The 72,089-nt window shown below is 36.6% G+C and overlaps 1 protein-coding gene across 4 annotated transcripts; it reads left to right on the top strand.

Moving 5' to 3' along the window:
- Nucleotides 1-10,703: 10,703 nt before the first annotated feature.
- Nucleotides 10,704-53,756, top strand: LOC148942069 (serine/threonine-protein phosphatase PGAM5, mitochondrial-like). 4 transcript variants are annotated; one of them, XM_089103725.1, is made up of 5 exons: nt 10,704-10,943; nt 23,015-23,181; nt 32,138-32,352; nt 42,176-42,306; nt 52,132-53,756. In XM_089103725.1, the coding sequence occupies exons 1-5, from the start codon at nt 10,741-10,743 to the stop codon at nt 52,280-52,282; spliced, it is 867 nt and encodes a 288-aa protein (XP_088959851.1). In that variant the 5' UTR covers nt 10,704-10,740; the 3' UTR covers nt 52,283-53,756. The 4 variants fall into 4 exon arrangements, with proteins under 4 accessions (XP_088959851.1, XP_088959849.1, XP_088959848.1 ...); XM_089103723.1 differs by having other exon boundaries at nt 42,173-42,306; nt 52,132-53,755; XM_089103722.1 differs by having other exon boundaries at nt 42,173-42,306; nt 51,347-52,274.
- Nucleotides 53,757-72,089: the final 18,333 nt, after the last annotated feature.

Consider the following 72,089-nt stretch of genomic DNA (forward strand, 5'->3'; position numbering starts at 1 on the left):
AGAGATCGGATGGCCCCTAACCCCCCCCCAATGTCCTCTTTTCCCCAAACCCATCAGCTACAAATTTTGAGATAGAAATTCAAAATAATTCAAAGGTCAGATAACGAAAACTCCGGTGTCGACACCACCCCCCCCTCCCGGGCCGGGGGGGGGGGGCCGGCAATGTAAGCTATGTCCTGGGGCCGTATATGATTCTTATGACAGGGATGCTCGTATAAACTTCGGGCAACTAGCCCTCCCCACTCTCCACGCCTTGGGGTTTATCAGATGGATAAACTCATCCAATAAAAATTTGAGGTGACCATTTGCTAAAAATAGTTCAAACATATTAAAACTCCGGGGTCGACACAACTCCCCAGGGCCCAGGGACAGGCGTTGTAAGTTATACTCTGGGGGTATAAATAGTTCTTATAGAAGGGATACTCTTGTAAACTTCAGAGAGGGCTCATTTTATTGAAAATAGAAAGTTCTAGTTCCATTTCAAAGAGTCAGAAGAAACCGAAGGGCAATTAGCCCAATCCCCCCCCCCCCATGCCCATTTTCTTTAAACCCCTCCGATAAAAATTTTGAGATAGCCCTTTTGTTAAAAATAGTTCAAACATCAGATAATAAAAACTCCGAGGTTGACACAAACCCATTTTTGCTCTTTGATATTGTTACATTGATACCAGTTTTGAGACTTTTGATAAACATTTGACTTTTTTTAAGTTTGATTTTGAAATAAGGAATTTTTTAAAACTTGAAACTTTTTGCAATCAAAAACGAACAAAAATTAATTAAAAAAAACTTTCCGAAAAATAAGTTTTTCAAAGAAATCTAAAGGCCATTTCAAACTTAAGCTCAGCAGATGCAAATACATGTTAAAATTCAAACTCAAAACGGTCAGAAATTACTATTAAAGAATAAATGAAACCCAAAATGAACGGAAATTAAATAAACAATCATAGCAAAAAACATACAACAGGTAATTATATAAATAAATAAATAGATCTTAAAGCGAGTAATGTTTAGATTGAATATCGAAATCAAGCTAACAAGCTTAAAACGAAAAAAAATATTTTGCTATTGAAGCATAAAGGAAACTTAAAACGAATAGAAATTAAATAAACAATCAATGCAAACAAACATATAATAGGTAATAATGTAAATGAATAAATCAATCTTAAAACGAGTGAAAATTAAATTGAATATGCAAATCAAGCTTGAAACGAACAAAAATAACTACAAACAAGAGTTTGGGTGTCGCCTCTTTCTCTCACTGTAAAACTCTAAAACCTACTGCTTCATTGGCGCTTTACTGAAAACTATATGCGTCTTGAACAGTCTTGGAAAGTATAAACAACCGTGCCCCCGTGCCCCAGCCATTTAAACATTTGCCTCTCAATTAATTCGACTATCTGTCTTGGCTTTTCTCAGTCTACAATTAATCATGTCTTGATGCAACCTATGCAACCTGCAAAATACTTGATAAATTAAATTCAAAATCAACGGACTCGATCGAGGCCTTCGGCCTCGACCATAGGCGGGCGTGCCTTGTTTGCCTCTCATTACAGGCAATCTAAAAGTTTTATGTCCATTTTAAATTCTTGGTAAACATGCCTGAGACTCTAGGCAGGCATGCATTTCCAAAGACTAACAAGTAAGTATGTTTCCAATAAGAGAGTCATGCATACTCCCGCCATTTACCCGTGCCCCAGCCATTTAAACACTTGCCTCTCAATTAGTTCGACTATCTGTCTTTGCTTTTCTCTATCTACAATTAGCCATGTCTTGATGCAACCTATGCAAAATACTTGACAACTTCAATTCATATTTTAATTCAATTCATAACTTCAATTCTTATCAATCAGTCTTGGAAAGTATAAACAACATCAAATTGAATATTTTATGCATAATGATATTAATTGTAGAAAGATCCATCAGTTCAAGAATTTATTTCACTGTAATTTTATTTTTATTTTCAATGCTGCAAGAACTGGAAAAAAAAATTGGTAATATAATTCGTTTTCAATGAAGCGCCAAAGACGCAATAGGCTTTTGGTTTTTACAGTTAAGGAAGGGGGCAGTATCCAAACTCTTGTTTGTAGCGAAACTAATTTGTCTTGAACAATTTTAGAACAACTAATATATTAAACTGAATATTTGATGGATAATGATATTAATTGCTGAAAGCTCATGAGTTCAAAATTTTACAATAATTTTTATTTTTATTTTCAATATTAAGTACAAAAGAAAATATTTGTAATAAAATTGGTTTTCAGATTGGGACATTGAAGTGGGACACTGACGTTGAACATTGAACCTTGACATTGGGACATTGAATAAAGTTTAAATTTCTCCGCATTCACCCTTTTCAATTAGAATAGCAAGCTTTTTAAAAGTGCTAACAGCTTTAGCGTAAAGAGTAAGGTAATAAGGGTTGGGCAACCCTTCATATAAGTAGTAAATCTTCTAAAATCAATTTGTAAATTTGGTTTTAATTTTTCATGTACGGTGAGCCAAATTCAAACCTGCATTAGTTGAAAAACGTTCAGAAATTAAATAAAAAAAGCCGGTTTTTTTTTTAACCGAAAGTAAGGAGCAACATTAAAACTTAAAACGGACAGAAATTATTCTGTATATGAAAAGGGGTTATCCCCTTCTCAACGCCTCACTCTTTACGCTAAAGCTTTTATTGTTTTAAAAAGTAGAGTTGTGACAAAGAGTCAAATTTTAATGTAAAGAGCAATACGTTGAAGAGGGAACAGCACCTTTCATATAAGCAATAATTTTTGTTCGTTTTAAGTTCTAGTGCCGTTCCTTAATTTCAGTTAAAAAACTTGTTTTTTTTTTCATTCAATTCAAATAAGAAAGGCCTATTGCCTATTGCTTACACATAGCATTTATTTGTGGGAAGTAAACAGACATTTCTCGGGAGGTGAATTCTCTCTGGGGGAATTTTCAGCGGTGAAGTATGGGAAATAAGATTGCTTTTTGAGCGTTCTAAATAACGTTAGCGTGAAGAGCGAGGTATTTTGGAGAGGGTATCCTCCCCATGTCGTAAATATTTCTGTTCATTTAAGTTTTAATGTTGATCCTTACTTTCAATTGAAAAATCCTGCTTCTTTTGTCTAATTATTTAAAAAAAACTTTTTCCACAAAATCAGTTTTTCAAAGAAAAGTAAAGAACTCCATTAAAGAAAAAATAACCAAAAATAAAATCAAATATCCTACCAAGCGTGAGACCATTACAAATCAGCATCAGTAAATAAACGAAACCCACAAAAAACAGAAATTACATTAATAAATCGAGTCAAACTCAAAAAGAGTATAATTTAATATGAGTTGGGAGCAAAACTTTTTGATCTTCCAAAAGCCAGAATATAGTTTGTACTTTACTGAAAAAATATAAATGTTTTTACTTTTATAACTTTAATAAATCAAATAATATTAACATTTTCATTGCTAATTATCAGTATATGTATATTAAACTGACAATGCGCATTCATTTGTATTTTTTCAGTAAAGTGCAAAATTTGTTCTCGCCTTGGGAAGGCATGGAGGTTTTTCGCCCAACTTATGTTAATTTCTGCTCGTTTTGAGTTTCACTCGGTTAATTATTGTAATTTCTGTTCGTTTTGGGTTTCATTTATTTATCGATGCTGATTTGTGGTAGTTTCACGCTTGGTAGATTATTTGATTTTGTTTTTACTCATTTTTTGTTTAATGGAGTTCTTTACTTTTCTTTGAAAAACTTGTTTTGTGGGAAAAGTTTTTTTTAATTAATTTCTGTTCGTTTTATATTGACAAAGTCTTTTCAGGGAAAAAGAAAATAATAGTTTAAATCTTTTCGTTTTTCAAGACTTTATAGTTTGGCATGCTATTTATATGCTGGAGAAAAATTTTCAGCAATTTTTAACAACATACACCCTTTCAAAAATCTGGACACAAATAGTACTGTTTTATTTTTGTTTCATACCTCCTCTAGTTGACCTGAAATGGAAAACTTGATACCATTCGCAAAAAAATCCGTTTACTTTCTTTGATAGCTTGGATACACTTACACTATTTTGATTTGGTTAAATTTGAAGAGCAGAAGTAGCCCCGAATGTTTGAACATAATACCCTCAGTCGTTTTTGCGATACTGCTGAGATGCCTTATTGGGAATTAGCATTATCAGAGTGCATTTGATTTAATCTTAAGGCAACATTTATTTTTTAAACATAATTAGCAAATGGGGGGGTGGGCGTGGGAGGGTGGGTGTGGGAGGTTGGAGGGTGGTTATACCTTCATCGATATTTACTATAAAATTATCAAGCCTTCCAATCACTTTCGACTATTAAAAAGGGCACTAGGCCTTTCGATCTCCAATGGAATGAGCCCTTTTGGAAACGACAACGCTGTCTATAAACACCTTATATGCCCCCAGAGCAAAAATTACAACCTTGGCCCCAAGGTCTTGTAGGGTGGTTGTCATACTCTCAGACCGAATTTTCAGAACTTTATAATACATCAAAAAATATGGCTGTATCGAAATTTTGAATGGAGGTCTTTGGGAATATGTTGGACGTGAAAGGGAAGTTAGTCGCTCTCCAATCACTTTCAACTATTAAAAGTGGTCCTAGCCATTTCAATTTCCAATCAAATGAGCCCTGTTGAAGTTTCTACTACAAAACTTTCAATAAAAATCTTATATGCCCCCAGGGCATAACTTACAACCCTTGCCCTGAGTGCTTGGGGGGGGGGCGGGGGTGTCATTCTCAAAGACTTAATTTCCAGAACTTTTTACTACATCGAACGAAATTGCCATCTGAGAATTTTGACAGGAAATGTTTGGGGGAAGATCTGGCATGAAACGGTGTTTAGTTACCCTTCAATTACTTTTGACTGTTAAAAGGGACCGTAGCTCTCTCAATTTCGAATTGAATGAATGTCTTTTAAAGTGTCACGACAACTCTATCTATAAAAACCTTATATGCCACCAGGACAGAACTTACAACCTTTGCCCTTAGGGCGCTGGGGGAGTTGTCATCCTTAAATACATAATTTCCAGAACTTTCAACTACGTTGTACAAAAAGGCTATCTCTTAACTTTGATTGAACGTTTTTGGGGAATTGGTGGGCGTAAGAGGGGGGTTAATTACTCTCCACTCACTTTCGACTATTAAAAAGGGCAATTTCAATTTCCAATCAAATGAGCCCTTTTTGAAATTTCTACAACAACTTTCTATATAAAATGTATATGCCCCCAGGGCATAACTTACAACCCTTGCACTGAGGGCTCTGAGGGGGTTATCATCCTAAAAGACCTTATTTCAAGAACTTTAAACTACGTTGAACATCTCACCCTTTTGATTGGATGTGTTTGGGAAAATGCTGGGCGTAAGAGGGGCGTTAGTCGCTATCCAATCATTTTCAACTATTAAAAAGGGCACCAGCCCTTTCAATTTCCAATTGAATGAGCCCTTTTGAAGTTTCTACAACAAGGCTTTCAATAAAAACTTTATATGCCCCCAGGGCATAACTTACAACCCTTGCCCTGAGGGCTGTGGGGGGAGGGGTTGTCATCCTTAAAGACCTAATTTCTAGAACTTTCAACTACGTTGAATAAATTGGCTATCTAAAAATTTTGTTTGGATGTGTTTGGGGGAAAAGTGGGCGTGAGAGGGGGGTTAGTTGCCCTCAAATCAATTTAAACTAGCCCTTTTAATTTCAAATCGAATGAGCCCCTTTTCAAGTTTCTACGACAAAGATTTCAGTAAAAACCATGTATACCCCCAGGGCATAATTTATAACCCTTGCCTTGCGGTTTGTGGGGGATTGTCCTCCTTGAAAACATATTTTCTATCTGGAAATCAATTACGTTGAACAAAATGGCTATCTCAAATTTTTTATTGGATGTGTTAGGGGGAATCATTGGCGTCGGGGGGGGGGGCTCGTTGCCCTCCAATCACTTTCGACTATTAAAAAGGGCACTAGCACTTTGGATTTCCAATCGAATTAGCTTTTTTTAAAGTTTCTACGACAAAGATTTCAGTAAAAACCTTGTATACCCCCAGGGCATAACTTAAACCCTTGCCCTGAGGGCTGTGGGGGAGTGTCCTCCTCAAAAATATATTTTCTATCTGGAACTCCACTACGCTAAACAAAATGACTATCTAAAAATTTTGTTTGGATGTGTTTGGGGGAATGATGGGTGTAGGGGGGGGGGGGGGCTAGTTGCCCTCCAATACCTTTTGACCATTAAAAAGGGCACTAGCCCTTTGAATTTCCAATCGAATGAGCCTTTTTTGAAGTTTCTACGACAATACCTTCTATAAAACCCCTTCCATATGAAGTGCCCTTCTCTAAAGGAAAAAAACAATAAATGATACATCGTGCAAACATCGTTCTTATATGCCCTCAGGGCATAACTTAAAACCCTTGCCCCAAGGGTTGCGGGGGAGTTTCCTCCTGAAAAACATATTTTCTATCTGGAAATCCACTACGCTGAACAAAATGGCTGTCTAAAAATTTTAATTAGATGTGTTTGGGGGAATGATGGGCATGGGGGGGCTAGTTACCCTCCAATCACTTATTATTCCAAATTATTTAGGTATGCAAAAATATGCAGTAATTACACAGATTTTAAAAATAGATGTAAAAAGCTGAGCAAAAAACTGATCTTAAGAGGTTTTTCTGCCAAAAAAATTAGTTGGCAATTCAAAAAATTTAGTTTCATGTATCATGAACTCTTAAGTAAATATGCAAAAAATTATAAAGAAATACTGACTGATATTTTCATCTAGTTTCTCGGGGCTTTTCTTTTTTTTTTTGATGTTTGAGTTTTTAGAGGTTTCAAACAATCTTGAGGATCTTTAAATTGGTGATTGGTTACAGATACCAATAAAAGATACATCTTGACATTTCTTCATTTGTTACAGAATGGTCTCTTTCAGTGACCTCTGGGATTTTACTATGGAAACATTGAAACACTTTTTGTATGTAATTTTTAATAGCTTGACTAGTATGCATGTATTTCACAGGTTATACCTGACATAGGGTTACCATATAGATCTTATGGTAGAGGCGCCACCGTGCTGGGTAAAGAATGTAAAGCCTCGAAACCCGTTAAGGCCGGTGGTATTTCTTCTGATGAGCCCTAAATGGAAGGTTTTACTTGGAGATATTTTGCTAGATTTAAGGTGCTTTTGCTGGTAATTTTACAACGACTTACATTTATTGATGACAACTTTGCATGGATTTGGACTTTTCTATTTGGTTGATGCTTTGGGTATACTGTTTGGTCCTAGGTAGTTGGATGGATGTGAAAGGTGAGAGCCTCGTTCAAGTGCACATTTGTCTCAATTGCTGGATTAGGACGACAGTTTTTTTTTTTTTTTTTTTTTTTTTTTTTTTTTTTTTTTTTTTTTTTTGCTTTTGCCAAGTAATTACCTCTTAAACATAATATATATTGAAAAAAACTTACTCATATATGTATTGAAAAAAATATTAGTAATAATAATAATAATAATGCAATCATATAAATAAATAAGAAATAAACCTCATGGAGACCGCAAACCAATCCTTACACAAGACAGAAGACAGAATTAATACAGAATGTATTAGTGTTTAATACCTAATAACTGAATGCATGATATATTGAAGGAATTGATCTCTTTGCCAGGAATTCTTACCGTTAAATTTTTTTTTCATTCTGTGGGTAAAAATTAAGTTCTTTTTTATTTCTGAGGATTGTATTTGTCATACCACCTTTTATCCTCAAACGTATTTACCTTCCATTCCCCTCACAATTATTATTCTGGTCCCTTCATCCGTGTAATGTTTTCAGAGGGCATAATATATTAAAGTGCAGTTTTAGGTTCTTTTTACAGTCTTCCAAAGCTGTTAGTTAGGCGAAGGAAATTTTACTGCTCAAATTAGGGATAGCCTAGTAAATTTATTTAGATATACAGGCCTACCTTTACAGTTTCTAAGGCTTGAACAATGAGTAACCCTGTGTGAAGGTTAATCCTGAGATAGAAACAAAAGAATTTAGAGAAAACATGGTATAATTGTATTTCTTCTTAATAACTATCCCTAAATACATTCTTCTTACCGTAAAAATTGCACCACCCCCCTTCCCCGCCCCGTCCCCTTCTAATGAGGCAAAATTTAGCTATAGACTATGTACAAGATCGAAAAATAGGGGATTTAAAGGGAAGTGACCTCAAAAATATTATTCATCATTACAGCTTAAAGTAAAAATTTGGTTATTAGGCTCATATTGTTTTCTTGTGAAGTTTTATGTTATTTTTGAATATATTTATCACGAACCTTTCGTTAATAATGCCAAGTAAAGTTAGTGTGAAGAAAAAGAATAAGTAATTTGTGTATGATTTCTAGCCTACAGTTATCATGTCCAGGCATTAGACGGGCTGATATAAAAATGAGACTGCAATAAGTACTATATTTGGAATATGGACGGCTGCATTGGTGGGGGTTAATCGGTGACTATATAGTAATTATGAGGTAACCAAAAGAAAGAAAAGCATATTAGCAGCAAAAAAATGAAAAAAATGCATGGTCCGTGGGAGTATTTTTTGTAGGGAGTGTGGGTATTTCCCATTTTTTGTAGGGAGTGTGGGTATTTCCCAGGGGGTATTTTCATCGGAGGAGTATTTTATGTGGGTGTTTTTTTGTTTGGGAGGAAGGGAGTATTTTTCGTTTTTTCCACGGGGGGATTTTCCGAGGGGTTACACCTAGAACCTTAGAATCAGCATGATAGACTAAAAATGCATCAATTGTCGTCAAAATTCCCTTTTTAATCTAAGCTTAAATTTACTTTTTTTAATTTAGTTCCTGTTTGTTTTAAGTTTTAATATTTCCCCTTACTTATAGGTTGAATTTTGTCTATTTAACTTACCTATCTAGACACCGCCAATAATATTTTTTTTTTCAATATTATTAATGAATTACTGAGATAAATGAATTAGTGAAAATTGCTACCTGGTATCTACAGTTCATATGTGTTCAAACAGTTAGCGGTAACGAACTGTAAATAAGGACTGACCCAGCTCAATACTAACTGAAACTTTAAAACCGAAATTTTGATACTAATAGATGTATCAAAAGAATCGGCTTATTATGATGATTTCAAATATATAATTTTTATTAAGTTCAGTATTAGTCTTCAACGACTACGGGCCTGAGAAAATTTGCTTGATTTTTGAAAAAAAGGGGAAAACACTCTCTAAAAATTTCAAAAATCTCAACAAAAATAACACCATCAGATTCAGTATATCAGAGAACACAACTGAAAGGGTTAAAGCTCCTATCTGCAAAAATGTAGACTTTCCCAGATTATGTTTTTTTCCATGTGGATGGCAATTATGCCCCATTCAACGCCCTTTTCCTCCAAAATCGTTTGATCAAAATTTAGAGATATCGTATCCATTTTGTTTAACATAGTTTAGAGACCCAATAAATCTGTCTTTGGAGTTAATTTGACCTCCCACAGCCCCTGGGGAAACATCTTGAAAATATAAAAATTGCCCAATGTTACGTATAATATGTCTTATTGGGAAGTATGCATAATTTTTTCGGGTAAAGGATTAAACTTTCTGCAGAAGGATTTTCCACAGAAAGAAGTTTACATGGGGAAGGTTTCCGGGGGCTGAAATCTTGAAGGTTAATTCTACACTGGGGGATTTGCCAGAATTCCTAAACAAATTTCTTTTTTTATTTTATTTTATTTTTCCTTTTGTCGACCCAATCTTACGCGTGGAGATTTTAAGGGTAATTGTCTGGGATAAATATTTGATGGGATTAAATTGTCTAGACGATCTTTTCGGGGAGAGGAGGGATTTTTCTGGGGAGGTGGAGCCGGATTTCCTGCCGTTAGAAAAAGACATTTCAAATAAAATAAGAAAAAAATTTTTCTCATCTGAAAGTACGTCTAAGGAGCAACATTGAAACGAGCAAACGAATTACATATATGAAGGGGGTTGCCCCCTCTTTAATGCCTCTTTCTTTACACTTAAGTTTCAATTTAGTCCGATTCTGTAAGAACGGCTGCCGAAACACGATTGTCGTTTAAATAAAACAATGAGAAGCTTAACTACTAAAACCTTCAGCGTGAATATTCGGGTGTTTAGAGGGGTAAATTCCCCTTATTATCGGCTATTAAACTCCTTGTGTAAGTTTGTGTCTGCGTCCCGAAGAATATTCATTAATTTGGAGAAATAATTGCACATGTTATTGCTCTGTTTGCGATTATTGCCTTTCTATACTTTATTTTTGTCATCTTTCTGAAGATAAGTGACATAAAAGTCTTGTTTTTGGGCTTAGAGAATAGAGCAACAAAGATATTGTAAAACCTAAAGCAGCAGAGTTCCAGAGTGTAATTCATCCTAGTTTTTTATTTTAGAACAATTTTGAAGTTTTTGCCACAATATCAGCGATAAGCATTTTTAGCTATGGGCTTTAATCCCGTGCTTTGGCTCTAAAACCTACTCTGTCAAAAGCTTGATTTACTACTTGAATCCAAGCTCTACTTGAGCCTGAAAACGAAGCTAAAACCAATTTTGGCTCCCAAATTTTCGCAATGAAATTCCATTTTGTTTTTTCCCCGAATCTTGAAGACTTGTCCCCGAATTCTTAAGACTTGTCCCCAATTTTTATGATTCAAAAGTGGAAGCCCTGGGGAAAGACACAAATAGCTGGCAGCCTGGCACAACTTTACGCTAAAATCTTTGAACTTTTAACACGAGATCAATGTCATGCGCGTACAACATCTAAAATATGGTCTGTGTGGGATTGCGGGAGCAGCTGCAGCTTACGTATACCAGCAAAAAACAGAGGAGACCTTCAGAATAAATATCCCCCTTCGTGTGTCTGCATTCACTGGAGCTAAAACCACAAATCAAATTTTCTCTGCTGAGGAGGCTAGTCCATCAGTAAAATGGGACTTTAATTGGGACAGGTTCGTGAAATAAAACTTCTAAGTCTTTCAAATGAGTAATTTAAATTATTAAAATTATGTATTGACTAGCTTACTTAGGCCTAGTTGCAATTCCTCATTATGATAGGGGCATTCCTGGAAAGGTGTAGCCTATCTTTAATTATGGGTGCCCATATGGGGGGGGCTGCAGCCCCCCCCCCTCTGGCCAAATGATCTGTCTAGTATTTTATATTTTGTTTGAGATTTCTATTATACAGCATTAGAAGTGCTGATTAGACCAGCTAAGTAGGCTAGGCTATATTAGATCATTGGTGTCACACTCAATGCCTGACTTGTGCCAAAATTAAAATTTCTAAGTTTTAAAGGGTCAGAATGAAATTTCTGAGCATTATCAAAGTTTAAATATTTCTTTAATATATGATTAAAACAGTAGGCTAATATAGCCTATGCCTAGCCTAACATTCATGTCTATGAGACCTTCTTGCTATCTTGAAAAGAAGTTGAGTTAGGTGATTAGCCTACAACTTTCAGGAATGAACCCAGGACCAAAAATGTAGCCTGAGAAGTTATTACCATTGCCAATCTACTATCTTTACCCTTTTCTGATTTCTAAGATTGACTTCCAGATCTATCTCTGTCTTAATTTGGACCAAAAAAATGCTCAATAATTTTCAGTTTTCAATCTCTTTTTCACTGTCCTTAATTCCTGATAATACAATTTCTGCTATCTGAGTAGAATTTTTACTTATAAAGTAGAATGTTCCCAAATTTTAGGAATAATTTTACAAATCTTTAAATCCAATAAACTGGGATTGAGCTATGAGGTGTGAAGCTGAAAACATCTTTTCTTGTGCCTCACTTGAGCAGAAGATCTATTTTGCAAGTTTTTGCTTTTATACAAAGATAGCTAATGGTCAATACCCTCCAGAGAGAGGAGTTAAGGTAAATGCTTCAAAATATCTTCCCAGTAGGTCATTAAGGCTCTGGATACAGAGACAGTCTGTATAGTGAAGAAAGCATAGACAATACCTTCTTCAGTGCTGAGTCACATGCTAATTCCAGTTGCTCTAGTACAGGCACTACCACCTAGTGGTCATGCAATATTGCTAATGCAATTGGTGGATTAGAAGTTATGTACAGCATTATGGATTGTATAACTAACAAGATAGATAAATTAAGGCAGTGATGGGCCTAAAACCTGAAATGGATATATTTCCCTTTACAGAAGCAAGCCCAAGCAGACATAAACTCCTCTGACAGAGATGCAAACGCAGGTACCCAGTTTTAAACTTTTCAAAAACATTGGAAAACAGGATGGTAAAGGAGTTGCCATTTATGCAAGAGCATCCTTTGATACAAGTAGTGAGTATGAACCTGGGGTAGAACATGCATGGGTAACAATTAGGCTGCATAATAGCCAACTTGTAATAGCATGTCTATATAGGAGCCCTGGTGCCCCCTGCCAAGTGAGATCAATAAAAGCACTAACCAGCTCTGTTGACCAGGTTGTGAGGATTACTAATGAAAATGCTATCATAAAAGGAGACTTTAATCTACCCCAGGTGCAATGGACAGAGGGTTATGCTTTAGAAGAAGAAGCTGGTCATATTAGCCCATTTCTCACATGCCTACAAAATCACTCATTGTACAAGGCAGTTAATTTGCCAACTAAGTATTGAGATTGGCAAACTTCAACAGTTATTGACCTTGTATTAGTAAGAGACCCAGAAACAATAGTTAGTATCAAGCCTGAACTGCCATTTAGAGCAAGTGATCATATTGCAATTGCTTGCTGGCTTAGGTTGTTTCCTAAGAAAAATTAGTATGTAAGACTTGTGTATACAAATTACAACCAAGTTAGGTGAAACTTTTCAAGACAAGATTGGTCATTCATTGAGAATACAGATGCTCCTGAATATTGGAGTAAAGTGAAAGAGATTCTTGTATCATCTTGTGACAAGCATACTACAACTAGGTGGATCTGTAAACCAAGAACTCTTCCTTTTTTCACATGTGATATTAAACAGGCAATACAGAAAAAGAAAAAGCAGTGGAAGAAATATCCAACACAATTTGCCAACACAGGCAAATTGTGATAAATTTAAGCAACTCTGTAATAAGCCTTGACAGCTTTCAAGAAAACTTACAAGAGAGTATGAAGAAGCAATTACAGATGCTTCCAAATAAAATCTCACAAAATTTTTATGCTTCCCTGCAAAAACCTGGAAGACACTCAGTAATTGAGCTTTCTGTTGATGGAACATCTATTACCAGCCCTAAAGACATAGCTGAGATGCTGAACAATCAGTTCCAAAAGTCTTCACTACCCCAGATAGCGATCAACTTCCCAATCAACCTAAGTATACAGTTGATAAACCAATTACTGTCAGTAAAGATGACATTGAGGCTAGACTGAAAAACCTGAACCAGAACAAATCTGTAGGGCCTGAAAGAATACACACTTGGACATTAAAGGAAGCTCATGCAGAATTGGCCTTGCCACTTGCAGCACTTTCCAAAAGTTCCTGGATACAAAGATAGTGCCTCAAGACTGGCAGACTGCTAATGTCACCCCTATCCATAAAGGTGGCTGCTGATTAGACCACACAATTTACTGCCCTATTAGCATTACATTTGTTGTTGGAAAGATTCTGGAAGGAAAAGTAAATACTTCCATTGTTGGACACCTCAATTCCAGGAATCTTATTACACAGAGTCAGCATGGATCTAGATCAGGACAATCCATTGATACAAATCTAATAGATATGTACAATTTTGTCACCAATCTCCTAGATAGAGGATCCTAGTAGATCTCATTCTCATAGATTTTGCCAAAGTATGTCATTATTGACTGCAGTGAAAATTAATTGCAATTGGGGTAAGCCAGGACGTTGTTGAGTGGATGATGGCATTCCTGAAAGATCTAAGGCAGACTATAAAGGTGCATGGAGAAAATGTTCAGGCATTTTACTCAGATAGTACTGAAGTAGAAAGTGGAGTCCCACAGGGAACAATCCTTAGTTGAAGTTTGACCAGCATGCTCAGTCAGTTGCCTCCAAAGCATTCCAGACCTTGGGAATTGTAAAAAGAACATTCTGCAGTAGGTAACCAAAACTGATGTCAATGCTATATAAAGGACTTGTTTGAACAGAACTGGAATTTGGTATGTATGTGGTAACCCCATTAAATAAAGGTGACTAGGAAAAACCAGGGAGTGTCCAAAGGTAAGCAACTAAATCAATAGAGGGTTGTAAAGGCCTGGACTTCCCATCCTGCCTAGAGACATTACAGATTCCTACCCTCTCCTATCAAGAGAAGCATGGGGATGTCATCATGGCATATAAAATGCTGCACTCTCATTTCTAGCAACAAAATATGCTTGAACCTGACCAGTCAACAAGAACTAGAGGGCACACCATGAAGCTGTACTGCAAACAAGCCTACACCAGACTATAGAATAACTTCTTCCCAATTATAGTTGTGGGGCTCTGGAATTCCCTAAGAAAAGAAGTAGTCCCAGCCTCTAGTGTGGAGGCCTTCAAGGGAGCTGTGGACAAAGATTGGTCATCCAAGCCATGGCTTTGAGAATGGGATGCAGCCAATGCATTGGATCAACATTTTCACTAACCAGAACCTACAGTATAATACTTTATTTGCTGGACAATGCAATTTAAGGTAATTTAAGGTATCAACAGGTTTACAATCCAGAAACCAATTTTAACAAAGAACCCATATTGTATCTCAAGATTCAATCAATTATCTTAATTACCTTAATTCGCACTTTGGAGCAAATTAAGGTCCATACTGGATCTGTTGTGCTCCGGGTCAATGATGGCAAAAAATTCGTCACTGTGCTAGGGCCCAGTGACACGCCATAGGAGAGGTCTGCTGGAGAGATGCAATTTAAGGCCACTTGGTAGCAGTGGCCACGAGGTAGGTATGGCCTGTAAAGACCATTCTCAGTGGTGTAGAGCTGACACCACCGCACAACAGCAACTTTGGGTTGAGTATGCAAGATGGTTGGGTATGACAAGCGGCATCAGCCTCCTAGCAAGACACTCATTATGATAAAGTTGGCATCAGTCAGTAGTTGAGTGGGATGGACAGTCCCACTCATATTTCCATGGCTTGTTATTCCATGTCCTCTTGTATGGTGCTGACTTGAATGTTTGGTAAAGAGGGGGTTATTTGGTTGTGCGTTATACTTGTAGGTCAGCATCATATCACCACGGCGGCGTCTGAAGACGAGTGTTGGCAGCTGCATGCGTTCCAGTCTCTTGTTGTATGGGAGATCTTGTAGGCCAGCTATGCACTTTGTGGCACGTCTCTGAACTCCTTCGATTAGACTGGTATCATTCTTATAAGAAGGGGAGGTGAGACACGTACCAAAATCCAAAACGGGTCTAACTATAGCCTTATAGAGCCTTAGAAAGACTGTACGGGAGCGGCTGGTTATAGTGCATTTGAGGAGACCAAGGCTTGAATTCGCTTTTGAAACTGCTTGTTGCCAGTGGCCATGGAACTTCAGTTGTTCATCTATCAGCACTCCTAGATCTCTTTCTTTGGGACTTGTCTTTAGTACTAAGCTAGCCAGTGAATTGGGATTGGACATGTTGTACTGGTGACAGGGGTTGTTGCTTCCAAAGTGAAGGACACTGCACTTCGATGTGTTGAATTCAAGTAGCCAGTCTTGTGCCCATGTTTGGATTTTATGAAGGTCATGCTGCAGACTTTGTTGGTTTGCAGGCCCAAACAGCTTGGAGTCGTCAGCATAGAGAGTGATGTTGTTTTCTGTTCCGTTCATCATATTGTTGATGTATATAAGGAATAGGGTAGGGCCCAAGACAGTACCTTGGGGGACTCCGCTTACATCACATGGTTCGGAGAAGACCTTGTTGCCATTAGTTGTGAAGAGTCGAACCTGCTGACTCCAACCAGTCAGAAAGTCCATGACCCAATTGACCACGTCCGAGTGGGTACCTGCTGCTGAAAGTTTCAATCTGAGATGGTTGTGTGGTACCTTGTCGAAAGCCTTGGCTAGGTCCAGTAAAATCAGGTCCACAGGGATTCCTTTCTCCAGGTGATCTGTTATGGTGCTGTATGTCTCAAGGAGATTGGTCTCAACTGATTTTCCTGGCAGAAATCCGTGCTGGTTGGGGGAAAGTATATTATTATTACAGAGATGTGTCAAAATATCAGCATTCACAATCCACTCAAGGGTTTTTGCCACCGCTGAGGTCAGACTGATGGGTCTTTAGTTTATGGCTTTGGTGCGGTCACCTTTCTTGAATATTGGGGTGACATGGGTCAACTTCCAGTCTTTGGGTACCTTTTTGAGTCAAGCAACAGTTGGAATATATTGCATAGTGGTTGTGCAATTTCTTTGGCAAGCTCCTTCAATAGTCTTGGGTGCAAGTTATTAGGACCGGCGGACTTATTGACGTCTAGCGCTTCAAGTCACTTTTGGAAAATGGGGAAATATATAATAGAGCTATATATGGAACCATCAGGGGGTGCAGGAGAGTGCTTTATCAGAAAGGCTAGGATAATGCCCCTAATGCTCAGAAAGTGCCTAATCCTGGACATACATCCTGATTAAAAAGTATCTTTTGTAAACATAGACAATTGGCTCCTAATATTGAACATAATTTATGTAGGTTTATATAGTAGGAATTGGCTTTCTAAAATCTTTGAAAAATTCTATTTTGTCAATATTTGAATTTCGACAAAACTTATCCCTACAGCCTAGCCTGTTTAAATACAGTTATTCTGTTTCACAAAGCTTGTCTTATTCATATTAATGGCCAAAAATGAAGGATCCTTATTACCACCATACCCAAGAGAAGCAACTTTTTGAAAGATACTTGTATTATATTATCTTGTCAAAAGACAATTTTGTTGCATTGTCTTGCATATCAAGATTTAGTTTTGCCAGAATTTGAATTTTATTTTATTATTTTGGTTACTATGGGCTAGAGTTAATTTTTTATTGTAATCATAAAACTTTGTTATACAGAGCAAGAGGTGGGGGAAGGAGGGCAGTCACACAGAGGCGCCAATTAGGGGGGGCAGGGGGGGGCATGGCCCCCCCCTACACTTTGAAAATTACCTTCTTATTTATATTTCACAGCTATTTTCTATTTTAGCTATGTGCTATATTAAACCAGCAACTGGTCCAATAAATACGACCAACAAACTGGTGCCCTAATTATATAATCTTGTTTTGAAATGTCTAAGAGCGAGCGTGTCTACACTATTTTATTTCCGAGTAGGGTTCATTCAAAACTAAGCTTCATGTGGTCAGTACCCGTGTGTTATTGTTCTTGTGAAGAATTCGTTGTAAACTATGAGTTTTGTATATTGCCTTTTTTAGTAGCTGGGAAAGGAAATGTGTTCTAGGGTTTCAAGGGGTTTTGGTCAGCAGATTCTTGACGTTGTTGAATAGTTTATGGGATGACTAGTCCCAGTGGAGTGTATGGGACTGTCGTGAAAAGGAAATGTAATTGATTGGTTTATGGGGTTTCTAAGCGGGGTAGTTTCACCGTGGAGTATGGGAGTGATTTTCTAAGTGAGTTTCTACGTGTTTCTTCAGTTCTTCTCTTGCCGTGTCTGAGTGATGTCCTTGTCTACTGCTCGTTTAACTATGAGTAAAAAGCGACAACAAACTTTGGATTTTTTTTTGGTGAAAGTGCGGAAGAAAAATGAAGAAACTTTAGTGCAAGAAACTGGCAATAGTGTCAGCGCCCAAAGTCTCGGGTTAGTTGAGATAAATTCCCCCACCTGTGACAGAATTTCGGAAACAAGCAGAACAATAAATGGCTCAGATCAACATGAAAGTTTGGTCTGCATCGCTGAACCCCTTGCGGGTTCCAATAGCAGTCAAGAAACTCTCTCAGATATCTCTAGGACGCATCACAACAAGCCAGCTCAACCTATTCTTGAGAGATATCCGGCTACCACTTGTAACGGAAGGAAATTCAGTGCACATTACTATAAGACTTATGAATGGATTGAATACTCAAAAAACTTGAATTCCGTGTTTTGTTTTGCTTGCCGCCATTTTTCTATGGGGACTCTAAGGGCTGGAGAAAATGCTGGAAAAAGGGCTTTCATTGAGTCAGGATTTTGCAAGTGGAAAGATAGTTCTGCTCTATTAAAGCAACATGATGGTTCTGAAAGACATAGGCATTGTATGTCAGCATGGACGGAATTTAAGATAATGAGTACTGGTACTTCGAAATCTATAGCGAATGTCATAATTCAGTACAGATCTCAAGAGGTTCAGGAAAATAAAGATCATGTGAAGTACATTTTTCACACTATTTGCTTTCTTGGCCGCCAGGGTCTTGTTTTGAGGGGTCATAACGAATCGGAAACCTCTGAAAACCGGAGGAATTCGGTTGAATTGATGGAGGAAATGTCTAAAGGTGACGAAAAGCTGAAGACCAAGTTACAGCGCCGATATGGTCACTATTGCAGTCATCAGTACCAACATGACGCAGTAACACTGATAGGAAATACCTTGCACAAATATATTATTTCAAAAGTAAACTCAGCTAATTACTTTGCTATTCTTGTCGACGAGACAAAAGACGTCTCTAGAAAAGAAAAATTAGCGATCCTACTCGGGTACATATCAAATGAAAAAGTAGTGGAGCGACCAATCGGCTGCTATCACATGCACAAATTAGACACCGAGAGCTTATCCACCTCGATTTGTGAAACTATAGAAAAGCTTGGTGTAGATTCGATGCTGTGTTATGATGGCGCATCCGTTATGAGTGGGGAATTTAACGGAGTTCAAGCAAAGTTTAGGGAGAAGGTGCCTCATGCAGTTTATGTACACTGTCACGCCCACAGATTGAACTTGGTTTTGACTGACTGCCTAAGAAATATTAGCGAACTTTCTGAATTTTTCTCTGTGGTGCAAAGACTTTACGCATTTATATCATGCAGCAATACTCGTCACGAGCTATTTGTGGAATCCCAGCGTATTAGCGGGCAAAAAGTCTTGGAGCTAGAGAGGACCGTCCAGACTCGCTGGTTTTACGCAGTCTGCTCTATTTCGAAGGTGAAGGCCAGATTTGATTGTCTTGTTGCTGTGCTTGCCGCAGTCTCTGATAGTTCCAACGGCGAGGCAGCGTGTGAAGCAAAAGGACTACTGGACAACATCAACTCTGCCTCTTTTGCTTCAACTTTACACATAATGGAAAAAGTATTAGTCATTGTAAATTGTTTATCAAAGCAACTTCAATCCGGAAGTTTGTTGATTTATAAGGCACTTGCACTGATTTCTGGGACATATGAGACACTCTAAAAGCTGAGAAATGATAACGAATGGAACAACTTAAGCAAAAACATATCTGAATTCTTAGCTTTAAACAATATCCAGGAATCGAAATCTCCACAATCTAAAACCAGTGCTCGAAACAAGAGAAGTCAAGCCATTTCCATTCGTCTCAAAGCCTTTCATTCAAACTCAACAACCGGTAAACGCAATATCAGTCAGCCAGTTGAATCAGACTGCGGTAAACTTCTGTACTTTGAGGTAATAGATCGTTTCACGAGTGAGATGGACCAATGTTTCATGCAGAATATGCCTCTGCTCGACGCTTTATCAGCCTTCGACCCCTCAAGTTCCAATTTTCTCGAACTTTCGAAAGTGGAAAGAGTTATGTGTAATTATCAAGAGATTCTATATGTTGACGACCATGCCATAGAATCCCAGCTTTCTCTTGCGAAGCTGCATCTGTCAAAAGGTGATATTTCAAAAATGGATCTTCTTCGAGCTATCAAAATCTTATCCGACCTCCCAGTTGCCTATTCTGCAGTGCTAAAACTGATGAAGCTAGTTGCTACTTTGCCTGTGACCACTACCAGTAATGAACGATTCTTCTCGGCATTAGGCAAAAAAAAAAAATCCTTGCCCCCCCCCGACATTTTCGTGAATTGGCGCCACTGCAGTCACATCATTCAGAATATTTTTTTTTTTTTTAAGTTTCAATGTAGTTCTTTATTTTCATTTGAAGAAAGACTTGTTTTCTTAACCTAGCATAGAGTTAAGAGCTTTCTCCACAAAAGGTCAGGTTTAGAAGTCAAAGGATTTAGGACAAAATGTCAAAGGATTAAAAATAAAAGCACATTTCTAGGCAATAATTTTTTTTCAGAGTTTCTCTCATAATTTTTGCTAATGTTCAACGTTTTGGCTTCAGGAACAAACACTTGAGTTAGGATTCTAGCATTGGTAATAAGTGCAGGGGTGCAGCTAAGGAGGGAAGGAGGGGGGGTACCCCCCAACCCCACCCCAAAGTTCCAAGGTGCTGGCACTGTGTGCTGAGACTTTGGAATTTAGCTTATGTGTCAGCATTTATTGGCACACTCTTTATACCCCCACCAAAAAAAAGTCAAAGCCCAAGCTGCACCCCTGCATAAGTGAGGGATAAAAAAAAGGTGTTCAAACAGGGCTGTCATTCTTTAGGGTTTTTGCCAAGATCTTTAAACTTCAGTCTTAAGTTTGGGATCTTGGGAAAAGTATATATATATATATATATATATATATATATATATATATATATATATATATATATATATATATATATATATATATATATATATATATATATATATATATATATATATATATATATATATATATATATATATATATATATATGAAAATCATCCCTCAAGGAGTATTTCAGTACACTTGTTGCTATTATTTCAAGTCTTAGATTTTTTTGAAATCTTGAATTTTTTGGCTCAGGAAAAACTTAAGGAAATTCATCAGGAAACCTGAAATACAGGAAATTCTGCGCCTCTGGACATTGTTGGATTCTCATTGCCAGCCAGATTACTTTGTTGGCCATTTTGAACACTTCTAACATTGTGCAATTTGTCAAGGGATCAGACAAAGCACAAAATCATCCTACATTAGACAGAAACTACTTATTTTCTAAGTTTTTAAAAGTTTTGCTATTTTTTTGCTATTGTTATTTATTGATTGGCCGTGATTCTTGGTTGCAAAGTGTTTTTTTTTGTGATTTGTCATGATACTTTTTGTTGCATATCTTCTATCCTAATATTTCTTTGTACTTTATTTTCGTTCATCATTACTTTAAACATTTTTTCCATGCTCTTTTTAAATACCTTATGCTTTTTAAAGCTTGTGTTTGAGTAGTTTTTCCTAAAGAATGAAGACAAAAAGTCAAACTTTAGCATAAAGAGCAAGGGTCAAGGAAGGGGTAACCCCCGTCATATTAAGGATAATTTCTCTTCGTTTTCATTTTTAATGTTGCTCCATACTTTCAGTTGAAAACCTTGTTTTTATTTATTCAATTTCTCACTTTTTTTCAAATCTTGCCATTAAATCCCCTTCCCTGTGTAACTTTTCTCCTGGAAAAGTCCCTAGAAAATTTCCTCCGAAAATGCTCTCTTCCCTGTAAAAAATTATTCCAACGAATTTCTGTATATTTACCAATAACAAATACTTTATGTGAACAATATGGGCAAATTGCAGAACTTACAGCCTAGGGACTAGGAAGGGTCAGGTCATCACCAAAATCATAGTTATGGGGCCTATAACCTATGCCCAATTAAATGACTATCCTAAAAATTTGATTTGATGTCTTTGGGGGAAAATGGGCAGGGGTGGGGGGATAGGTGCCCTTTAATCTTTTTGGTCAGTTAAAAAGCGCACTAGAACTTTTGATTTGTGTTAGAATGAGCTCTTTCACGATCTTCTAGAACCATTGGTTTGATGCAATCTCGTCTTGGAAAAAAAAAAAAAAATAAACACACAAAAAAAAAAACAACAAAACAAATACACACAACTGTTGGTCAGTTAAAAAGTGCACTAGAACTTTTGATTTCTGTTCGAATGAGCTCTTTCACGATCTTCTAGAACCATTGGTTTTGATGCAATCTTGTCTTGGAAAAAAAAACGAAACAAATAAACACACATCTGTAATCTTTTTCTGCCAAAAAACACAAAAATCCACATTTTTATAGATAGGAGCATGAAACCTCTACGGTAAGGTTCTCTGACATGCTGAATCTAATGATATTATTTCTGTTAAGATCGCTAGGCTTTTGGGTGTGTTTCTCCCATTTTTGGATAACCAAGCAAATTTTCTTAGGCGTGTAGCTTTGATGGGTAACATTAAACTTAATGAACCTTATATATTTGTAATCAGCATAAATTTAATCCTTTTTATGTGTTTACTGTTACCAAAATTCTGTTTTTTAGTGTTTCAGTTATTATTGGAGCAAGTTGCTCCTTATATACAGTCTGCTATCACAAACTGCTTGATTTCTTTCTCTGTAAACCTGGCAGTTCCCTTAGGAATTTGCACATTTAAGTATACAGAGACAGTCTACCAATCGTTGTTGGTGGTTGAAAAGAGGTAAAATTAGTCTCATCAAAACGAGAGACATTATTTTTAGTCTTTTTCTAATAGTTACTGGAATAGTTGAAAAGCTGATATACCTAATAAAATCAGGGATATACTTGGCAGGGGTGGGGTGGAGCAGGTGTTGTAAAAAGTTAGGGTGGCGCCAAGCTCCCTCAGAGGGATCTTGAATGACCAAAATGTATTCTAAATTTTTCACAGAACTTGTCATTTTCCTAATTTTAATATTTCATTTTGATTCTAGACAAAGAAAATGAACAAACATTGAAAGTGTCCACTTTAACTTTTATTTGTACAACTATTGTTATTTATATGACTTTTATTTGACAGTTGCATAAATTCAATTAAAAACTACACAAAAATAAGAATCCTCACCCCTCCCAAAACCGAATTTCAAATATTATACCCCCTCCCCCTACTCCTTCCTATGAGCCAACTTTCTGGGTCCATTCCTGACTGAAAATGAATGATGGTATTTGAAAAGTGACTATACATTTATATAGGAGGTGTAACATAGATGCATTTATGTCCCTGCTAAAGCAGGAGGGAATATCCTTCCTTTGTGTAGGTCTGGACATGTGTATGTTTCTATAAATTAATTTTTTCATGTAAGGGATTTTTTGGGAAACCCTGTGCAACCCAAGTTTTAACTAGGCCTATTATTCTATGCGTATTTTTTTGCAGGAGAGACCCAAAGTTTTTGGTTAAGCCAAAAAAGAATGAAACAGATGATGATCTGGCGAATAGACTTCTGGAAGTGAAGCCAAAAGTCTCTAGGCATCTGTTTTTGATCAGGCATGGTCAGTATGTTGTTGGTCCAACTGATGAAGAAAGATTTCTAACTCCTCTGGGTAAGATTATCTGCTCACCAAGTATGAATAAAAAGCAAGAGTAATTTGGTCAATTAGAAACTATTTATGGACAATGTTATATTTTTTTTTTGTCCCCATGGTCTTTTAAAGGGTGATCCCATTGACCCCACCTTAGCTGCGTAATCCTCTTTCTCAGAAGCTTTCGCACTAACTGGGTGCGTATCGAACTGGTGCTGCGTGCACTGGTCACAGTATGTTCACGCTTTCTTGATCGACCAGATCTGGTACTCCTAGCTTGCTGATTTCGAAGACCTTAACTAGCGAGACGTAAACTAAGATAGTTACAATTAGACAAAGATTCTGCTGAGTCCTGAATGAGGAAAATCTAGTTTATCTCTGGATTATATATATTGCTCAAAGAATACAATAAGAATGCGACTCGAATCTGATCTACAGACAATCACTCAATTAAATAGCACTAGTAAACTGGTCCGTTCCAAAAGTACCGTTGTGTAGTGATACCATGTACAATAAACTTCACAAAGCTAAATTTCTCTATTTCTCAACCTTCTATAGTATTTTTTTTAATCATGGTTCTGGGCTCTTTTGTCAATTTCTTATCCCACATCTCGTATTATGTCCGAGAAGTTAACGCTCGTCAAAATGCCCTGGACATAGGGTATATTCAATTCAATTCAATTCAAACTTTTTATTTCCTCCGAATACGAAGAGTAAAAAAGAAATAAATAAAAATAATAACCGCTAATCAACAGGCCATAAAATTATTTTAAACTATATAACAACAAATACGCAAAGGCCTTCAATTAAAATTACCACACAAATTAACACTTCATTCTATAGATAATAAATTAACACTTCACAAATTAACACTTCATTCAAAAATTAAATCAAATAAAATAAATTAAGCTTCGTGCGCAGCTCTATATAAATTATGAGAAAAAAACATTTAATTTGGATAAAAAATTCTTTTGCTTTTTCTCCAAAACATCAACATATCTGGTTTGGCATTCTATTCAAATTCCAAATTTAGGATTATTAAATTATTTTTACTTTATTAGATTATTTAATTTAGTTGGTCCTACTTATTACAAATAAGGTGTACATATCTCTTTCAGAATAAAAATTTAGAAAAATGCCTCAATGTGGATGAGTTCAAGATTTAATGTTTCTAATTTAATAACTCAGTTTCAAACAGAATTTCAGAGCTGTTTGATAACTTTTAGACTAAGATTTGTGGCTCATGTAATAACAAGAACAAGCAACTATGTTTTTTACACTACAGATTGTTTGAAGCCCACTTTAAGATGGCCTTCCAGGCAATGGCCTATTTAGGATTTCCGTTCGGGAGGGGGGGGCAGCTAAAAGCTACCTGAAGTTTAGAAACTTTCCAGCACTAAGTTTGTTACTGTCATAGTCTCCTTTTTGAGTTTATTTGTTTCTATGCTACTAAAAATAGAAGATATAATAATCAGCTCGATTAACCAAATTGAAGACCTCTAGTTTTGCTAATCCTTGAATCAGATACAAAACGACATGATCACTGTTAATACTCTTTATATTTTAATCTGTCTTGATTTCCTCCTACATTTGCTTAAAATATTATTAATTTACACCTTGACATCACAATTGATAGTAATGTGTGTGAGACCATTCAACCTGCCTGTCCTGTCTGATTTTGGAGTTAGGTTTTAAGCCACTTTAGCGTGCTAAATGAACACTCTGCAGGTGCTCTCGTAACACGGAGGATGGAGAATACAATGAAAAGTGAATGCACAGTTGGAAAAAAGTGATTGTTGCAGCAGTAAAAGTTTCAGATACTTTACCAGAACGATGAGACTCGCCTATAGACCTACCTTTGATTTTCCAGACAGTCAGCTTAGCAAGGAGACTATTCTTGGAGAAACAGAGATTTTTGTAGTTTTGCAGCTTCGTCACAACCTTAGCTAATACAGTATCAACAATAAAACGAGGGAGCAGAAGTAGGATTTCGAATGCTGTAGCTTCGTGGTTAAGAAATCTCATCTCGAGTTATTCACTTAGCTTCTAGAAGTACGGCGGAAAAGACAAAGTCTTTCTAAAAGAGAGAAGTGTCTGAAGAGAAGAATGACCTACAACTGCATCTTGCTATTGAGGCGAGTGCCCCAACATTTTCAGCTGCCTGGACTGCTTTCCCATAAATAGAAGGGAAATCCGCTTCCGTGAACTCTTTTAATACATACTTGCATAGATCGATATCAAGGGTTCCGGCAGAAAATTTTCCAGGGGGGGGGGGCAAGACGCCAAAGTAGCAGTGGTGACTGGGTGACAGTTGTAGCTGGTTTAAGGCACCAAACTACGGTTTTACCCTGAAGAGAACGGATTTGCAATAAATTTAAAATCCTGAGAGGCTAATTGATTTAAAAGTATCAATAACTATATTTTAGGCTTTCCAGTTGCAAAAAAAGTAATGCCACACGGTGATTGTGCTGGATTCAACCAAGTTAATTCGCTGTATTTGTAATGAAATTAGGCTACGTTTGGTGATCTGTAATGGTGTATCAGCTATAATAGGAGGGGAGTGATTGTTTAGGTGGGGGTAGGGTAGATTCCTACAAAAGTGCATTTTAATGGACAAACTGCTTACTCTTCATGAGGCTTCAGATAAACGTTGAAAGAGGAAGGGAGGAGTAGGAATTAACTGGACTGTTTCTCTATACAGCTAATATGTTACATTCCCGTATATACTAGCACAGAGGTGGAAAAGGCAAGGCAGATCATAATCAGCCCCGCCAGGAAATTTCCTTGGGGTGGCAAATACTGCTAGGAACTTAGTTTTCAGCAATTTTAAATGGTAATATGTTTCTTTTTCTGTTTATATGAAGTACTTCAATGTATTTAAAAAATATATATATATATAGGCCTATATGTAATGTATTTATCGATAAGAAAATCCTATTGTAGAAGTTGTGATGGCTTCAGTTATGTAGAAGATCAAAAGTCTCACAGAATATCCATCCACAAAAAACAATAATACTCCTTTTCATCCAACCAAAATTCTTTAGTCGTGATACTAACAAGGACTTTTCACCAAAATAACTATTCATTGCCAACTTTTTAAGTATATTCAAATTTTATCCAAAATTGAAATTGCAAATTTAAACGTAGAATGGTACTAATCAACGTACAATTATTGATTTAAACATTTTAAAAGCAATTGACCAGGGATTTAAGGGACCGGTACCTCGAGTTATATCTTTGTTAGGCCTGGGTATGATTTGGAAAACAATCAGAAATAAAATAAAAAAAAGAGCTTTTCAACTGAAAGCAAGGAAAATATTTGAAACCTTTTTGAACAGCTTGTTCTTTGTATGAAGAGGGCTGTCTCCTCCTTAGCTCCTTACTCTTTACTGTGAAGGTTGGCTTTTTTCCAAGTTTAAAAATAAAATTGCAATCGGAAAACAAAAAAATTTCAAAGCACTAAAAACCTTTTTTTAATGAGCAAGATAAAGCTTTAAGAGGGCAACTAGGGCCCCCCCATGCCACTTTTTCCCAAACTTGTCCGATCGAAATTTTGAGATAGCTATTTTGTTCAGCATAGTTGAAAGGCCCAATAACTATGTCTTTGGAGATAAAATGACCCCTACAGCCCCCGGGGAAAGGTTTTTAAGCTCACGCATTGCTTTATTTGTCATTGGGAAGTATGCATACATTTTTTGGGTGGGGGAGGACGAATTTTCTGCTGGGAGAATTTTCAATAGAGAGGATAGTTCCCAGGGGGTGAAATTTTCAGAGGAAATTTTACACTGGGTGAATTTGTCAAAATTCATATACGAAATTTCTTTATATGACTTGCTTCCTCTTTACCGATTCAATTTTACGCGTGGAGATGTTAGGGTAATTGTCAGGGGTAAAATTTTGCCAGGATTGAATTGTCCAGAGGATGTTTCTATGGGGAGGGGGGGATTTTTCCGTGGAGGTGGAGCCAGGTATCCTGGCGTTATATAAAAAACGATCAGAAGAAACAAGTTTTTTCAACTGAAAGTAAGGAGCAACTTAATACTTAAAAAGAACAGAAATTGTTACGTATATGACGGGGGTTGCCCCCTCCTCAAAATCTCGCTCTTTACGCTAAAATTTAAATTTTGTCCCAATTCTTTAAAAACGACTCCTGAAACACAAGGGTCGTTTAATTGGAATAATAAGTAACTTTTTTAAAGTGCCAAAAGACTGTAGCGTCATGAGTGAGGTGTTGAGAAGGGGGGCAACCCCCGTCATTTACGTAATAATTTCTATTCGTTTTAAGTTTTAATGCTGATCCTTACTTTCAGTTGAAAAAACTTGTTTTTTTTTTCTTTATTTAATGAAGCTTAGAGACAAACAATTTTCTAAAGGCAATCGAAAAAGTATTTCAATTAAAGTAAAAGTGTTTAAAAATGAAAAAAAGTAAGCAATTACAAAAACTACACAAAACAATAGCCTACTTATAAAAACTAAGATATTAACTCCCAGCATTTAGAGCAATGCCGAAGCTTTGGACGGATATTTTTTAACAATATAGACAGTTTTGAATTTGGTTATCAAACACCAAAATATTTAATGCCTTTAGACTCAGTGTTTTTAAAAAGTAACGCATTATCAAAGTAGTTTGTTCAAAGTAAAACATTAAAACTAAGATTAAGAAAATCAAATAAAAAATTTTACTTCAATATTTTTGGTTTAATTTTGAATACCAAAGGCTAGTATATTTGACACCTTTATACTTCATATCTGTAAAAAAATAAATCTTTTTCAAAGTGACAACTAGATAAGTACAATCACTCCTGGAAAAAGAAAATAAATGACAAAAAATCTACACAAAAAATAAAACATAATAAAATACAAAAAATCTATCCGTCCAGGGGGAAAATACAGAAATTCCCAGCATTCCGTTCAGGGGAAACATTTCTGATTATAGTGGCTTCATATATCAGCTCATGGGTACTCTTGCAATGCAAGCAAATGTTGACGGCATACTCTTACCGAAATTGCGAAATTGCATACTCTTACCGAAAGAAAGTTGTTTTCTTTGTGTTTTCTATAATTATACGAACTTCATTGTGTTCTAATAACTGCACTAATTACTAATAAACCATTATATTTTTAAGACAATAATGAAAAGCTGTTCTTTTGTCTGACTTATATCAATGATCTAGCTCTTATGCTTTTGTTAAGGACAATGATTGGTATCTTTTTAACATTCATTACTGTGAAGAATTTGATTTTTTTTTTTTTTTTGCTCCAAAGATGTTTGTGGAAAACTTGTTAAGTGTTACTCAGTCACAAATTAGAACTTATAATTTCCTTATTATGGGTGAAAATCTATTGGCAGGCAGGCAACAAGGGAGCAACAAACATTTTTTCCATGGTTGTTCCCTATTCTCCTCTTTTTCCTTTGGTTTCCTTATAGTTTCCTTATAGTGCATGCCCCCCCCCCTTGCCGGCGCCAATAATTGATATGTTTACAGCAGACAAAAAGATCTAAATCTTCCTTCAGTAGAGAAACAGAAGTTGAAAGCAGAATCAAACTCACTTTTCCAATAAGAATCAGAGAGAAAATGAAACTTAACTTGGTTGTGGCTCCTACTAAGGTGACTTTCGTTGTTAGACCTGAATCAGACTGGTTGTCAGCAAAACTCTCCAATACTCCAACAACAGCAGGGAAAAAATACAGAAAAGTGATAAAGTGATAAGAGTTCAGACGAGTACCTTCTACCCTTGCCTCAACAAGCTGGAACTGTACTAGTCAAAGCGACATCTTCATCAGTTACTGGAACTCTTTTTGATAAAAAAAAAATGATAAAAAGATCGTTGACAGTTCCATTTCACCATTATGATATCTATCAATATGTTTTCTTTTTTAAATGTCACTAAATCGCTTTCTTTTTAAATGTCAGTTAGTCATACCGAGCCAAATACTAACAACGAAGCTGACAAAGCTTTAAACCTGATCAAACGTAATCACAATAAGTATGAAATGAGAGTTGCCAGAGATTCAAGCAAAGTGGTGGAAATACCTAGGGTTCGTTTTTTATTGAGATAGTCTTTTTCATGAAAAATAAATAATATTTTATATCTTTTCGTTTTTTTTGTATAAGAATCCATAGTTTGGCTTGCTATTTGCATGTTTGGAGCAACGTTTTCAAAAATTTTTAATCATGACATAAATAATATTTTTTAATTTAATTTTATACCTCCTTAAGTTGACCTGAAAAGTAAAACTTAATATCATTCCCAAAAGATTCTATACATGCTCTTTGACAACCTGGATACACTTACACTCTAGTTATTTATTTAAATTGTAAGAGCAGAAGCAGTAAAAAATAGTAGCCCCAAAACCTTCAACTTAATACCCCCCAGTCGTTCTCGATATATTGCTGAGGTTTCTTATTGGCAACCATAAACATGATGCTTTTTGATTTATTTTAAAGCACCATTTAGTTTTAAAGCATAATGGACCAATTGCATAATTGTGGGGGATTGACGTGCCCAATATCCCTAAATACAGAGTTGCTGGACTGTTTTACTATGCGGAACAAAATAGTTGTCTCAAAATTTGACTGGGTGTGTATGGAAAATGAATTGCCTTGAGAGACGGGCTGATTGCCCTCCAATCTCTTTTTACTCTTAAAAAGGACACTAGAAGTTTTAATTTTGAATCGAACTAGCTCCTTTAAATGTTTCAATAATATTTCTAGCTATTATTGAGTCGTGCTGCCTATGATATTGCTTATATGCTCTTTTGAAAACCTGCACGCGTGCATTTTTTTCGTTTAATTGGAACTCCCCTAAACGCTCCCTAAAAGTTTCAACTTAATACTGTTAGCGCCATAAGTTACAGTAACTGTGGTGGTAGTATTAAAAGTACACACTTAGTGCCTTCTGGGTAGTTCAAAATCACCCAAAACTTTCTCTTAAAGGTCTAACTTAATGATATAACTTGTTCTTCAGATATTTCTTTGTCACCTTTTTGAAAGTCCATATGCTCATAGTTTGTTTTGATTTAGTTCAACATCCGCCTAAATATTCCTTATATTTGATTCCTGAAGACATTGTTATATGCTCTTTGGACTGTTGGTTACAAAATGGCTATCTCGCAATTTCGATCGAATGTGTTTGTTGAAAAGAGGATGTCAAGGGGGTGGGCTATTTTTTCCTCCATCACGTTTGACTCTTAAAATTGAACTAGAACTATACATTTTCAGCCAAGTGAGCCTCCTCTAAAGTTCACATGACCACCCCTTCCATGAAAACCTTACATGCCCCTTGGGCATAACCTACAACCCTTACACCCAGACTTTGGGTGAGGGGATGTCAACCCCCAAGGCCTTGTTATGTGATCTTTGGATTATTTTTGAACAAATGGCTATCCCAAAATTTCTATCGGATGCATTTGGGGAAAATATGACGTGGGGGGGTATAGCTGCCCACCGATAAATTTGACTCTTAGAAGGGGCACTTAAACTTCCAATTTCCATATTTACAACTACTCTTTCCATAGAAACCTTATATGTCCTCGGGGTATAACTTAAAACCCTTGCCCTGAGGGTTGGGGGAGGAGGAGTTCTCATCCTTAAAGATTTAATTTTTGGACTTTTAAACTACGTCAAACAAAATAGCTATCTCGAAATTTTGATTGGAAGTTTTTGTTGAAAGGATGGGCGTGGGGCGGGGGATGGTTGCCCTTCAATCACTTTTGACTATTAAATAGGGCACTAGCCCTTTCAATTTCCAGCCGAATGAGCCCTTTCCGAAGTTTCTACAACAACAAATGACCAGCTTAAAACTTCTATCAGATGCGTTTCGGGAACATACGACGTGTGTGTGTGTTTGCGGGGGGGGGGGTAGCTGCCCTCCGATCACTTTGATTCTTAAAAAGGGCACTAGAACTTCTGATTTCCTATCCAATGAGCCTCCTCCAAGTTGTATACGACCACTCTTTCGATAAAACCTTATATGCGCCTAGAGCATAACTTACAGCCCTTGCCCTGAGGGTTGTGGGGAGGGGGTTGTCGACCTCAAAGTCATAATTTCCGGACCTTTGAACTACGCTGGACAAAATGGCTATCTCAAAATTTTGATTGGATATATTTGGGGAAATCATTGGCGTGGGGGGGGACTAGTTGCCCTCCAATCACTTTTGACCATTAAAAAGGGCACTAGTCCTCAATTTCGAATCAAATGAGCTCTTTTTGAAGTTTCTACAGCATTTAAAGTGCCGATTAGAGCAGGTAAGCCCCTTCCTAAAATTCAGCTTATGGGCGCCCATGCGTGTTTCTTCAGTCGCCTCCATGATAGTAATGATAATGATGGTGATATCTTTATTTCTAAAATATCACCATGAGGTACTTGTTAATTAGACACTCAAGAATTACGCTTAGGTCAGATTTTAGAAAAACCGGTTTCATTGCTACCAAGGCAAGTGACGGGGGATACAATGCATTGGACTTAGACAGAATGCATTGGACTTGTATATTTGGGGTATATATTTACACATTAAGGGGAGGGGGGTAGGTTTGGGGCGCTGGCCAAATACTTTCCCCCCCCCCCCCCGAATGTGCAAATACATAGCCCAAATTATATTACAATGTAAACTAAAGGTTATATTTCATTAGGATTAACCTAACTTCACTTTTAGAGTGCGTTCCGTATTATTAACAAGTACCCACCATGATTCGGTTTTTGCAGTCAGTTTGTTTTTGACTCTAAAAATTCTCCCGAAATAGAATAGTCATGTTTAGTCCGTCTTCTTATTGTCGAAACATCCTAGAGATTCCTTATTCAAAACAAGATTCACTGGTTGTTTCATAAAAGGCCGATCACTCCCCTCCCCTCTCCTGTCACTATAAACTAGGACTCTGACAGTCTGTTCTTGCTTTGGGCTACTGACTTATGGTTAGTAACCCAGCATTGAAAGTAATAATTTTAGACTTTCTTTGGAATTATTATATCCATCTAGGTCGGGAGCAAGCTAAACTGACTGGCCAGAGACTAAAGGAGCTAGGATTTGACTACGACCTGGTTTTGAGGTCGACAATGACTCGAGCTACAGAAACAGCAATGATTATTCAAGAAGTCCTGGGTGAAACCAAAACAAAGTCATGTGACCTCATACGGGAAGGTGCACCCATTAAACCCGAACCCCCTGTGTCTCACTGGAAACCCGAAGTATACGTAAGTGTTTCAGTTAGTTGTGTGTAATACCTCGGGAGCTGTTATCACAGTTGTTTTATGTCATAAAGCAGATAAAAACAGAGTGGAAAAAACAAAACCTTGTACATTTGAACGTTTATTTATTTCTGCTGATCTTAAGTTTCCTAAGTAATGCAAAAAAAAATCACATACTCCTATCTGCACAGGATAAGAGGGCAATTTCTCTCTGTAGGCACAGACAAAGGGGATATGAAAGTTTGGATTTTACCTGCTTGGAACCAAAAAGGATGGTTTTTACATGGGGTTGAGCCAGAACCAAAAATGTGTGAGTTGAAGTCGAGCTTTGTACTCTGTGCTAGAGAAAACTACCTAAAGTTGTTCTGCCAATCTTTTATTTCTTCAAATCGTGTTTTTTTTACTGGGTGGAAAGCTCCATTCAACAAATTAGCTAGATGTCCCATATTGAAGTTCGATTAAGTTCAACAGTGCTTAAGATGTGTGACGGTTCTTTGTCCCAATTGTCAATTTATTTTCTTTGATAATATATAGAAACATTGGGATATCCAAAAAAAGAACGTTACATGCTGCCATCTACTTTTATTTTTGAGTTTGTGAAATCATTTTCTTTATTTGAGACTAAGATTGGGGAACGGTGTTGCATGTGCCTCCTAAAATTCAATGGTTCTCTCATTTCTAAAGAAATGGGATTCCTGCGTTTCTTCCTTTCTTAGCAGTAACATTAGAAAGTTGGCCCACGGCAAGAAAATAAATTTTAAAACTAAAATAGAAGCAATTAACTTTTTAATGCTTATAGGTATTCTTTCAAAAACTGATGAATTTATTTGTGCAAAGAAAGTTTTTTTCTGTACATTTATATGTTAATGAGACACGCTAGGGGCTTATACACACAAGAAAATATTTTGGGCAATGACTGCTCAAAAGTGAGCTAAAACCTGAATTGGTCCCAAAAAAAATCTGGAGGCAAAGGGTCCTCAATTTATATGATTCAATTCAGAAAATATGCCCATGGCTCCTCCAACATCCCCCTAGCCCTCCCATTGCCAAAATTTTTGCTGAAAAACTGGCATGTTGTAACTTGTTTGGACTGAAAATATGCTAGCATTTTCATTTCGTATACCTGGCATAAGTTGGTGAGAGATCTTCCAATGTCGTCCCGCCTCTGCCAAATTGTTCTTGTGCTTACGGCAGGACCAAGTATTTTTCGGCCTTGCCAGGCTTCTGAAAGCAATATGTTACATAGGAATTCGTTTAATCGTAAGCTCCCCAGACTCATGGTAGGTCCTTAGGCTCACGCCTCTGCTACTGCCAACGTTTGGCACAAAGGAAGGCATGTTGCAATTTATTCGAGTGGAATCAGGAAAGGATTTTCAGCCTGCATGATTGGTGGACAAAAGTAGGGCCATGGCCCTCCTAAAATGCTTCTTCGCTCCTCTTGTCAGCATTTTACTGTAAAATTCGGCTGGTTGCTCCTCGTTAGAAACAGAACACACAAGGATTTCATGGTTATTACCATTTGAGGTTAGATGTGAGGCAGTGGAGACTCTGACACCCTTGTCCTTCTCCCAGCCTTCTTATTCCAAATTAAGGCACACGCTTTGCCCTTGGTTAGAAGGGGAATCACGGAAGGACTCTGAATCCATATTGGCGGAGGTGTAGTGCGGGCCTGTAACATCTCTTCCCGTTCCTGCGCCGACTTTCTTGCAGAATAGTAAGCATTCTGTACCTTGTTTGAACCAGAATATCAGACGGATTTTCAATTGTTATGATTGGAGAACTGAAATGGGACATAGGCTGCTCCAATACCCCCGCCCACTTTTTAGCACAAATGTAAGCCTGTTGTGCCCTGTTTTGACCACAACCATGGAGATTGTGGTCATATCTGCATAACTGGAGGGACAAAGTATGTCTGCGGGCCCTCTGACACTTCTTGATGACGATGAGTAGATTATTACTCGTTTAAATCGAACACGTGCAATGATTTACAATCTGTGTAAAGCCGACCGCTTTTTTTTTTTTTTTTTTTTTTTTTTTTTTTTTTTTTTTACTGATCCGCTTCAAATTTTTGGGGTGTGTGCTCTGGGTCAACAGGAACCGAGAGTGATGAGACGTTCTCAGAGACGTATTTTCTTTCTGCGACTTCAATCTGCTTGAGACTTATGGGGCAATTAACCCCCACCTATGTTTTAAACTAAAGTACCTAGATTTGTTGGTCGTACGGCCAAGGAGACGGCCAATCAAGAAATTTTAAACCGTTGAATTTTACAGCCCGAGGGTAGCCAGATTTGAATTTTTCATTGTTTGATGATTTCTGTTCTATCGCAAAGTGACTTATGAGGAAAAGTTGTAAAGGTTCTTCCTCTTTAGGGACAAAGGGTTATATACTTGTGCTAATTGCTCTACATTTTAATTTATTTCTGATATGTTTTAAAGTTAAAAAAATTTGTCTTCGCGCAAGTGTCTTTGCAATGAGTGCAAATAATAATGCAACGCAATTACGTTGCTCAGCAATTATTAGTAAAGTGTTTATGTGGCAATCAGTCGGTGATAGACATAGAATCAAACTATTTTCACCAACCAAATATGTTAAGCATTTAATGAGTGTTATATTTTGAGGAATAGTTACGTTGCCTTAGCTTGTGCATGTTGTATTTTCACGAATGACAACATGGATTGCGATAGGTTTTACGTTTCGGGGCTAAGTAATTAATCATTAGCATGTCTACATATGCGTTTTAAAACTAGCAACATTGACTGTTAGTCAGGAAATATAGAGTACAAATAATTTTAAATATATAATTTATTTTGAGACAGTCTTTAAGGAACATTTCACAACTTTTTTTTCAAACTTCTTGAGACGTGCCATTTCTTAAGGACTTGAGGGATTGATAGCTTTGGCATTCAGTTGTTTGCTTAATATGTCTGTCTGTGAAACTGGCCGAAGGTTGGTACAACGCTTTTCGTTGTCCTACTAACGTAAATCTACTAACGTTACTACTTCAAGTGAGAAGAGGAGGATTAACACATTTTCAAAAAGCAAAAACCTCTACATAGCTTGAGAGTCAATTAGGTGTCAATTAGAGATTGGACCAATGGATGCAACGTTTTAGTTAAATTAATGTAATATAAACACTACTTTTGACAAAATCGAAGCATAACATATTTTGAATTGTCACAGCCTAAATATACTTAGATTATATGGACTAATGAATTATTTGTGTATGAAATACTCAAAATATGCTTTAAATTATTTTTATTTTATTTTTTGATTTTGTGAAATCTAAAATTGTTGGTACTTTCGGGAATTAATTAAAGAATTAATCTAGTTGTATTAGTCCATAATGTAGTAAATTTTTGTCCATACTTTCTTTTTAAATGTATAGCAGTTCAATTGGTAGATAATTTATGATTCACCAATAATAAAAATTGTGTTCAACAAACTAACATACCTCCAAAATTGTATTTGTTCATTTTAAAAGTTACATTCACCAATCAGTATACGGATAGATGCTAAATCTACGGATCGATGTTGCGAGAATAAGAGAAAAGTAAGGGAAGTAGAGAAGGCATTAAAGTATGAATTAAAGAGATGGGAAATTGGAGCTATGGAGAATATTGCCAAGGAGCTGGAAGATGTAGCCAGATGGCATAATAGTAACATGTTCTATTGCATATTAAGAAACTGAAGAAAGTACTCAGTCTTGACTTGTTGCTGTTAAAGATAGGAGTAGGGCCTCAATTATTGATAAGGAAAATGTTAAAGGGAGATGGGCAGGACATTTTGAGAACGTGTTAAACCGTGCTAAAGTTGTAGGAAAGGATCCAGAAATTTTAAACGAAAATTTGAAAGTTAATTGATTTTGTGTAAATAAGTTACACAGTACTAAAGGGATTAAAAATAATACTGCCTCAGGTGCTGATAGCGTGGTAAACGAGGGTTTGCAATGTGGTGGTTCTGAAATTAAATATATAATTGCAGAAAATTATAAATATGATTTTTGAAAAAAGGGAAGTACCTAGATATTTAAAAAAAAACTATAATTAAATCATTTTATAAGAAAAGAGACAAGTCCGAGTGTGATAATTAGAGATGCATGAGCTTGGTTTCTGCAGTAATGAAATTATTAAGCAATATTACACTTATTAGACAAAGATATGAGGTATATAAAGCACTAATAGAAGAATATTGCAGTTTTAGGAAGGGGAGAGTATATGTCGACCAAATTTTCACTCTTACAGTAATTATTAACAATCGTCTGAATCATCAGATCTCTTTTAATCTTAGTTTTATAGATTATGAACAGTATTTAATTCAGCTGATAGAAAAGCTGTAGTTAAGGTCTCATCCTTGCATAGTATCCCAGATAATTAGATTAAAGTTATTGGTACATTGTGTGAGAATAATATTTCTGCGGTTGAGTTACTTATATTACTATTAAAATTATGGGTGGACTAAAAAAAAAAACAGTTTGTGCTTAGACTACAAAGGCCCATTACCTCCACGCCGAAAAAAAAAGAATAAAACAAAACAGTGCCAAAGTGGCTGGGCTGCTGGTTGCCCCCTTTGGCGTGGTATTTTGCGACAGGGTTTCCTATTTTTCGCCCCTTGTGGAAGGGACCTCTGTGTAGTACTGAAGTGTTCACCATTTTTCTCATTTGTACGAAAAAGCCCACCCGCTGGCTTCAGACCAGCTTGAGCAGGCAACACTCTTCCCCTGGAAGAGAGAGGAGAGTCACCCACCATTCGTCAGCCATCAGTGGCAAGCGGCACTTGACCCTCAGAATCAGTACCAGTAAGAGAACTGCGTTCTCTCACCTCTGATTGCTTTTCAAGGGTCTTTTCTTGCCCATGGTCTGCGGTTCCTTTGTCCAGGGCTATTGAATCAGGCGGGTATGATTTTAAAAGGCAATTATAAGCTGCAATTCATTCAATCTCGGCAGCGTGTTCCAGAAAACACACTGCCTCATGATCAGACGCTGGGCAAAACGGTCAGTGGCAGTATGGTGACTAAAACTAGCAGTAGTAGTTGTTAGACCCCTATTCGTGTCTGCTCTCTGGAGCACCAAGAGAATGTTGTCACCACTACCCCTGTGGCTAAGGTAGAAAGGTAGGTCAGTAGTGGACTCGGTTTGTGTAAGAAGTTAGGTAGGGTTATGTTTTATCCCCACTGAAATAGATGTATTGATGGATTTCGTCCTAGCGAACACCGCAAAGGCCTTGGGCCAACGTGTTCTCAAATGGGAAGGTTACATTCCCCTAGACCTTTTCCCCTAGACTCCTTACCCAGCCTGAGCTCTGTGGGTAGAGGTTGCCTGAATTCTCGGCATCTAGACAAGTATTTGAACGGTTTGTCAGGTCTCAATCTAATTTGGTAAAGAGTTGTAGCTACTTTCTGCGTCAGCCTTTCCTGAATCCAAATTAGATGCTACTCATTGGGGAAGGAAGGTGGCCTACTCATGTAAGCGAGACATCTCCTTGAACGGGTTGTCAGATTTTAGCTTGACTCGATAGAAAGTGAGAGCTAATTTTCATATTTACCATAAGAGATTTTCAGATCCCACCAAGCTTATTGAGCGCCATGTGCTAGTACCTTAGCTGTGCTTTTAGCGGGTTGGTGACTAATTGAACCTCTATGGGGGAAGAGATGTCTAAAATCTATTCATCAATATATTTACCTAAGACAGTTGTCAGATAGGAAGTATCTTGGTCATAATATCTAAGTAATAGCTGAAGTAATAGTTACTTAGTAGAGCCAGATATAGCTGAAATAATACTTAGTTGATCAGAAGTAGTAGCTTCTTGGTAATAATATCTTAGAAGCAACGAAGGAAAATAAGAACCAGACTCATACTGTCTTTCTTGGATTTGCACTTGGGCCAAAATGTACAGTGGAAGTAGGGGTATCACGTGCTCTTGTCATCCGTATAGTTACTCGGTGAGCTGATGGACATCAACCAATGGAAATACTTCATTATTTTCATTTTAATTCATCAGAAGGGCCTATAGGATCCTAATGTAGAATCATATAGGCCCTAAATGTAGGGCCTATAGGAAATAGATCCTAAATGTAGGTGTTGGCAGCTAAGGTTTTAGTTGTGCCTTATGGGGTTGGGAGTCCCACTCTATACTTGGTAGATTGTTTGCTGCCATATGTTCTTTTATATCTTTTGTTATTCGTAGATTAAGGTGTATGTCTTCAGATTCGTGAGGAAACGTCTTATAGACATTTCCGTAACCACAGGAAAGCCTTTGAGTCCAGAATAAAGGTTACCAAAAGAAACGCTCTTTGGATGCAGATATCCTCAAAAAAATAGTCTTTAGCTTAATAGTCTAAGCCTATAACTTATCTCTGGAGTAATCATGGTTGTATCGATAGCTGCAACCTAGTAAAGAGCAAACGCAACCCATAGTAACCAAAAGCTAAAAAACGAGTTTTTAAAGAAAACTGCCTGGTGAAAAAAATTGTCATCTGGCACTGACTCAGGAATGGTAACAATCATTTCGGTTTGTCTTAAAAGTAAAAGTTTATTGCGCAAACAAATTTAATGTGATTTCGAAAAAAAAGCCTGAAATCCCTCGAAAATGGTGCCAGATGAAAACGAAAAGTGTATCATTGGAATCAGCATGGTCGAAAACCTAATGCTGGGAAATTACAGTCCCCTCCTTTAACAACAAGGAAAATCACTTTTTTGCACGGGTAGCACTGATCTGTCTCCCGCTTTTTGTTTGTTTGTTTTTCAGTAGGCCTAGCGGGCTACCAGAAAATCATAGAGAGATGCTTAATGACTCGTTCAAAAGCTATTTCGCATATCTACGTGCTTTTTATAAATTTCGCCATCTGCAAGTGCCATATGGCACTAGCACCATCTGCATTTTCCAAATGGCACTAAAAACAGCACTTTTGGTGTCGTGTATCAAGTGGAAAAGCTGGGGCCATTGGGCTAGCAAAACTTATAAGAGTGATGTTTAATGACTCGCTTGAAGACTATTGGTTATATATACGTGCTTTTTTTTTATCAATTCTACCGTTCGTAAGTGCGATATAGCACTGAAAACAACACTTTTGGTGCCACTTCTCAAGTGGAAAAGCTCTGAAGTACAAAAAAGTACTATTGTAATAGTTATATTCCAGAACCCTTAACTGGAGGTTTGCAAGAACCCCTCTCGTACACTCCCCCTCCCAGCGCCCTTAGTAAGTTTCATAAATCGTCTGCTCATCAGTAAGCTACTGAAACATTAGCAGGCTACCAGACCATCGTATATAGATGTTTAATTGCTCAATTAAAAGCAGTTGCTTTGGGGAGAATTTGCAATGAACTCTTTGTCATGGTCGAAGCATTAGCTGCAACCTAGTAAAGAGCGAACCACAGCCCATAGTGACTAAAAGCTAAAAAACTTTAAAACGGTCTTTTTTTCTTCTTTTTTCTCGGCCTAGAGGGCTACTAGAACATCATAGAAAGATGCTTAAGAGCTCATTCAAAAGCTATTTCTCGTATGTACGTGGTTTATATAAATTCCACGATGCGCAAGTGCGATATGACACAAAAAAGGGCACTTTATGCCATTTGTCAAGGAGGTTAACTAGTGTCCAATCAAAACTCAGGATATAGATTTTTTATCGCCTGTGTATAAAAAATGAGTACAGTTTACGTTCATCCTATGGACTTTGCCATCTGCAAGTCTCAATTAATATTAAGAAGAGCACTTTTTGTGGTGCCACTTCTTAAGTGGGAAATCTTGAAAGTATAAAATGGTATAATTGTAATCACTATAATCCAAAACCCTTAACTCGAGGTTTGCAAGAACACCTCGCGCAGGTTCCTCCTCCAGGCCCCCTTAATAAGCTAGCTGTAAATTCATATCAAATGTAAATTCAATCATAGCTGTAAATTCACTCTTGTATAGAGAGAAATAATCAGATTTCCAGAGTTCATATTATATCTTATTTGATCTTCATTTCAAGTAATACTAAAGCATATTTCTTACAATTTAAGACTGTATATTATCCACTACTGGTATTATAGCTGGCGAGACCAAAATGCTATCTGATAAATCGATCCAATATTTCTGTATGCTGTTCAATTGCTTCGCGGTTATTAAAAAAAATATTTAATTTTACGTTTATGTTTTTAAGATAATTTTAATTGTATACTGAAAGTTACCGATGTCACAACTGGTGTAAGACTATGAAAAGCTTTATAGATTTGCTTATTTTTGTCAGGCTACATACTCCCGAATCAATATTCCTTTTTTTTATACTTGACATTTGTGTTTTCAGCAAAGCGCTAGTTTTCTATAATCCTAAAAGCTTAGGGAAACATAATTAGTTGGTTTATTTATACTAGTTTTATTGGTATATATTAGATAGGCTGTGAAGTAATAATTTCTGTCCGTTTTAAGTTTCAACTTCGCTTGTAACTTAAAACTTGTAACTTCTTGGGAAAGACACTTCTCATCGTTATTCTCTGATAGCCCCCCACCATTGAACACAACTTTTCGGTAGATTCTCCTTCGCCATTTTTCTTGACTAGATCATAGCCAAAATCTTGTTTTTATCGCGCCATTGTCAGTTATTATGCTAATTCGTCTCCTTAAAAAAAAGCAAAGCTCCTGGTTCTGAGCGACTCCAACCTGAACATTCGATTTATGTTACCGCGAAACTAGCTGAGCATATGGCGTTACTTTTCCGAGATTGTATTGCGCAGCAATTCGTATCAACTGCACTATGCGAGGGCATCGTGACGTGTGTCTCAAAAAAGAATAAGGACCCTCAATCTCGTGACTCTTATCATCCGATTACAGTTTGTTCTATTATTGCAAAATTAATTGAAAAGATTTTTCTTTTAAAAATCTCGAATTGTGATCATGGAGATCATCAGTTTGATTTTCGTGCGGGTCTTGGTGTTGGGAATGCAGATGCAGTTTTCGCGTCTATTTTGGCGAGGTATGAGAGAAGGAAGAAACCTTTATAACCTTTATCCGCTGTGCAACCCGCAGAATACCTTGCAATCCTTTGCAGTCCTTGCAGAATACTATAACTTGCAATCACTGCAGGCTGCTGTGAACAGCCTTCATGCTGGGTTATTTGACATCGGGTTGTCAGTCAATTCTACTAAAACTGAATTTCTCATTTTTCGCTGTCGTCACCCTTCCGATTCAAAAATTCAGGTCTGCCTTGACTCAATTTTTGCCACTTCGTCTCTTAAGTATCTTGGACTTGCATTCGGGACCTCGATTCGAGCAACACGGTCACTAATAATAAATGATTTGAGAGAGTCCTGTGGACTTTTTTATAGAGTTAAAGGCCAATTTGACAAAAAAAAACGCCTGGTCGGCTTTATAGCTCGTTTTTTGCTCCCCCTGTGTTTTTTCTGGTGCCATTATGGAAGTTCTTTACCACGTCAGAACGTCAACAAATTCGGTTTGTCTTTTTCTAACTTAGTAAGTATTTTCTCCGTGTTTCTATTTGGTCTCGTAACAGTTAAATCTCCAAACGTTACGGAGTTTTTGAGATATATGATAAGATGGGTGTATTAGAAGGCTATTATAGTTACAGTTAAAAGGTTATTATAGTTATAGTTACAGTTTAGTAGGTTATTATAGTTACAAGACAATGCTTGAAAGAAACAAAAAGAATCAAACCAGAACAGAAAATCAAAACACTGAACTATAAACGAGATAGAGAAAAATAAAGAAGGGGAAGTAAAAGAAAAGGAAGGTTACTACTGCTATTAAAATGAGGATTGTGTTTTAATTTGTTAGACTTCTTAGATAATGGTAGAATTTTTTTCCAAATTCTTTGTTTTGCTTCTTTTTTTATAGCAGTTCTATCAAGATGGTGCTCGAATAGAAGCTGCATTCAGGAAGTATTTTCACAGAGCTGATGCAACTCAAGAATATGATACATACGAAGTCATTGTTTGTCATGCCAACGTAATCCGATACTGTGTTTGTAGGTATGTTCATATCTCACAATATTCTTTTTTTCTTGGATTTTAACCTTCTAAAAACTAAATTATATTCAGTCGTCAGACGTGTATAAAAAGTCACACGTTGCACAATCTTTGCAAATTTACAGGAAAGCGTTCTTGCTCAGATAGAGAAGTGAGAAGAGAAGTCAGCTGTCTGTTTTCAAGTAAAATAAAATGAACTCCTCAGAAAGAACATCTTTATCAAAAATATCTGGCGTGTCCATCTGCGTTTTTAGATAATAATAATAAACATTGAATTTGCGCTTTTTTTTGTCGCTTCTTCATCACCGTCTAGACAGCTCTATTATCTTTTTTTTTTCTTTACTTTTCTGCCTCCATAACCAACTTAAAGTTTTGAGCAACAGCTATGATGTTTAGACTGTCTTATTTAAACATTTTAAATAAAACCTATTAATTTTGAAAATGCTGTTTTTTCTTCCAGATATGCACTGAAAACTTGATCTTGAGCTTTAAATTGTCCCGATAACGTTTCTGCGTTCTCGTCAAAAGAAAAACTTTAGGTATTGTTTGTAAAACGGGAACTCCGTCAAAATAGTGTGAAATTGAAGTTTTTTTTTATAAATACGGAAATGTCAAGAATCAACATTTCGGTAGAATGAATTGTTTTGGTAACAAATGGTGCTAATAATGATCAGATCAAATTAATTCATTTAACATAGAAAATTCAAACAAATTTACAGCAGCCATCTACAAAAAACCTGAAGGTTTGTTGACGATGGTTGCAAAACCATTATTATACAGCTTTACAAATACTACATAAATAAAAATAAAATAGAGAGAAATAACACACAACTTTCTAATCTTTCTCAACTATCACCCAAAAGGTAACGCTTCAATCTACTCTTGAGATGGCTTACATTTTCAGCCTGCCTAATACTATCTGGGCGCAGTGGCGCCATTTCAGAAAACCTCGGGGGGGGGGGGGGGGCAAAGATCAATTTTGGGCCCTGCCTAAACTTAAAATGTAATTACTCTGTTTGGTAGACTATTCTTCAAATTAGTCTTCGAATACAGATTAAAGCAACATAATTTATTTAAATGTTTTTCCTTTTACAACCTGGTTATGGACCAAAAAATCATTACAAGGTGGAACATTTACCACACATATCGAAAACTTACAATTACGTGCACGTATTTAGGCTAAGGGTATCTCTATGGCTTAATTTTTGTAAATTCATACACAAGCTTTTCAAAATCGAGCTCCTACACTACATTCTTTCAGGAAACACAAGGACCAAATATGAAAGTTGCTCGTTGTCCATTGTTGTCTGAAGGTAATCCTTCACAAGTGTCAACACAGAGAAAAATCGTTCTTTTGAGCATGTTGTGAGCGGGGTGTGAGGACTACCCTTACAATCTCAAGAACCTCAGAATACCCTTCTTTTAATCCTCCTAGGCTTTTGAAAAGATTTAAAACGTTTGCCAGTTTCTGTGGAAGCTGCAACACATGTGCACGAGCTATCAAAGCTTGACTCTTCAGCTCTATAACATCGATGCCAGCCTTATCAAAGTATGTTGCGATCTCGAGAAGCAAATCTGTGTTCATGAAGTCTTCGGATTTTGGGTTAAAGCATCGTGTGGCTTCTAGCACTGGCATCTGGACAGAAAAACACTCTTCAAACTTATTTACCACTCTGTCCAAAACCTTGTAGAAATCTCTTCGCATTTTCTCTTCTGTTCTTGCGCCCTCGGACTCAGTGCTATGTTTTCAAAGTGTTGATTTCATAAAATTGTCCCTCAATCTTCTCGATAAATTCTAAACTTGCTCTGATTTGCTGGTATGGTTGAAGCAAGAGCGCTTGTTTCAAACAGATCAGCTCCGACATTTAATAGCCATCTCCTTAGACTTGCCGTGTAAGACTCGAAAATACTCGACGTTGTGCATTGTCTTCAGTTGGTTTTTTGTTGTGGTGATTAAAGTGCAGGCGTCCGAAATGATCAGATCTGGGGCCTGCAGTTGTTCAGAAAGAGGGTTGATCACTGCAAGAACTTCGTGAATGATATGCAAACTGACTATGAAGGGGAACGACTCTAGTTAATTCTTAAAACCTGTAGCTTCTGCTGCTTCCTCTCTTGAACAACTGACGATTCTTGAAGATTCTTGAAAAACTGAAAGAACTGCGAGTATGCAGTCATATCTTGCCAGAATTATAGCCACTGATCTATACCAGTAAGACCAACGTGTCACAACTGTCCTTTCAAGCGTTAGTACGGACACGTTGGCATTTTTCTGGGCCTTAAGAAACAACTGGTATCGAGTGTTGCTGTTGGAGACAAAATCATAAACTGTCTGCAAAACTGAAGATACTGACGAAATTCTTTGCATTTTCTGCGTACATATATCGCCAATAACAAGCTTAAGTTTATTAGAATGATAGTGAATATACGCTGCTTACAGCGCCTTTTTCCGGAGACGAGTATGTACTACTGAAAAATGTCCGCTCATTACACTTCCGCCGTCATAGGACTGTCCAACACATTTTGACAAGTCAAGGCCGACGCCCTTTATTTTGTTGTAAATAAAATCGGCTTAATTCTCAGCGTCAACCTTACGCATTTGGATGAAACATACGGCTCTTTGTTTGATTTTCGTATTCGGAACAAAGCGCACGTAAATCACAAGTTATTCCTTTTTTGAGAGGTCTTTTGTTTTGCCAGGAAAAACAGCAAAATATTTTGCTTCTCTGACTTCTTTCGTGATAGAACTTTTAATTTTATTTCCTATGACCTCAATGTATTCATTTTGGTACTCGTGTGACAAGTAATGGCCATAGGCCTTGCGAGACTTGTCCGTCAGGTCCGGGTTGATTTCCGTTAAAAGACCTACTGTTCGTAGTGCTAGCTACCGCTGGCACCACTTATTGCCGTGTATGTGCGGGGTCACCACTTTTAAAGGCAAAAATGGCGCAAAAACGGTTGCTATGCCACTTACTCGAAGGGGAGAACCCCATGTCGGCCCAAATGTTATTGAGATTGCCACTCTTACCCCAACGGTTCTGCAAATGTCGGGTTTGGTACTACTCTACTTACAGTATACCCTGTCCCAGGGTATGATAACGTGATCGAGTGGTCAAATGGCCACTTTCTAAAGCCAGATGTACCCGCCTTGGGTTACGGCTAGAAAATCTCTACTCTCTCCTTGGAGGTAACAACCCTCCCTGTCAAAATAATAATGACGGTACCTTGTAGCTCTATTCCTACCCTGCCTGGGTTACGGAAAATAGTACACAGTTTGTAGAAAATACCTTTCTTGTATTCTTCCAAAATGGTCACAAAAACCACAAAAATATATATATCCCCGACTGGGGTCCAAACGCAGACTAAAACATAATAATAATTTGTACAGTACTGTTTGTATGGGTGGACCGTCAATTGGCCCAGCCAATCAGCTACCTCCTCATTCAGACCCAATTTTACCTCTTAGATTTATCTATCAATGACTCCCAACCAGGAAGTAAAAATGAACTTGCTTCACAGCTTACTTATTGCAAAATCCCTTTCGCTTAGTAACGGGAATTTAACCTGTCTTTTGAAATTATACTATAAGCAAATGTAATTAAAGACAAGAAAATAGGTCATTTATCTGAAAGGAAAAGAAACAGGGGTGGAACCCCAACACCTCCCCCCGTAATATGAATGACCGGCCACGCGCTACCGTGGTCTACCCTTACAAACATAAACACTTAACTTCAACTTTACAAAATCCATTTGCCCTCTCTTCCACCGCTTGGCTCTGGAATCTGGATCGGTCGTCCTCGACGCGTCCCTACTGTATGACCACCATGGTCTAAATTGCATAGCATCCGCACTAGATTTTGCAAGTTGAAATCTTCAAGATTCGTAGGTAATGATTGTGTGCAGCACAATTCAAAACAACAAATTTTCTCGCTCTCACGAATTTACATTGGAGAGGAGCAGAGAATCAGTTTCTGGCACATGTGATGATGCCAGCCATCGTGAAAAATTGGCTGCACTAGCCTCTTAGTACTTATTTGCTTATAGTATAATTTCAAAAGACAGGCTAAATTCCCGTTACTAAGCGATAGTGGTTTTGTAATAGGTAAGCTGTGAAACAAGTTTATTTTCGTACTTCCTGGTTGGGAGTTCTTGAAAGATAAATCTAAGAGGTAAAATTGGGTCTGAATGAGGAGGCAGCTGATTGGCTGGGCCAATTGACGGTCACCCCATACAAACAGTGCTGTACAAATTATTATTATGTTTTTAGTCTGCGTTTGGACCCCAGTCGGGGATATATATATTATTGTGGTTTTTGTGACCCTTTTTGGAAGAATACAAGTAAATTATTTTCTACAAACTGTGTACTATGTTCTGTAACCCAGGCAGGGTAGGAATATAGCTACAAGGTACCGTCATTATTATATTGACAGGGAGGGTTGTTACCTCCATGGAGAGAGTAGAGATTTTCTAGCCGTAACCCAAGGCGGGAACATTTGGCTTTAGAAAGTGGCTTTTTGACCACTCGATCGCGTTATAATACCCTGGGACAGGGTATACTGTAAATAGGGTAGTACCAAACCCGATATTTGCAGAACCGTTGGGGTAAGAGCGGGAATCTTACTAACATTTGGGCCGACAAGGGGTTCTCCCCTTCGAGTAAGTGGCATAGCAACCTTTTTTGCGCCATTTTTGCCTTTAAAAGTGGTGACCCCGCACGCACACAGCAATAAGTGGTGCCAGCGGTAGCTAGCACTACGAACATTGGTCTCAACGTCTCAAAGAAATTCCCTCGATTGGCACTGGAATCTCCTTCATCATGGCCACGAAACGCAAGACCTTGCCGTCCAAGTAAGGCTGTAGTTTTTAGCAGAGCCTTTACATACCGTCTGTTCTCTAATATTTCCTTTTCTCGTTCTTTGGATAGGCATGAGGCAACAGATTAGGCCCTCTATGTCGGAATAGCTTTAAATTTGGTTCAAGAAATGGCACATGCTTTGTGCTGGTCACTGCTTTCGTGCTGCCTTACCAGCTCTGAAATGTCTTTCCACTTTCTCAATCCTACGCCGATGAATGCTCTTGTGCCATATCGTTCGCCTGATCTTAGCGATGATCCACTGAAGTGTCGACAACAGAAGCAGAATCCCAAGTCCTGTTTTTTTTAATATTCGGCCATGGATATGCTAAGAAATAGGAGCTGTTGAATTTTCTTGTGGGATTCCTGATGGTAGTGAAAGGATAGTCAGTCAGAACTGGTTGACAGGGTTTATCATATGGGTTCATGGATAGATCTGTACTGTTTATGCTGGAAGCCATTCTGTCCGTTTGTGGTTAGCACATATATGTCTCCCCTATATCTCTCAAGAAGATGACGCTACAGTATACAATGCACTACATACAAAATGAGAAACGACTTTCCAAGATCCTAGTCCAGATACCCCCTTTTCCCGGATGTTGCAAATGACTTTACAGGCTGAGCGGGTACATAAATTATTGGAGACGGTATAATGTGACAGGCCAAATCCAACAAAACCATGCCAAAGCAGATATTCTTCAAATGGGTGACTTTGTTGCAAATCTTTGAGTGTCTTCAATTTGCTGCCTTCTAATGACCTGGTTTTTGGTTTTTCAGGAATAAATCAAAAGCAACAAAAAAAAATTTGAAATGGAAGAATAAACTAAGAGCTTCAGAGTTGAAAATTGGGCAAATCAAACAAAAGGATACCGTGCCCCCCCCCCCCTCCCTGCCTGTCCCCCAAATGGCGCCACTGTCTGGGAGGAAATTTCACACCCCCGCAAAACAAGACAGGAATGTAGCACATTGAGTGCTCTGAAACTCAGATGCAAGGTCATGTATTTCTAGTCTCATAACAGTGGCAAGATGAATTAGCTCTAAAAATTTCCCAAAATACCTCCGATGAACAATTATTCAAGCGTTAATATATAAAAATTGCTAACTGGTAATCACGTCACTGACAAATATTCAAAATGTTCAAACTTGTGAAGCAATTCAACGTGCTATTTTCAAACTGAATATAATTGCCTAGAATACGAACTGTTTTTTTTTTTTTTTCTGGTAAAATTTGGACCTTTCTAAAACTTGAAATAAAACTACTAGTCCATAGCATGCAACCATACGATAAATAAAGGCTAACAATAGAATGATACAGTAAAAGTAAAACATTTGACGGGAGTTAATTTTTCTGTTTTCTTGTCACACCCAAACCTCTCGAGATCTTAACTGCCACAAAATTACAATGCGATTTCCAACTTAAATTAAAATCAAGACTAACGTCTAAGTATTTAACACCATTTACTTGCTTTAAAAATTCACCATTAAAAACATTTTTTTTTTATCTAAAACACATGGAACCCCTTTTCTACAAATGTCTTTTAAATTAGTTTTTAAAATATTTACTGCCAAATAACTAGAACTTGTAAAACTATTCAATTCAGCTAGGGCCTTATTTGCCTTCTCAATTAACTGATTCAGACAAGATGAACAGGAAATGTTGATCTTTAAATCAATAAAATAACAATTATATCCTTTTTTTCTTTTCTGTGTAACACCCATCTAAAAAGATTTCTTACCACAGCAACAGATTGCATCGACCTCATAATAAAGTGTCATAAAGTACTTCCTCACATTTCTTATCTTTGACTATTTGGGTTTTCAGTCTATTTTGTTGATTCAATTAACACAAGTCAAAGTATTAATTGTTTCTAGCTGATTAGTTCTAAATTATAGAAGTCATGGGCTAGATTTGCTAAATTATAGAGTCAGGCTAGATTCGTTCTAAATTATAGAAGTCATGGGCTAGATTCGTTAAATTATAGAGTCGGGCTAGATTCGTTCTAAATTATAGAAGTCATGGGCTAGATTCGCTAAATTATAGAGTATGGCCGGAAAGGTCGCTAGAATGGGCTGTTGTCTGTCAATACACGTAGTTCAAATGTAGCCTACTAACGTGATAATTTAAAGGTGTTGACCCCCCCCCCCTCGCTAAGCCTTAACTCATGCGACGCGGTCTTTGCTTTGCTGAACACATCAACTGCTTTGAATATTAATAATCATTGTTGAATATAATTTAATATATGAGATTTAGATATGTGAAGTAATAATGATATTTGTTTGGGATTGAGAATCATAATCTGTGCATTATGTTTTGAATTTTTTGGTGTTTTAGGTAAAAGGACATACTAATACCTACAGGAATGGATTGTGTTAGAAGATATACGCATTAAGCATCAGTAAAATCATATTATATAATTTTAAATATGATATAATCTTTGGCATTAAAAGCCGGTAAATGCACATATAGCCAGACGAGCCTCTTTCTTAATTAAATCTTCACTGTTGTGAACCTGTTGTGAACACTGTTGTGAATCCGCTCTCGCCGTATCAAACAGTTTTTCGTAACAAACTGTAAGTAAGGAGCAACTCGACTTAATAGTAACCGAAACTCTTAAAAACGGAATTTTGATATCAATAGATTCACAAGAATCAGCTTATTCTGGTGATTCCAAATATATAAGACCCATCAAGTTTAGCCCTACCCATCAAAAGTTACGAGCCTGAGATTATTTGCCTGATTTTTGAAAAAAAGGGGAGAAACACCCCTAAGAGTCATAGGATCCCAAGGAAAGTCCAACCACCAGATCCGGCGCATCAGTGAATCATACTGTAGAAGTTTCAAGCTCTTATATGCACAAATGTGGAGTTTTGCATTTTTTGCCAGAAGAAAGATTACGGATGATGCGTGTTTATTTCTTTGTTGTTTTTTTTTTTTTGTTGATTTTTTTATTTATTTTTCTCAGGGGTGATCGTATCGAAATAATAGTCCTAGAAGATCGGAAGAAGGTGCATTTGAACAGAAATTAAGCGTTCTAGTGCCGTTTTTAAGTGACCAAAAAGATTGGATGGCAACGATCCTCCCTCCCATGTCCCTCTTTTCCCCAAAGTTACCCGATCAAAATTTTGAGATAGCCATTTTTTTCGGCGTAGTTGAAAGGTCCGATAACTATGTTTTTAGGGGTAACATGACCCCACAGTTCGTGGGAAGAGGCCCATAAGTTATGAAATTTGCCCATTGTTTACGCATAGTATATGTTAAGAAATGTTAAGAAATATACAGACATTTTTTCGGGGCAAGGTATTTTGTGCTTGGGGTGGGTTTCCATAGGGAGAATTTTCCTGGGGCTAAACTTTCCAGGGGAAATTTTACACTGGAGGGATTTGGTAGAATTCCTATACAAAATTGTTTTTATTTGTATTACTTTCTCTTTGCCAACTCAGTTTTGCAAGTGGGGATGTTCTGAGGGAATTATCCGGGGGCTATTTTCAGCATGTTTGGATTTTCGGGGAAAATTTTCCACGGAAGGGGGAATTTTCGGAATGATTGAGGAAACGAGTTGAAATTAAAGTCTTTTTCAAATGAAAGTATGCTAAGGAGAGTTTTTGAGGCTCAATCGTCCTCAAGGAATGTTACGGGGGGATTTTCAGCGAGGATGGAATTGTCCGGAGGGATTTTCACGGGTCTGCATGTTTTTCATGGGATAAAATTTTCACAGAGGAGTTTCCCGTGAGGGGAGGGGGTATTTTTCATAGAGGGTGAGCTAGATTTATCGGTATCATTTGAAAACGATCAGAAATTAATTATAAAACAAAGTTTTTTTTAGCTGAAAGTAAGGAACAACATCAAAACTCAAAACGAACAGGAATTATTCAATACATGAATTGTTTTGCCCCCTCCTCCAAAACCTCACTCTTTACGCCAAAGTTTGACTGTTTGTCCCAATTTTTTAAGAACGGCTCTTGAAACACAAAAGCCGTTTAGTTATAATAGGAAGTTTGTTTTTATTGCTAAAAGCTTTAGCGTAAAGAGCAAGATATTGAGGAGGAGGGCAAGCCCTTCATGTACTGAATAATATCTGTCCGTTTTGATTTTTAATGCTGCTCCTTACTTTCAGTTTAAAAAAAAACTCTTTTTTCTTACGTGCAATAAGGCTCATTTATAAACAGCTTTATAAAGTGTGTGAATAATTTTAGGGCACTTCAGTTACCGCCTGAAGCCTGGCTGAGAATATCGCTTCATAATGGAAGTATCACGTGGCTAGAAATCAAACCAAGTGGCAATGTGGTTTTAAGAGGACTTGGTGACGTTGGGCATATGCCTAGAAATAAAATGTCAACTGGTTAAGGCAAATGGTGTTCCTTATATTTTATAAATTTAAATTCGGAAAATTTATACCATTTCATTTAACAGATCATTCAAACCAGGTGCATACGTAGGAATTAAATTCGGGTGGGAGTAGGAAGGAAGTTAAAAAAAGATGGTAAGTAGGAAAAATAAAGGAAATAGAGGGGGCGTACAAATTTTGATATATTGGGGGTAGGGCACAGGCTCAGAGTTTCACCACCTGTAAATATGTCTGATTCAAACTAACAAGGTTTCCAACTTGAAATGTGCCCTATTGGCCTGAGAAAAAAAGCTGTTTTTTATTGATCCCCCCCCCCTAAATTTAATGGCTGAATATTTAATTGTTTTTACCCAGTCTAATGCAGGTGATGAATACGAGGGACCTAGTTAACTGCATTCTAGAGAGGTGATAACTGATAGTTTTTGATGAATGATTGAAACACGGAATAGAATATACCTTATAAAGTAAACGTGGGAAACTATGTGGAATATTGTTAAAACCCCGACATTTAGGTCAGACAAATCTGGTTCTTATTAGGTCTTTGCTATTGTCAACAGCGTGAATTACGCTGTCACTGTATATGCAATAAGACTCATATATAAACAGCTTTATGAAGTGTGTGAATAATTTTAGGGCACTTCAGTTCCCTCCTGAAGCCTGGCTGAGAATATCGCTTCATAATGGTAGTATTACGTGGCTTGAAATCCAATCAAATGGCAATGTGGTCTTAAGAGGACTTGGTGATGTTGGGCATATGCCCAGAAATAAAATGTCAACTCGTTAAGATAAATGGTGCTCCTTGTATTTTATAAATCAAAATATGTATAATCTATACCATTTCATTTCACAGATCATTCAAACCAGTTGCATACGTAGTAGTTGAACTTGGGCTGGCTAGGGGAGAATTAAAAAAAAACACAGCAAAATAGGTGAATAATATGAAAAATAAAGGAAATTGAGGGGTGTAGCAATTTTAATATTTTGGGGGTTGAGCACCGGCTCAAAGCTCCACCGCCTATACATATGTCTGATTCTAACTAACAAGTTTCCGGACTTGAAGTCTGCCTTATTGAGCTGAAAAAAGCTATCATTTATTGGTTTCCTGTAAAAATGCATGGCGGAATAATTTATTACAATTTATTAATTTTTAATTAAAAATTGAATTAATTAATTAATTAATTATTTAATTTAATAATTTTTTTAGATAATCTGTTAATTTAGGTGCCGAATAATTTGTTAGTTTTTTATTATTATCTATTGTTTTGTATTAATAATTTTTTAGCTAATCTAATGCGGGGGCTGGATCGTCTCAGTGCAAGTAGAACTGTGACCAAGTCAGTGGGGTTGCCCCCTTCCTCCTACTTGTTCAGGTTTATAGGACAACCTCAATCATTTAAACTGGCTTTATTTCCCAAACTCGTCAAAAGAAAAAAATTATCCTGGGTCTTTGGGTTGGGAAGTACAATAAAGAGTTCTGTTCTTTACTCTCGTTTCTAGAAAGACTTCCAATTTTTATTAAGTGTAAAGATTGTGTATAATAATAATTAAAACCAAAGGTCAATTATTAAGTTCTGAAAAGCATCATGCTCAATTACAGGAAGGACTCTACTAAACTTTGATTACCGCTATCCTGATAAAAATGTTTCAATTAATTAGGTCCTTTGTCCATTGTATTATTTTTTAAGCAAGATTCATTTATTAGTAACAATAAATTGTAGCTAGAGGGGGAATAGTATGCAATCTGTGGGACTGTAATAGAAGGCCTCCTGCATACCAGGTAATTGCCCTGCTGTTGCTGCAATAGGCTTGACGTGTTCCAGAAAACATGACGTTTAGTCTAGCAATCCAATACTTCAAGTTACAAATAATAGCGAGGAAGAATTTGCAAAAAAAGAAAAAAAAATCTTGTGTACTAAGATTATTTTTTTTTTTTAGATTCAGGTTGCCAACAGTAAATTTGGTTATGTGAAGCTGTGTCCGTTTACCTTAAAAAAAATCCCATTTTCGGTTTTCATTTTTTAATTTACTTTTTGTTTTGATTATATGTGGGACTATTATAAGGGTAAAAGCGTTTATTCTGTCAGAAAATTTTCGGAATCTTAATCATTTTAATATTCTGTGCTGTTTTGTGTTCGACTCAAATGGGCCTTGTCTCTCTCTCTTTTTTATGTTTCCTTAGGTGACATAAATGAGCTGTATGTTTTTAATTTGTTTTTAAATTAAAGTGCAAAGAACGTCATAGTTTTGTGAATCTTTATTGGGAACTATGCCATTTGATGAGGAAATGGCATATATATTATTTAGGCGGGGTGCTGATCCTACAGTTAAACGGTGTTGCTGAGATTTATTAATCAAATTTGGAGCATTTACTGCATCTCTTATCAGTTTAATTTGTTTGCCTGTGGTTACGAAAAGTAATAATATTTTTTTTTGTTACTAGTGAGACCAATTATCTAATAATGAGGAAAAATCACTAACAACAGAAAAATGTGAAAGTTGTGTCTTTTATCATCCAAACTATCAAAGTGATTTTGAGTTTTCTGATTTCAAGCTTTGTCCTCTTATTGTTTCCTATTACAGTAATTCTGAAGAAGCCTTTTTGGATTCCGAATAAAGACTGGGGAAGGGTATCTCAAACTCATATGCAACGCAGCTTTTTTCGTTTTAAGTTATAATCTCGCTCTATGCCTCCTCCTGGATACGGCCTCGGTTCCAGTATAAGTCCTAGAACCGAACGGGAATAACCTGTTTCATTTCAGCAAACTATTTTTTTTTTTGACAAATATAAATAAAACTACATATATATTTTTTGTCAAAAAAGAATAATTTGCTGAACTGAAATAGGCCCTTCCCGTTCGGTTCTAGGGCTTTTACATCTGGAACCAAGGCCGTATTCAGGAGGGGGGTTTGAACCCCTCCCCCCCCCCCGCCCTCCTGGATCCAATCAGGTTTTGACTCTTTCTCACAACTTAAAGTTTGACTCTTTCTCACAACTCAACTTTATCAAGCAATAAAAAACTTTAGTGTAGAGAGTGGGGCGTTGAGGAGGGGACAGCCCCCTTCATATACGGAATAATTTCTGCTCGTTTTAAGTTTTAATTTCGCTCCTTACTTTCAGTAAAAAAAACTTCTTTTTTTTTTTTTTTTTTTTCTGAAATTTTGGAACCAATGCAGGTTTTGAATTTGGCTCACTGTACATGAATAATTAAAACAAAATTTGCATATTAATTTTACTCTTTTTTAATTAATAATAACCTTATAATAACCTAAATTTGATTTTTGTTCCAGTTGTTTAAGAATGACCCCTGAATCACAAAGGTATGATTAGAGTTTAATTAGAATAATAACCTCTTTTAAAAGTTAAAAAAGAAACTTTAGCGTAAGAACGAACTATTGAGGTGAGGCAACCCGTCTCATATACGTAATATTTTCTGTTAATTTTAAGTTTTAATGTTGCTTCTTACTTTCAGTTGGAAAAAACTTGTTTTTTATTTAATTGCTGATCGTTTTTTAGATAGTTTCGGAAAATCCAGCTCCCTCACTATGGAAAATTCCCTCCCCTCAGAGAACTTTCTCCATGGTAAGATTCACCCACGTAACCTAAATTAGCTATATTTGCGAAATTAATTTTGTGAGGCATAGTAACGAAACGGCGAAAGAGGTCGAAACTATTTTTTTATGAAAATGAAAGTAACAAGTTGAGCAATCTTCAAATGACTGAAATGAATGAAAGAAAAGATCATTAAAAGATATACGTAATAATTTGTGTTTGTTTTAAGTTTTAATGATATTCCTTACTTTCAGTTGGAAAAAACTTGTATTTTTTGTTTAATAACAACCACAAGTTATGAAGCTGCTTAAGGTAAAATTAAGTGCTAAGATTGGCCAGAAAATAACACTAACAAATTATTGCTTATATCGGCCATTATTTAACAAAATTTGAATTTTAGCGTAAAGAGCGATGTATTGACGAGGGGGCGAACTTCCTGATATACGTAATATGTGGGGATTCGCCCCTTCGTCAATGCCTCGCTCTTTACGCTGAAGTTCGAATTTTGTTCCAATTCTTTAAGAATGACCCCTGCATCACAAAGGCCGTTAATTAGAATAAATAGTTCTTATGAAATTACTAAAAATACTTTAGCGTAAAGAGAGAATTATTGACGAGGGGACGAACCCCCTCAGATACGTAATAACTTCTGTTCGTTTTAAGTTTTAATGTTGCTCCTTACTTTCAGTTGAAAAAACTTTTTTTATTTAATTTCTGATTGTTTTTTAAATAATGCTGGGAAATCCAGCAACCCCTTCATGGAAATTCTCTTCCCCCATGAATAATTCCTCTCCTCCATGGAAAGATCCTCCCACGTAACCCAATCCCCCATGAAATTGTCCATATACTTACCAATAACCAATACTATACGTAAACAATGGGCAAAGTTCATAACTTGCAGCCCTTCCTCCAGGGACTGTGGGGGATTGAGTCGTCCTCAAAGATATAGGTAGGCTATTAGATATTTTGACTATGCTGAACAAAATGGCTACCTTAAAATTTTGATCCGGTGACTTTTGGAAAATGAGCGTTGGAGGATGCCTAGTTACCCTCCAATTTTTTGGCTCACTTAAAATGGGCACTAGAACTTTTAATGTCCGTTCGAATGAGCCTTCTCATGAAATTCTAGGTCGATTCGATCAGCCCTGGGGATTAAAATAAATAAACACGCATCCCTGATCTTTTTTTGTGGCAAGAAACACAAAATTCCACATTTGTGCAGATAGGAGCTTGTAACATCTACAGTAAGGTTCTCTGATACGCTGAATCTGATGGTGTGATTTTCATTAAGATTCTATGATATTTAGGGTGTGTTTCTCCTTTTTTTCGAAAATAAAGCAAATTTTCTCAGGCTCATAACTTTTGATGGGTGGGACTAACTGGGACTAAATTCTGTTTTTAGAGTTTTGGTTACTATTGAGCTGGGTCGCTCCTTACTTACAGTTCGTTACCACGAACTCTTTGATGGACAAGAAAAACAATCCCGAGCAAACAGAGGCTCTGGCCAAGATGTTCCTAGTACTGCTGCAGCAGGCTCTGGTCAGACAAACAGAGTGTTGAATTTAAATTATATTTTGATGGTTATGGTGTGAATTTTGGGGTCTAAAGATATGGTAAGGGCACAACATTCTATTCCTCTTAGGTTTGATAAGATTTTTGAGGGAAGATGGAGGATGATGTATAGTTGATTGAGAACAAGGTTTCAAGAAAAATATTTGTGTATGTATTATTAAAGTAATTCCACGGTGAGAGGGGTGCCCTATGGCAGAAGGGCCCTGCGAAACCGGGAAGTATATTTTTCGTTGTTTGGTAATTTATAATAGCATAACTTGTTTTCATCAATTATCTTTGGCTACCCAAAATAACAATAAAATAAAAAAAAAAATAAAAAAAAATTAAAACGAGTTTTTAAATTAGTTTAGGTGACGTTAAAGGTTGAAATTTTAAGTGAAAAAGATTATTGTGTCACCGAGAGGAGAAGAGGTGAGATTTGATTTTATTAAAAAAAAAAAAAAGGGTCGTGGATCCTGTCTGCAGTGATGTCCTTTTTTCTCATGCTGCTCCTTAGCATTGAACTTTATCCTTCACTACTCATTTCATTTGCTTGTTTCTTCCATATCCCCTTCGACATCAAAAGCTTTTAAAATGTTCCACAGCTTTCACATTCTTTCACCTATATTGTTTTCTTCAGATTGCTTTTATCCTTGGTTTATAATTATCTCCAGATCAAATGTGAATGCCTTAGTATTAGCATCGAATGCTGTGTCATCTGCAAATATTGGAATTAATTAACTTCTGAAAAGCAAACTTGCAACAGGATCGCCATTCTGTACCAGATGACTTTGTCATTGAGTGAATTGAATCTGGAAAAAAATAAATAAGTAAAATCAAGAACAAGAATAGATGCCAAAGGGCCCATCTTAAGGCTTAATAGCTGGCACGCGATAGGGCCCATAAGTAGTAAAAAAAATAACAACGACACTGAACACATCTTCTAATTTATTTGGACATAAATTTGGTGGTGGATTGGTGGATTGGTGGTGCGCTGGTTTTAGAATCCTTTGTCCGAGAGGACGAGGGTTCGAATCCTAGTGTACCCAATTATTTGATTTGGGACGGGGGTCAGTGGCGTGACTGTAAGCTCAGCCAGAGTCGACCCAGCTTTACATGGGTACCTGGAGGAATCTGGGGAAGGTAAACAGGAAGGGTGTGGGAAAGCACAGGAGGGCTGACTCCCAACCCCCCATTGAACTTCCTGGCCGAAGGGCCATGAAATGTATGTCAGCACTGCCAGTTGGGACTGTAAAGCGAATGCCGTATTCTTTACCTTTTTACCTTTATAAATTTGCATGTGTACAATTTAGGTAGTTTAGCTTAATTTCTATGGAGCTGGCTTTTTATTACCTCTCTTCGCTCGCTCAGGCCTCCGATTCTTGTGAGCGAAATACTTCATATAAAGGCTAACCGAAAAAAGTGGGCGATTTGTAAGGAATTTTTCACGCACATGCACAATTTTCTCTTAAATTTAAATGAACTACAGTTTTTCACTTTTCTTAGTATCCTCAGCAGCTGAAAGAATTATTTTAGCCTGCACCATTCGATACAACTCGAAAAATTGTATGCAAAAGAAATCTTAAACGCATTCTTCCCAAAATGTCACATGCGAGGCGTGCACGCGAGGTCCGCGGCGGATATACAGTAAAATAAAAAGACAAGTAGAGAATGAAGAGAAAGAAAGAGATAATTTTCACTGATGTTCCATGATTATACATAAAAAAACACATAAAAACAGCTTGATTAAGAAGGAATTTCTTCTATATCTCTTGCACCTACCGTATACGAAAAGCATCGCTGGCTTTGATATTCTAATATAAAGATCCACTCAACGAATCCTGAGAAAGAGAGTCAAAAACATCTGGGATACACCTTGCTAGTAGCAAATACTAGTGATGGGCATCAAAGATTATATAGCCGTTGGAGATGAAAAAAGCTGCCAAAAATAGAAGGCTCAACAAGATAAGTATCAAATTAGTTGCCTTATGATAAATATCGAATTCTGTCCACACCACCGGATAATAAGAAACACGAGACTGAATTAGTATGCAATACAATAATTTTACTTAGGTGGGAGTGGAGACGTGTTTTCTCTTTATCAGTAGATGGTGCACTGCCTCATTTTATACATGTTCAACATGCAACCATCAATAACAAGCTGATGAAAAAATTCATCTTAAAAATTATCATTACAACAAAAGTAAGCAGTTATATGGCTAAAAGACTTCAAGTCATTGTCTATTTACCGAGTCGTAAGTCAAGTTAAAATCAAGAAAATTGGTAAACGTTCTATCACCTTTAGTTTAGTATACTTTCTGGGCAATGAATTCCAAATAAAAAAAATTGAATCCATAGAGCTACAATTTGTTCCAAATCCTCCCTATACTTCAGCTAGCTGCCTACTAGCAGTTTAATGCTAGCTAGTAATCATTTATCTAGCTGCACAACGCTTTTGAAAATAGATTACTTAGTGCGCTACTTAGAGATATTGATTCATATTTATTATAGTCAGGATTATTGCCTTTCTTATCAATTGGATGTACAATTGAAGTTAACCAACAATCCGGTTTGAGAATTCAGTGGTTTTCATAGTATTACAGAAATAGTTTGAAGTGATTTAGATTAGTTTATTTTAACCAAACAGTGTGGAACACCTTCTAATTTGGTAGCAGTCTTCTCTGCTCTACAGAGATTTTTTTTAATTTTCTGACTTGCCATTCCTACGCAATTACACAAAAAAAAACATTCCACTTACATAAAACACATTATCCTTGCATAAAATTCTTACAAAAGAAACCGGAATCTAGCATCATTACAAATTCTTCTGAAGAAAAATCTCGCTGCAGCCTTGAAGGCTGTGTTGCCTTGGTCACAGGTTTCCTGTGAAACGTCATAGGTTTTTTTGATGGTCACAGGTTCACCGGTTTTTGTCGCCAAATGGTAGAAAGTCACAGGTTTTTGGGCTAAAGATTCCTAATATGACCTAATTTTCTGCTAAAAGTTGAATTTTCTTGAGCTCACATTTTCAAATAATTTTTTTGTGATTTTGAAACGACATCTATTAATCATAAATCTAGAGCTTCGTTGCATTTTTCAGGCTTTTTTTTGTGAAATTTGGAAGATTTGTTTTCGCGACAAAGAAAATGTTATGTTAAATCTGAATAGTCACCATTCCTGAATCAGTGTAATTCGAATATTTTTTCCGCACCAAATTTTATTCTAAAGCAAGCTATTCAACTTTTGGTAACTATGGGCCGAGGTTCGCACTTTACTAGGTTCCAGCTACATAGTAACAATCGTATATGTCGGTGTAGAAAGAAAAATCAAAAGAAAGGGATTGATTGAATTCATGCCCATTACAATGAGCATCAAACTGAACCTATTTTGAAAATATATCGGGCTTGAGAATTTGACTTCACTGGCCTATGCCAGAGATAATTCCGTTAGAAGATAATACTCCCATATAGTCCATTGGCACACAAAATTACAGCCATTTCTGGCTTGGATATTTTTCACTCACTACGAATTGTTAAAACTTTCCTTACTTTATCTAGAAAGTATGGATGAAGACAACAGCTATCTGTTGTTGAAATCTTCTTCGCTTACATTTGGTCGAACTTCCCATAGTTCAGTCATAGAACAAGCCATATATTAATGCTATACTACTCCATTTATTGATTGAATATTTTGAGTTCTGGATGCTTTCTGGAGGCATCCAAAATGGTCAGTGCAATATCCTCCTATTAAATTATCTTTGATCTATGCTACTAATCCGTAATTAGGCCGTGTTTAGACGGACTGATTATTCGTCGATAGTTGACTATTCGGCGATAAAATACGACCGTTTTTAAAAAACATCGGCCGACTTTCTTCTAAATAAAGTTCCTAGTAACTCGTCGATTTTGAAGAAATCGGCCGATTGGAGAGTAAAAATTTTAAATGTCAGATTACGTAAACAAGATTACTGATTTGATCACCCTTGTTCAAGGGTACAAGCTTCTCTATAACCCAGCAGATATTCATTACGAAAAGAAAAAAAAAGGATTAAATTTTGAAACATTTTGCTGTGAATTTCTCACTGCCTCGCGCCAAAAATGGGCCGATTTCTTATGGTCACGTTTGAAAGCGATGGCGATGGAAAACGGTCGATTTTTCATGCAAAATCGGTCCGTCTAAACACGGCGTTACTTCCGTTGACTACCTGTTTCTTCTCAATAAATCTCTGACTTGCAAGCTACGATCTCGGCACTTTGAAAGCAGAATGAATTAACAATGGAATACTTTATCCTTTGCGTGACACGTAAATGTTCTTTTGGTCTTCCCTTAAACATATACTAAAACGATAATATTAGAGTTTATACATAGCAAATCTGGTGACCCCCAATCTTACTACGTTGGTAAATGTCTTCAGACGTGGCTAGACCTTTGGATACTCGTGAACCCCACAACCTTTTTTAGTGCCTGTTCCTTTTAAGATTCAACTTTGGGACTTAGCCTCTCTTAACTATTAAAGAAAACTATTTAACATTTAAAGTTTTTTACTGATATTGACAAAAATCCATCATTTTATCGACTAAAGGCGTCATTTCGTCGACAGAATTCGTCATTTCATCGACACAAATCAGTCACAACGTCGACAGTCAAAACTTCGACACGTCAACACATCGACAGTCACAATCAATACCCGTCACAACGTTGACAGCCATAACATCGACACGTCATTTCATCTAAAAAAAACTGTCGATGAAATGGCGTGTCGATATTATGGTTGTCGACGTTGAGACGGGTAGCGATTGTGACTGCCGATAAAGTGATGTGTCGATATTAAGGCTATCGAAGAGTTGCGTGTAAACGAAATGACGGATTTTCCTTGACGACGAAATGGCGTTTAGTGCGTGTGACTGTTATACGAAATGGTAACACCCCCTTGGATTCAGGGAAAAAACCCTAGTAGTAAATTTGTTTGATAGGCTTTGTCGTTCTTGCTTAAAATTAGTTAAAAAACTTTTTTCCACAAAATACGTTTTTCAAAAAAAAAAAATAAAGAACTCCATTAAACCAAAAATGAGCAGAAATAAAATCAAACAATCTACCAAGCGTGAAACTGCCCTAAATAAGCACAGAAAAATAAATGAAACCACTAACGAACAGATACTACAAGAAATAAACGATTAAGACTCATAGCCAGGAGAAATTTACGTAAGTAGGGCTTATAGCCCCTATGTCTTCCAAGATCAGATTGTAATTTGCACCTTAGTGCAAAAAAGTAAATGTTTTTACTTTTATAACTTTAATCAATCAAATAATATTAACATTTTGATTACTAAATATCAGTATATGTATATTAAACTGACAATACACATTCATTTGTGCAAATAATGTTCTGGCCTTGGGAAGGCATAGGGGTTTTGAGCCCTAATGTGTGGGAACCATTACTTCAGGCTATTTCGACAATTGATGAGCTAAATGAATTTCGCAGTAAACTAAAAGGACAGTGTTTGTCTACATATGAGTTTTAATCCTTGGTGAGTGAATTTTCTCTCGAGTGATTGTGACACTTTTTTTTGGGAGGGCGATGAGGAGGTAGAATAGAAGAATGATTTTTAATTTTATGATTATCCAATTAAGATTATCCAATTAGGTCGTGAAATTTTTAGAAATTAATTTATTTCGTTTATTTTTATTTATTTATTTATTTTATTATTATTTTTTTGCCCTTTTTTGGGGGGGGGGGATAAGGATGGCTGGTAGTAATTGTGTATGAAGGGTTTTGTAAAGGGTGATGTCTGCCTATACAGGTTGAATAAACTTCGGGTTTTGTTGTTAATGTATTTTATTTTTTTTTAATAAAACCCTTTTTTCTCTCTCAATCATTTTAATTTCTGCTCGTTTTGAGTTTGACTCGGTTATTTATTGTAATTTCTGTCTGTTTTGGGTTTCATTTATTTATCGATGCTGATTTGTGGTAGTTTCACTATTGGTAAATTATTTGATTTTACTTTTGCTCATTTTTTGTTTAATGTAAAAATTGTTTTGTGGAAATAGTTTTTTTTTAATTAATTTCTGTTCGTTTTATATTGACATAGTCTTTTCAGGGAAAAAGAAAGTAATACTTTAAATCTTTTCGTTTTTTAAGACTTTATAGTTTGGCCTGCTATTTGTAAGCTGGAGAAAGGGCATAACTTACAACCCTTGCCCTGAGGGCTAGCGGGGGGGGGGGGGGTCATCCTCAAAGACCTAATTTCCACAACTTTAAATTACGTTGAAGGAAATTGCTATCTCAAAATTTTGATTGGATGTGTTTGGGTCAATGGTGGGCATGAGAGGGGGGTTAGTTGCCTTCCAATCACTTCCGACTATTAAAAAGGGCACTAGCCATTTCAATTTCCAATCGAATGAGCCCTTTTTGAAGTTTCTACGACAACACTTTCTATAAAAAACCTTATATGCCACAGGGCATAACTTACAACCCTTGCCCTGCGGGCTCTGAGGGGTTTTTATCCTCAAAGACATAATTTCCGGACCTTTCAAATACGTTGAACAAAATGGCTATCTCAAAATTTTGATTGGATGTGTTTGGGGAAATGGCGGGCGTGAGAGGGGGGTTACTTGCTCTCCAATCACTTTCGACTATTAAAAAGGGCACTAGTCGTTTCAATTTCCAATAGAATTATTCCTTTTTGAATTTTCTACGACAACGCTTCCTATAAAAAAAAACCTTATGTGCCCCCAGCGCATAACTTACAACCCTTGCCCTGAGGGTTGTGGGAGGGTGTCATCCTCAAAAACATAGGTTCCGGACGTTTTAACTACGTCGAACAAAATTACTATCTCAAAATTTTGATTTGATGTGTTTGGGGAAATGGTGGTTTTGAGAGGGGTGTTATTATCCTCCAATCATTTTTGACTATTAAAACGGGCACAAGCCATTCTAATTTCCAATAGAATGAGCCTTTTCGAAGTTTCTACGGCATCACTATGAATAAAAACCTCACATTTCCCTAGGGTGTGAGTTAAAATCCTTGTCCTGAGAGCTACGAGAAGGTCGTAATCCTTAAAGACTCAATGTTTCGAGCCTTTAACTAAATTGAAGAAAATGACTATATCAAAATTTTGATTGGATGTGTTTGGGGGAAAGGTGGGCGTGAGAGGGGGGTTAGTTGCCCTCAAATCACTTTTGACTATTAAAAAGGGCACTAGCCCTTTGAATTTCAAATCGAATGAGCTCTTTTTCAAGTTTCTACGACAGAGCGTTCAATAAAAAAATTATATGCCCCCAGGGAACAACTTACAACCCTTACCCTGAGGGCTGTGGGAGGAGTGTCATCCTCAAAGATATAAATTCCAGAACTTTCAACTACGTTGAACAAAATGGCTATCTCAAAATTTTGATTGAATGTGTTTGGATAAATGGTGTGCGTGGAAGGGGTGTTAGTTGCCTTCCAATCACTTTGGACCATTAAAAAGGGCACTAGCCATTTAAATTTCCAATCAAATGAGTCCTTTGAAGTTTCGACTACAACGCTTTCTATAAAAACCTTATATGCCTCCTGGGCGTAACTTACAACCCTTGCCCTGAGGGCTGTGGGGGGGGGGGGGGTTGTCATCCTCAAATACCAAATTTTCGGAGCGTTAAACATCGTTAAATGAAATTGCTATCTCAAAATTTTGATTGGATGTGTTTGGGGAAAAGGAAGGCGTGAGAGGGGGGTTAGTTGCCCTCAAATAATTTTCGACTATTAAAGAGGTCACTAGCCCTTTGAATTTGCAATCGAATGAATTTCTTTTGAAGTTTCTAGGACAACGCTTTCTATAAATATCTTATATGCCCCCAGGGCATAACTTACAACCCTTGCCCTGAGGGCTGTGGGAGTGTCCTCCTCAAAAACATAATTTCTATCTGGAAATCAACTATGCTGAACAAAATAGCTATCTCAAAATTTGGATTGGATGTGATCGGCGAAATCGTGGGCGTGAAAGGGGTGTTAGCTGTCTTCCAATCACTTTCGACTATTAAAAAGAGCACACGCCACTCCAATATCCAACCGAATGAGCCTTTTTCGAAGTTTCGACGACAACTCCCTCGATACAAAGTGCCCTGTTCTAGAACAAAAAAAAAATAAAAAAAATAATACATTGTGCCAGCATCGTTCTTTACTTTGGCAGTGCGATTGCGCTGCCTATGAAAAGGGAGGTTTTCAGGTAATATTGAATTAAAACTCAAACAAAATTCAACTAAAATTACGAAGTTGAAATTAGAATTAAACAAATTTTAATAAAAATTAAGCGAATTGAAATTCGAATTAAAAAAATTCAGATAAACTTAAGAGAAACGCAGCTAAATACGATAATTTTAATTTTGATTCTATGTGACCCGAAATCGCCCGTAAAAAGTTGGAATTAAAATTAATCCACAGTTAGGTTTCAAAAACCCAGTAAAAAGTTTCGCTACCAAAATCTTTGACATGAAGACTAAGAATCAACCCTTATTTAGCATGACCTCCAGTCATTACTAAGGCCACATTTTACCATAGGATCTTAAAGGAAAATCTTATATGTCAGAACTTAAGGTACAATTGCACTATGAGGAAAATCGTGCAGAGGTGATCACACCTTTTCCATGTGGATTGAACAACATTATTTTCAGATTTAAAACCATTTAGGTCATCGTAGGTAAAAATAGCCATTTCGTTGCTACAGACCTTGGACCTTGTCGCACCCAAAGATCCTTAATAGCTACCGAAGATCAACTATTCCCATTTTTTTCGCATAACTAATGCAATTGTCGAAGTGAAAATGACTCTCGATGATTGGTTCTTTACTTTTCGACTAAGATAGGTAGCGGTATCGATATAAAATTTATCTCTGTTGACATTCTCGATGACGATATTTTTCTCCCATCTATTGAAATTGAACAAGCGCTACATTTAATTTATTGGTAGCATTAATGTCAAAGCTGAAAGTACATGCAGAAGTCATGCAGGAAACCGACCACTAGGTAGCATGCCTCTCGATTTTCCGTGACGTGTTTCCGCGCCAGAGGCGGATCTTCCCAGGTTTAAATATCTTTACTAGTAAAGTTCTAGCGTTGCTACTTCGGAATACCCAAACTAAACTGTAGTAAGAAGACCTGAGCACGCTCTAAAGGTCGTTAAAGGTTTTTTGACAAATTTCCCAGGTTTTTGGCACTTTTTTCACAGGTTTTGCAAGTTCGTAGTAGCAACACTGCCTGAAGGATGCCATTCTATTTTAATTTTAAATTTCAACTGAGAATATAATATACCATACGGAAGGGGCAAAATAACAAAAGAAATCCTAGTTGTATTTGCAAATGGGATTACAAGATCTGAGGTTCCTCTTGTCTCATGACTATAAAGGTTATAACAAAAGAAGAGAGAAGTAGATAATTTAAATATTTATATTTGAAAACACCAACTTGATAATCTAGCTTTTGAAATATCGAGTAGTTGATTCCTACTGTGAAAATCATGGATATTAAAAGGAGTCGAAGTTCTAGGAGACAGAAGTTTAACGGCTTAAGTTTGGACTTGGTTCTTTTTGTAATATGATCAAAATTAACTTGCCCTTATGGAGCAACCATAACAAAAATAGCATGGGTAAAAATAATAAAATAAAGAAATCAAAGAGTTTTATGTGGCACAAGATTTTTCACCCGGAAAAGCACTCCCTGAGATCTTGACAATGTCGACGCAATAATATTTGAATGTGCTTTCCATAATTTATTTCCATCAACCAATAAAGCCGAAATGCTTTGTCATCTTTACTCTCTTTATTTTAGTTCTATTTAGTTTGAAATATAGCTACTAAGTTTCAAATATTTTAGTATTCATAGGTGTTTTCGAAAATACGAGTCTTGGGAGGGAGGGGATATTAGGTATTAAACTTCTACAAAGAAACAGCCAAAAATTAATTTTCTGCTTAATTCGCTGTTCGATTTGCTATAATAATAATTTCCAAAACAAAGAAGGCAATGTTAAAACAGGTCTATGGCCAGTAGAACGAATAGGGGAATACTTACACGAATATTTTGCCTGTGTTAAGATAAGATAAGATTTATTCTTCATTAGATACACATACAATACTACATGTCATTATTAATCCCCCAAAGGCTCGTTGGCCTGTACAAAGGGGGAAGACAAATGAGTTGCTTACTCAGAGATGAAAAGCAAAAGAAAATTTAAAATGATGACTTACTCACATACGAAGGAGAAGAAAAGAAAATATAGATAAAACGAAAACTATAGAAAAATAGAATAAATAAACTAAATTAATTAATAGATTAAATAAACTAAACAAAATAAAAAATAATAATAAAAAAAATAAAAGCATAAATAAAAATAACTTCTACGAAGCCAAAGAATTTTTAACAATTTTTTTTTAAGCGAACCGAATGAGTGGCACCCTCGAGCTGCTTCAGGCAACTTATTCCAAACAATATGACACGCCATTAGAGGATTAAAATCTGACCTTACGCAAGGAGTAAATGGAACTTGAACATGATCTGTCATATTGCGAAGATTATAATTAAACTGATCAGAGGTAAAAGATAGCGGAACACATAGGGGCCGGGGGAGGTCACCATGAAGCTGAGAAAAAGTAAAACATGCACATGAAAGAATGTATAGTGACTCAAGATCAAGTAATGGTACAACTAATGAACGATTAGTTTCCTGAATGAGGCTTCTAGCTTTATTGCAAACCTTAGAAATTGGTTTTAACAGTGAAGGAACTGTCAAGTAGTGAAAAAGGATTTTCAAAATTGATCCAGGAAAAGTATGTCTAAGTTTCCTTAAAATACCGAGACTCCTGCATATCTTCATCTTAAAAAACTCAATGTGATGCTTGAAAGATAGGTTTTCGTCAACAAGAATCCCAAAAAAACGAACATATCGGTCTTTAGATCTATGAATTATTCCATTTGGCTGGTGAATTTCTGATAACTGGGGATAAACCTAAGAAACACGCGAAATAATAAAAAAAAAACTGGACTTAGAAAATTTTAGGGTAAGATAATTAGCATCAAACCACAAAGTTACCCTCTCAAACAAATTTTACAAATTTAATCGAAGCTCGGATTCGCAGTTTCCAAAAGTGCAAAGCGTGCTGTCATCAGCAAAACAAGCAATCGCATCAGAAGAAGGCGAACTATATTTGCCACTATGGGCAAGGGAAGGCTTAGGATGACAAAGTCTACAGCAATTAATAAGTTTCTGCTTTTTTACAACATAATAAAGATCATTTACATACATCAAAAATAGCACAGGCCCTAAAACTGATCCCTGGGGGACACCAAAATTCACTTGCAAGGGTGACCGGAAAAGTGGATTGACAGAAATTAACCTATCCTTCAAATAAGACTGAAACCAAAAAAATGCATTTCCCCTTATGCCAAAATGAGACATCTTCGATAGAATAATTTCATGGGTTATGGAATCGAAAGCCTAATGAATATCCAGGAATACAGCAGCCGAAATCAATCCCGAATCTAACGCAGAATGAATAAAATTCAAAAGGGTCATATAGGCAAGTTCAGTGGAGTACTTCATTCGGAAACCAAATTGAAAATCATGAAGAAATTTTTTAGATTTTAAGAAAGTAAGGAGACGAGGAAGCATAGCCTTTTCAAATATTTTACTAAAGACTGATAAAATTGAAATTGGTCGACAATTTGCCGGATCATTTCTTGGTCCACCTTTATACAAAACAATAATCCGAGCACGCTTGAGAGCCCCCGGGAAAACACCACATTCAAATGAAAGATTAACAAGTTTTGTTAGAGGCAATACTATTGAAGTAAGAATATATTTAACTACCTTAGCAGGGATAGAATCTGGCCCAGATGAGGACAAGTTTTTCAAGCCATTAACAATTTTACTGATAAGGTCTTCAATAAGGTTTTCAATAAGGTCTTCTCAGCGTGGAGAAGGAATTCAACAAAATATAGAAAGAATTACATAAGAAAGGGATAAAAGTCTAAGAAGAATGAAACAACAAACAATAAAACCGAATATATACAATTGCTGCTCCATGACAGACAATGCAAGTAGAATATTTAGTCAATGAGTTATTCCTCTGAAAAACAAAAGAGAAACAACTGACAATAAGGTGATAAAAAAAAGAACTGCAAAAAATCTTGATTATTATGTGGAGAAATAATCCTCTTATTGGTATTAAATACTGCTACTCGATATTTTTTATGGTTAATTTACTACCTTGGTGATGTTGTTAGACGGAAATACAGTTTTTGATAATAGGTTCGTTTGTTAAATCATGAATTAAATTAGTTCAAATTTCCTGTGTCTCTGTCAATTAATAAATCTTTTAAACAGTGTTTTTATTCTTATGCCAATGGCTTCCCTAGCCCATTATGTAAAACTTTTATCACTAGAGACACATGTCGCCTCCTCAAATTGTATAAAATGGTCAAGACCATAAAAGAATATGCTCTGCCAATGTAGAAACAGAAGTTTCTGAGGTACTTGTTGAGCTCGGCCAATATAGAACTTATCACAGGAGCAGGGAATACTATACAATCTGCTGCCTAAATTACAGCAAGTTTTATCTTTTCCAAGACTTAGAAAACTACCTAAACGTCTAACCGACTGGAATCAATTTTCAGTGCTATGTTTAACTAAGCCTGTCTACGTTTTTCACCAAGGCGTGGTACACAATGTAGAGAAAACGTAGAAACTTCAGAACACCAAAGAACTGTCGAATGCCTGTTCAAATGAGCCCCCTCGTGATAGCCTGTGACCTCTAATTCTGTACGATCACCTCTGGGCGGGGGGGGGGAGAAGAGAAAATGATTATGCTACCCATGCTAAAATGTGATTCTCCTGGATGATTTTCCTAGAAATGTGATTTGTAGTTGCATTTCTTGCCATTTTGGATCTTCTTAGGGAAAATTTGGTGTACGTGGAAAAAGCGGCAGAAAATAGCACTATACTTTCATGTGGTATCGTTTTTTTTTACTTAAAAAGGGCACTAGATATTTCTATTTTCGTTCAAATGAGCCATCTTCCGATATTTTGCAGCCTCTGGTTCGATATGATCGTCCCTGGAGAAGACATCATCAAAGGGAACACTTCATCAATATCCATTAAAGAATATGATTTCCCTTGCTGTTCAAGGTACGGGACTTTATGTCTCCAGTAAAGGGTTTTCAATCGTAGAGATTGCAATGAATTGTAATTTTTGAAATGCATAGGCTCTTTTCTTTTCAATTGTAAAAAAATTTCTTGTTATAACTTACTGTAATAAAGTCACTTTTTGACTGAATTTGACAAAATAATGTTCAATGTAAAATATTTTTCATTGGACAGTTTCTTTTGATACTTTTTTTTATTCAGGCTACTACGAGTTTTTCTTTCTTTTCTTTTTTTACTTCGTTATTAGGGATGACTGCATTAAGCAAAATGTCTTATAAATATGGAGGAGAGCTCAATCGACTGTAAATTTTGAATTCTAGTGTTTCATTTCAGTAATTAAAGAGATACCATCAGAAAATCCCCATTTTGGCCTTTTTGTTATAACAAAACCACAGTTTTGTCCCTAATAGGGTCAACAATCTATTAAACTAAATTTTATACCAACCACTCAGTTTACAATTGTTAAAAATTGTTCTAAATGATATCCCAAATTTCCATTAGATAAACTTTCCATTAGATCTGAAAGCTTCATTTAGATAAATTGATTCATTTAAGACTTCATTCATTAATGTAATGTAATGTATAGGTGCATATCACAGGAGTGTTATAGCACTGCCTAATTAAAGGGCTAAATGAGCTCTATTCATGTTTTTTTTACCAAGGTATTTCGTATGGAATTAGTTATGGTAGTAACTACGGAGGGGGCTCATTCGGTTCGAAATTAAAAGTTCTTGTGCCCTTTTGAAGAGTCAAAAGTGATTGGAAGGCATGCATCCCTCTGACTCCCCTTGTTTCCCCAAACACATCTAACGAAAAATTTGAGATAACAATATTTTTAGCATAGTTTAAAGGTCCAATAAACATGCTCTGGGTATAACAATCCTCCCCCCCCCCTCCAGCTCTTAAGGGAAGGGGTTGTAAGTTGTACAATTCGCCTGTTGCTTACATATAGTATTTACTATTGGGAAACGGGGGTAAAAAAAAAGTGGAGAAAGCATTAAAATATGAACTAAGGAGGTGTGAAGTAGAGGCCATGGATAAAATTGTCAAAGATCTAGAAGATGCAGCAAGACAGCATAATAGTAAAATTTTGCACTGGTATGCTAACAAACTGAGAGGGAGTGGTCAATGCGGACTTGAACCAGTTAAAGATAAGAATGGGGCCGCAATTAGCGATAAGGAAAAACTAAAAAGAGATGGGCCGAGCATTTTGAGAATTTGCTTAACCGAGATAGAGTTGAAGGAAGAGATATAGAGGAAAATGAAAAAGTTTGTGATACCTTGGATGTGAAGGAAGATTTGTTTTGTGAGGAGGAATTAGCGACAGTACTAAAAGGACTAAAAAATAATAAGGCTCCAGGTGCTGATAGTGTTGTAAATGCATTTCTTAAATATAGTGGATTTGAGGTTAGAGATAAGTTACTAAAAATTATGAACATGACTTTTGAAAAAGGGGAAGTACCTAACAATTTTAGGAAAACCTTAATTAAGCCACTTTATAAGAAAGGTGATAAAAGTGAGTGTGGTAATTATCGAGGCATTATACTCCTACTGAGGTTATTGATATTAAGGTAAAACTTTTATAGAATTAGTGGGATGTTGAACTAAATGAAAACACACGATGTGCATGCAGTTGTCAAAAAAAGTGTATTCTGCAATATCCGAAAAACGGCATAGGGTTATAAGTTTAAGATTCAGGGTGTGTCAAGGAGGATATTGAACTAACCAAAAGACACTATGTACATACTATTGAGGGATGTTAGATTAAATATGGACTGATTATTGATTAAATATTGATTGCCGTACCTGAAATATATATGGAATGGCTAAGGATATTAAGGTGAAACTCTTAGAAATACCGGATGCAGGTTGCTGAAACGAATCAAAAAGACACAAAGTGCATGCAAGTTAAGATAGATCGGCAATTTCTCAGGAACGGCTTAGAGCATTAAGGTGAAACTTTCAGGGCATTTTGAGGGCATATCTTGAACTAACCAAGGGACACTACGCGCATACTGCTACTACTACTACTGCGACTAGTACTACTGCTGTGGCTAAGAGTATTAAGGTGAAACTTCCAGAGAATATTTAGGGGGATATTGAACTAAATAAAAACACACTATGTGCATGCAGGCGTGTTAATAAGTTTTAATTGTTAATAAGTTTAAGATTCAGGCGTGTTAAGGGGATTGTTGAAGTAACTAAAAGGCACTATGCACACGCGCGCATACTTGATTAAGGGTTTAACCATAGGCAGCGCGATAGCGCTGCCTAAGTAAAGAACGATGTGGGCACAATGTATTATTTTTTTTTTGTCC

This window comes from Artemia sp. Qi Xiang Cuo, chromosome 17 (assembly GCF_049724085.1).
Source record: "Artemia sp. Qi Xiang Cuo chromosome 17, ASM4972408v1, whole genome shotgun sequence".
Classification (NCBI taxonomy): domain Eukaryota; kingdom Metazoa; phylum Arthropoda; class Branchiopoda; order Anostraca; family Artemiidae; genus Artemia; species Artemia sp. Qi Xiang Cuo.

Bases quoted from the DNA above. Each gene is read 5' to 3' on its own strand.
- LOC148942069 (XM_089103723.1), top strand. From the start codon at position 10,741: ATGCGCGTACAACATCTAAAATATGGTCTGTGTGGGATTGCGGGAGCA. The intron at 10,944-23,014 runs GTTCGTGAAATA...ATTTTTTTGCAG, and splicing joins TGGGACTTTAATTGGGACAG to GAGAGACCCAAAGTTTTTGG. The intron at 32,353-42,172 runs GTAAGTGTTTCA...CTTTTTTTATAG, and splicing joins ACTGGAAACCCGAAGTATAC to CAGTTCTATCAAGATGGTGC.